General features: G+C 48.0%; 1 protein-coding gene and 1 long non-coding RNA gene across 9 annotated transcripts; both read right to left on the bottom strand.

The window, feature by feature from the left end:
• Nucleotides 1-7,327: 7,327 nt before the first annotated feature.
• Nucleotides 7,328-9,266, bottom strand: LOC120677517. Its single transcript, XR_005676350.1, has 2 exons — nucleotides 7,795-9,266; nucleotides 7,328-7,701 (listed from the first exon to the last, which is right to left on the bottom strand). It is a non-coding gene; the product is annotated as an uncharacterized LOC120677517 (long non-coding RNA).
• Nucleotides 9,267-37,759: 28,493 nt separating this feature from the next.
• Nucleotides 37,760-66,340, bottom strand: LOC120678881 (probable adenylate kinase 5, chloroplastic). 8 transcript variants are annotated; one of them, XM_039960318.1, is made up of 19 exons: nucleotides 66,090-66,340; nucleotides 65,843-65,974; nucleotides 64,747-64,791; nucleotides 64,450-64,584; nucleotides 63,634-63,780; nucleotides 63,007-63,081; nucleotides 62,819-62,921; nucleotides 58,433-58,470; nucleotides 58,200-58,325; nucleotides 57,937-57,972; nucleotides 57,761-57,841; nucleotides 57,480-57,618; nucleotides 43,137-43,166; nucleotides 41,328-43,037; nucleotides 40,362-40,855; nucleotides 39,873-40,258; nucleotides 39,224-39,687; nucleotides 38,845-39,115; nucleotides 37,760-38,705 (listed from the first exon to the last, which is right to left on the bottom strand). In XM_039960318.1, coding segments are annotated over exons 15-19 (1,590 nt in total). In that variant the 5' UTR covers nucleotides 40,364-40,855; nucleotides 41,328-43,037; nucleotides 43,137-43,166; nucleotides 57,480-57,618; nucleotides 57,761-57,841; nucleotides 57,937-57,972; nucleotides 58,200-58,325; nucleotides 58,433-58,470; nucleotides 62,819-62,921; nucleotides 63,007-63,081; nucleotides 63,634-63,780; nucleotides 64,450-64,584; nucleotides 64,747-64,791; nucleotides 65,843-65,974; nucleotides 66,090-66,340; the 3' UTR covers nucleotides 37,760-38,238. The 8 variants fall into 8 exon arrangements, with proteins under 8 accessions (XP_039816252.1, XP_039816246.1, XP_039816245.1 ...); XM_039960312.1 differs by lacking the exons at nucleotides 37,760-38,705; nucleotides 38,845-39,115; nucleotides 39,224-39,687; nucleotides 39,873-40,258; nucleotides 40,362-40,855 and adding exons at nucleotides 50,247-50,384; nucleotides 50,485-50,594; nucleotides 50,684-50,713; nucleotides 51,497-51,562; nucleotides 51,649-51,728 and having other exon boundaries at nucleotides 42,692-43,037; nucleotides 66,090-66,333; XM_039960311.1 differs by lacking the exons at nucleotides 37,760-38,705; nucleotides 38,845-39,115; nucleotides 39,224-39,687; nucleotides 39,873-40,258; nucleotides 40,362-40,855 and adding exons at nucleotides 50,247-50,384; nucleotides 50,485-50,594; nucleotides 50,684-50,713; nucleotides 51,497-51,562; nucleotides 51,649-51,728 and having other exon boundaries at nucleotides 42,692-43,037; nucleotides 64,663-64,791; nucleotides 66,090-66,332.
• Nucleotides 66,341-71,375: the final 5,035 nt, after the last annotated feature.

The raw sequence follows: 71,375 nt of genomic DNA, 5'->3' as shown, positions 1-71,375 counted from the left end.
GACGGGCGGGTGAGCGGCAGGGCCATTTGTCCCTTATGCCGAGAGATGGCCTCGAGCGAGGCGGAGATGAGTTACTCCCTCGAGGGTAGGTTTGCTACCCTCGAGCGAGGCAGAGATGTTTTGCCCGCTCGAGGGTTGGTGCGCTACCCTCGAGCGAGTCGGAGATGTGGGGCGCAGTCGAGGGGTCTCGACGGGGACCCTAGAGCGAGGCGGAGATCATCCCGCGAGTTCGAGGGGGATGAGAATGGGCCGCACACTGGGCTTCTTTGAGTCCTTTGCTTTCTTCCAGGTTGGAAGGGGGCCGTGGGCCTTCGTGGGCCCAGTTGCCTTAACAGGTGTTTGCGTTTTTAAAGCGGTCTTAGTACCCCGATTAGGGTGTCCCTAATCGTGGTACCCGACACTTCCCTTCTTCTTCTTCTTTTGTTCCAAGTACTTCTTGCAGTTCCTAGACCAATGTCTGTTTTCATGACAGTGGAAGCATTCATCCTCAGAAGTAGGGCCAGATTTGGCCTTAGGTGCTGGCTTTAGCTTAGAGCCCGAGGACTCACCACCGGAACTCTTTTCCTTGCCTTTACCTTTGGGATTAGGAGGAGTCCAACGCTTCCTCTTTTTGTTCCCCTTCTGAATCAGCATCACATGATTGGGATTCTTCTTAATGCTCTCCTCTGCTGTCTTTAGCATCCCATGCAACTCACTCAATGTTTTATCCAAGCCATTCATCTGAAAGTTCATGATAAAAGGCTCATAGCTCGCCGGGAGCGACTGGAGAATAACATCAGTAGCCAAATCTTGGTGATGTTCAGAACCAAGTCTGTCCAAAGTCTCAATGTAACCAATCATTTTGATCACAGGAGGACTGACTGGGCTACCTTCTGGCAGCTTGCACGCAAACAAGGACTTTGAGATATTGAACCTCTCAGTCCTGGCTTGGTTATGAAACATCCCACACAGCCCCTCGATCATGGTGTGAGCATCCGCATGCTCATACTGCTTCTGCAGATCAGGGGACATGGTGGCGAGCATCAGACAGCTGACATCAAGTGAGTCATTGCAGTACTTCTCATAAGCTCTGCGATCAGCAGCAGTTGCATTGTCAGGGAGATCATCAGGATATGGCTGCTCAAGAACATACTCCTTTTTCTCTTGTCTGAGAACAATTCTCAGGTTGCGGTACCAATCAATAAAGTTTGTTCCATTCAACTTTTCTGTAACACCCTAGTTTAAATTCCAGCATTTATAATAAATTTAATTGGGTTTATTTAATTTTCTAGGATTTATTTTGCTTAGTCTGGCATTTAATCTAATTTTTGGTTTCACAAGTAATTAAAAATTTGTCTAAGTTTAAATTTTGGTGTTGCATTCATGCTGGTGCATACTTTTAATTGATTGAGTGTGGTTTGAATTCAAATTAGTATTTGAATTCAATTTTTGTTTGAATTAGAATTGAAAAGAGAGAGTAAGTAGAAATAGAAAAGGAAAAAAACCCAAACTTCCATGGAAAACCCAACCCAGTCCACCTCCTTCACTGGCCCAGCAAACAAGAAACCCAGCTCACAGCCCAGCCTAACCCGAAGCGGGCCATGGCCCACTCTCCTTTCTCCCTCTCCCCCGGGCCTGCTCACCCCGCGCGTAGCCCAGCTAGCGCACACGCCACCGCTCCCGCATGGCGCTCGGCCCAAACCAACCCGCACAGGCCCCCTCCCTCAGCCCGCGCGCGACGCCCCGCACCCCGGGCCCACCTGTCGGCGCTACTTGCCCGCTCCGCCAGCGCCCGCGTCTTCCCGCTGCCAGCCCGGCCCCACGCGCCAGGGCCGTCACCTTCCTCCCGAGTCGCTCGCCTGCGCAACGGGAACCGCCCGCGATCCCCGGCGAAGTCCCCGCCGTGATTCCCCGCCCGGGCGCGCACGCTAAGGGCGCTCCGCCACCCTATAAATACCGCCCGCGGACCTCCCCTAGTCCCCCAACCCTAGCCGCCGCCGCTCACCTTGTTCTGCAGTGCAGAGCACCGCGCAGCCGCGGCCACGCCGCTTCACCACCTCCCCGCCCTCGCCGAGCACCGTTGGAGCTCCGCCCCGCGCCCAAGACCAAGCCCGAGCTCGCTTGCCCCGGTTCGAGCCGCACCTGCGCCGAATTTCGGCCCGGCACCGCCACCAGTAAGTCATTCCACCGGTGCAATTTCACGCTGCCATTGAAGCTCCGGCCTCCCTGACCCACGATATACCTCCGCAGCACCTCCACGCTCCGAACCTCGGGATCCGGAAGCCCGGAGGACCACCCCAACTTCTGGACCGCGAGATCCACGGCACCGCCGCCGCCGGACCTCGACGTCGACCCCGCTTCGCTGCAAGTCCGACCGCCTCGACCCCTCGGTGAGCTGCGCCCCGACCCCCTCTTGCTTCTGCGCTAATTCCCGTAGCCAAGACGCACCCTAGGCGCTAGAACGTGCGCACGCCGGCAAGCCTGTCCGCTTAGAGCCGCCGCCGTCCACGCGTGCGCAACTCCGAGCACCACCGTGCCCCGCTAATGCCCTAGGTGGATTACGCATACCATGAAGTCCACCCCAGACCCAAGTCCGGGCCTATTTGACCCCCGGAGCGCCGGATTGGGCGTCTCCGGTGAGCCCGCCGCCGCGGAGCTCTGCTCCGGCGTGTCCCGCCGCCGTCCGCTCGCCCTTTCAACCTGGGCCGTCAGATCCGAAATCGAGGCGCGGGATTAGATCGCGGCCATGTCTGTTCTGAGCCGCCGGATCTCGATCCAACGGATCAGATCCGCGTGTACCCTTTCGCCTGGCCATTTTGCTAAAGAGCCCCTGCACTTTAGTAGATTCAACCCGCAGTCCACCGCTTTTGAAAAATATTTGCAGTCGAGCCCAAAACTTTGCACAGACCCCCCTGAGCTTTCCAGAAATCAAACCCGCCATCCAGGGCCGTTGGTTTTGCACGTTAGCCCTTAGATTTAATGGTTATTTATGTTTTAGTCCTCAGTTTTAGCAGAAAACCCCCTGGAACTTCAGTTTTCTTACAAATAAGCCCCTGAACCTTGTTTTTAGCCTAGAAAATGCGTTTTAGCTCCGTTTTAAGCGTTCTTTATATCCACACGATCGTTGTAACGCGTAGAATAGTTTTAGACCAGTTTAATGTGCTGTTTTTATGTATTGATGTACTGTTTCTTAGCTTTTTGTTAGTGTTTGCTTGTATGCTTATTGTTGTGCTTGTTTTGGCCATGTGTTCGTGAGTAGACGTTGATCCATCTGAGGAGCCCCAGTACTAGTACCCGGAGCAGTCGCCTTCCGAGCACTTTGAGTAGCAGCAGTAGCAGTACGAGGAAGGCAAGTGTAACATGAACAACCTATCATCTTTAAATACAATTTCATACTGCATTTTAATACTGTATGCCTATAAGGACTTTTCTAGCCACTTTATATCCTTTATATATATCCTTTGGGTTGCATTATGGTTAATTGTGCTAGGTTGCTGCGCTATAACACATCCTGGTTCTTTTTAATTAATTTGATTAATGGTTTACTTGAACTTAATTCTGAGAGCGGCCCTCTGTGCTTCGTGCTTGGGTGGCTCACGTCTCGTTAAAATATGGTTTTTGTAGAAACATGGTTTAGGGGGCCAGCACGGTGCTTAGTGCTTGGTTGGCCACTCTCCATAAGGACCGGTTCATAGAGCGACAACCTGGGACAACAGCGCTACCACAAGGCTAGAATGGGATAGACTTGGCTTACTAATTAGGTCTTTTTGGTTTGGAGTAACTTACCTGCGGGGCAAGAGTAGTAAGCTTCAATGGTCCCTGCTCCTCCGGCTTGGTCTGTGCTTGGATTGCGCTCCTGTGCTTGTACCCCCGGAGGTGGGCCCCATCATCGCTGACCTATCTCTCGCGGTTACGCCTTACCAACGAGATTCTTTGTAACGGCCTCGTAGTGAGTCGCTAGTCATCTCACCTAAGGAAGTGTGATGAACAACTGGCATAGCTCACGACTTGTGGGTAAAGATGTGCAACCTCTGCAGAGTGTAAAACTGGTATACTAGCCGTGCTCACGGTTATGAGCGGCCCAGATCCTCCTTTTGATTAGTGAAGTTATCTCCTTCCGACGAGGGAGGTGCTTCTTGGGGTTACCTTGGTGGCTTGGTTTTGGTTCTCAGTAGTAACATGATTAATTCTGATTAATTATTATGTAACTGGGTTAAAGGTAATTCCTCAACTCGTAGTAAATAGCTTTAATAAAATTCTACCAACACTTAAAAGCTAATGCAGTTGAGTCAGCCAACCTTAGAGCCTCATAGTTTGTGTTATACTTGTTGAGTACAAGTTATGTACTCACTCTTGCCTCTTCTCTACTTTTTCCTCTTGGCTACGCTACTGCTGCTCAGTTCCTGCCGACACGAGGGAGTTCGTCCAGCGCTACCAGGACTACGAGGACTTCTAGGTGTTCGTCTCCCAGTCGACGTCCCTGTGGCGCCCTGCTTCAGCTTCGGAGAGCTTTATTCGTATTTTGTACTTCGCTTCCGCTGTATCAGACATTTTGTCATTAATGTAATGAATAACACTCGTATTTCGATTTATTATATCTTATTCGTGATATGTGCTGTGATATACTGTTCATTCTGTTGTATATACGTGTGACTTGATCCTGGCACGTATATGATTGCTCGGTTTATGTTCTTTTATAAACCGGGTGTTACATTTTCTTTCTCAAGAACAGAACGCAAATTGAAAGCGGAATTGTTACTGGCAGACATGATCTACAACATTAAAGTAAAGCAAGATTTCAGCACTAAGTTTATGTAAAGACTTTCATTAACTGATTTAACAAAAGACAACCTACTATATCAAAGTCATCTTCCCTCTAATGACATATAGTGGTTCAAGGTCCATAATCACTAAAATTCTAGTGAGCTTTAGCATCACGGCTAGAAAAGTAGTGATACAGGTAAGTAACAAATTACTAATCACATCTCTATGCGACTCTTGTTTGTTGGGTGGCATCCAATGCCCCGGCCCCAACCCTATGCCTTAAAGCCAAAAACTGTTTTGATAGCTTTGCTGAGTAAACCAATACTATGCTTGTGAATGTCCGACATCCACCCTATACAAAAGTGATAGCTGAGGGTACTCTACTTTGGTAAACCTACCACACAACGATCAAAATTTATAGGTGCAGCTATTGGTAAAAGGCATAAAAAATTCAACCTTTTCTGAGGGAAGCTATTCTATCATGATTAAAGCATCCACCATATGTAAAAGCATGAAAGAATAGTATGACAGGAAAATAAACATCACAGGTATATAATCATATTATATTGTGAATAGTATGGCCTCTTGCATCACAATGGGCTCCATCGCCATGGCTCCAAGGTGACCTCCATTGCCATCCGTCCTGTCTTGTGGTGATCATCATCGCCATCATGATTGAAGCCTCCATGAAAAGATACTAAGCTACTACATCTAATAGCTAGTGAAATAATTACATGAGGATACAAACATCACAAGTCGACACGCAGGTCATTATACAATAATGGTGCAACCTCAACCCGGTTGTGTTAACTAGCGACACGCAGGCCGCACAAATCATCACATACATCATCACATGACATTGAGGCCATACCATTCACATCACACCCTACAAAAACAAGTTAGGCGTACGATGTGTTCTACCAAAGTAGCGCTTAGGAAGCCGCTACAGCGAGAAAGCAACAGCTGTCCCGCGAATACTATTGCCTCTTGATCTTGCTGACTGCCTCCTCAAGTTTTGCTTCCAATTCGGTCTCCCCAATCGACATGGATGCCAGAATTAGCTGCTGCAGAACCTCTTCCAGCCTCCATATGGCCCTGATCAACTCAGGAAAATTAATACTAGCTAATAGACTTATGACATGCCAAAAATGCTTGATAATGCTCATGTACTAAATTTCGGACACAAGAACAAAGCTAAAGTGGTTGCTTGTGTACCCAGTAGGAAAAGATTCGGCCAGGAGACGTTAAGTGATAACACCCAATGCGTGTTCAATGGTGCTAGCTACAGAAAGGAAAAAAAACAAAGCTTCAAGCACCAAAACAACTCTTCTGATTTCTCTAATATAGCATATTACTAGTTGATGTCTTTTTTGCATCACTAATTTAATTTATTTTTAGATTCCATAAACCATGTTAATCTAGCATCACCATTCCATCGGTGCAATCATGCTAGCACTGTATAGATGGATTCAATATTAACAGTAATGTCATCCAAATTAAACAAAGCAACATAGATTATTGGATGCCATCTCACCTGCAAGGTATCATAAGAAAACCATTTAAAGTGTAACAATCAGGAACGTTAATTATGTAGTATGAGTTACTATGCATATATATATATCAAAGATGCAGGCAGGAACAATTTGAACAGGGCACCAAGGTGGTACAACAGAAACCAAAAGTTTCCAAATTATTGTAGAAAAAAATTAAACCTAATGTCTAAGAAATTATTGCAATTGGACTAGCTAGGATGTATATGTAGGTAAACGGGTAGGCTATGCTAGTATCACTACCGCATATACCCAAGATGCTTGCGAGTAGAAGATCATAGATCGTTACCACTAGACGCGCAGCGCAGCGGAAGAAGTCGCGCGTCGATGTAGAGGAAGTAGTCGATCACGTCCCACAAACCGAGCTCCTCCTACTTGATCCCAGCAGCCGATTAGCGCAGCAGTCGCAGCAGCGCCTCCACGGAGTCCACACGTATGGGGATGAAACACCGGGCGTCGGTGTGCTAGCACCGCACGCACGGCATGGGCGGCGGCCGAGAGAGAGAAGGAGGGGCGGCGGCTAGGAGGTGGCGCAGCTCACCGGGGTATCGCCCCCCTAGCCCCTCCCTCGTATATATAGGGCGTACTAATGGGCTTCTATCTCATAGGCCCATTAGTAACCCTAATCCCTCTTGGATCAATATCCTTTTGGGCCTTTAAACCGTATTGTGATGATGGGCTCTTGGGCATATCACCAACAATCTCCCACTTGCACTAGAGACAATCATACAGGCAAGCTTTCCAACATTCCAAACCCCTTAAGTGTGTGACCCATTAGTTTCATGTGTAGGTGGTCGTGATCGGAAATCATTTCCGAATCACAAGTCAATAGCGGCACCTAGCAGGGCATAGTGACTCACAAATACACATAAAGATCAGATCGGCCGAACCTTAGATATACTCATACACCGATCCCTTTGCCACACGATACTAGTCAAGCTCAAAGCGAGATGTGTGCCACCTTTGTGATAGCTCGACCATTCTCTCGATCTAATAGTGGATTCTATTCATAACTAACCTTTAGTATACAGGTCTAAGAAAACATAAATGCATATCTAGGTTGATTGACTTGCAGAATCACTGAAAATCTAGCTCTAATCAGTTAATTGAGACCCAGAAACAGAGCTTACTCATTCCAGCTCTAATGACACAGGTCATAAACATGAATCCCATCATCTAGATCATAATAAAAGCTTTGGCACCAACACATGGTGCAAATTCTCAAGATACCAACACATAACACAGAAGCTTGTCGAGGAAATCTATGGCCTACAAATAAACATTGAAATCAAGCTAGAGCCGAGAACTATCCTAGTGTAGTAAATTTCAAATGCAAGAGCCATTAGACCACATCTCAGGAGATACTAGATGTTGGTTATCTGCATTAACAAACTTCGACCATGGTTTCCTGCTATGCATGCATCCAAAAAAGGATGTAAATGTACTTCACATAAACAATTATCTTGCATCAAAGGCCTGGTGAGCCATTGGTATATTGTACCTTCCAACAAGGGCTCCAAGCTGATGGTCAAGCTCAATTATGTACTTGTTCAAATAAGCATTCAGCCCATTCTGTTCCAAGTACCTGACAATAAAGGAATGTGACAATAATTAATGCTGATGCTTCAAAAAGTTCTGCAGATATAGCAGCAGTAATGGTCTCATGACAGAATATATCAGCGGATATGAACAAACGTATCAACAAGTAAATGTGCCGGCATGGACTAAAAGTAAACAACTAATTAATTTCCAGAGTATAAGTTCACTCAAAAACGAATAGTCCAAACTGTTGTTTCTGAATGCAATGGGACTAACAGTGACAGATAAAACGATGTTACTGGATAGATCACATGGGAAACATAAGCAACATATATAGTAGAAAGATTAATAAGAACCTAACTCAAATTTAGAATGAAGGGATATATTTTTTAGAAAGAGTTTAAGATCGCAAATGGAAATTAGGAGCTGAACGAGTGGATATGATTACCCCATATGCAGGGACATGTTTCTGCCAATGTGAAATTAAATTCCACGATAGCATAATAAATTGCAAGAACAGAATGAACACCGCAATACCATAGCCCTAATCGACCACACAAATCCTTCACCTGCATCCCAAAACTTTCTTCACCTATAGTAAGTAATTTGCAGCCTTGCAGCAGGGAAGGAATAGTATCATAGCACGGAAGTCGGAAGGAACAAAAAGAAATGAATTCACTCATATCTAAGCATGAGCAGAGATATCTACTGGAAAACGCAACATGAAAATTAATCAATCCAAACCAAGAACCCCTACTGCTCAACCACGATATACCTTATGGATGCGGATCCTTAAGTCTAAAGCACATACACTAGCCAGTATGTCTCTCCTCTCCCTTACCACTGTCGCTGCTCCGATGCGCCTCTACAGAGTCGCACAGTTGGATGAGGCGCCAAGGTGGCATCGCCGGCACGGCAGTGGAGAAAAACAAGGAACTAGGTGTCCAAGAGTGGTCCGCTGACATGGGCGAGATCAAACACGGGTACGATAATGACGGACACCGGCAAATCCAACACTAGATGCTCAGATTGGGAGATTATGCTCACAATTAATCAACAGATCAGCTCCTTCTATTTTCGGAGAGGGTCTCTGACCGCAAGCCACAAAGAAACATTAGGATTGGAAATCCATTTGTCACTCGTAGGATCAAAGAATTCCTCTCTGCAATTACCTTTGATCGATGCTTCCTTCAATTCCAAAGTCTGGAACAATGGGTTCTGATGCAATTAACCTAGATCTAGCTGGCCTGACGGCGGTGCCGGCAGGAGAAAACGGAGGCAGTGCTAATGACGCCACAATCCCCTCGCCGCCGCAGTCTAGGGCTCGAGGCGGAGTTGGGTGACTAGCTATAAAAAATATGTGCAAACAACTGAACCATCAGGGGCAGGATCTACCTGACGAGTGCCAGACTGCCCATGGCTGGGGCAGCAGGTGGAGTCTGTGTAGATGAGATCCGTGCGTTGCTTCTGTGGGTCCAGTGCAAGCAACCGGAGATGCAGCGCGTGGTGAGGAAGCTTGATGCACGCAGCGCCGATTCTGGTAGAGCGGTGTCACGAAACAGATCGCGAACTGGGAGGAGGGAGCTCCGTCAGAGGAGGGGAGCGCCATCGGGAGGGAGGGGCAACGGCGGGAGGAGGGAGCGTGCCGTCGGGAGGAGCGGCCGCGTCGGGAATGGGAGGAGGGAGCGCCGTCGGGATCTGCTCGCAACCTGAGGTGTAACATCCCGCCTCCCCGAGGCCGGGCCCGCTTACATCTGGCTGCTTTCTAGGACATAGACTGTCCTCACAGACCAACACCAGTCTTTTCTGCACACCTTGTTCTCACTCGTGCGCACCTGGGAAGAACTTCCCGGTTGGTCACCCATCCCCAAATTTCTCCGGGCCAAGCACGCTTAACCTCGGAGTTCTTTGGAGACCGGCTTCCGGAAAAGAAGTTGCAACTTGTTGGTATGAGTATCCTATTAATCCTATTAAGCTCTGGGCCGGGGTGTCACATTCTCACCCCCTTAAGAGACCGACGTCCTCGTCGGTCAATCCCAAGCCAGGAACGTCCTCTCTTGGCCACGTCCTGTACGTCTAGTGCCAGCAGCCCATGTGCCACGTCCGTGCGTCCAGTGCCAATGGTCCATGTGCCATGTCCGTGCGTCCAGTGCCAACGGCGCATCCCTGATGCCCGCGCACTGACCCGCCACGCGCCCATGCACATGCCGGTGGCATCTGCGCCCCCACGCGCCCATGCTCATGCCTCTGCACTTACGCCCGTACGTGCCCGTGAAACCGCGAGAGTCGGCTCTGATACCATTCTGTAACGTCCCGCCTCCCCGAGGCCGGGCCCGCTTACATCTGGCTGCTTTCTAGGACATAGACTGTCCTCACAGACCAACACCAGTCTTTTCTACACACTTTGTTCTCACTCATGCGCACCCGGGAAGAACTTCCCGGTCGGTCACCCATCCACAAATTTCTCCGGGCCAAGCACGCTTAACCTCGGAGTTCTTTGGAGACCGGCTTCCGGAAAAAAAAATTGTAACTTGTTGGTATGAGTATCCTATTAGTCCTATTAAGCCCTGGGCTGGGGTGTCACATGAGGGCACCTTGCTGAATTGGGCGAACGTACGAGTAGAGGCGGCAACGGTGGATGGCCGGCTAGGGCCGGCGGGAGCAGGCGCGGGCGGCACGGACGCCGGCGGCGCAGCGAATTGCGTTGGCCGGCGACGCAGGGCGGGGCGGGCGCAGGGAAACGCCCGGCGGCGCTGTGAATCGCGGCTCCCGGGGACGGACGGGCAGAACATCGCATCTGCGAGCTGGGGAGGGGGGAACCGCTCGGTCGTGGGGGGAGAAACTGGTCGTGGGGGAACCGCACGGTCGTGGGTCGAGGACGGCGCGAGCGTTCGAGTCGGGTGCGGGGGTCGAGCACGGTGGGCGGGCTCGGGTAGTTTATTCAGTACCAGAGTACCAAATAGACCTACGCGCATTCAGGTAGTTTATTCAGGTATATATATATTATACCTAGGTGCATTCTATACAGAGAATGCACTCAGACCAACCGGCGCGCTTGATCCGAGCCGGACCAACTGTCCCCCCCCCCCCCCCGCGCGCCTCACCCTGGTCTGATTCAGCACACTCCGTCGCCCCCCTTCCCCCAATTAACCGCACGCCATTGCCCCTAATTAACCGCACCCCCCACGTTCCTTTTTTTCGAAACACAGTTGCCCATTGCTTTTTGTTTCGTCCGCACCGCCGCATCCTCCCTCGCTGATTCCGCCGCGCCGCCGCATCGCCGTGCCGCCTTGTCCGTTGGCGTCGAAGCACTGCCGAGGGTGGCCACCGCCGAGTGCTTCCCTCGCGCGCTGCTGATTGCTGGTGTGGAACAAGCAGGAGCGGAGCAAGCAGGGGGTGGAGGAAGAGCTGCCGCGAGGGGGGGATTCTGCGCGCTGCCCCTTGCCGCATTTGCTTCGTTCATCGGTCCGCGCTCGCCGAGGCTTCGCTGGTGTGGTAAGTCGTGCGCTCCCACCCCCCTCACACCCGACCCTCCACCAGACATGCGCTCAAAATTAATCCGCCTTCCACTGCTCCCATCCCCGCTCACCTCGACTCTCAACCACATTCGCGCTCACAATCACGCGTACTGCATCCCGCTTCCACTGCTCCCATCCGCCCTCACCCTGACCCTCCTACCACACCCGTGCTCACAATCATGTGCATTGTACCCCCCCTTTTCACTGCATTTTGTTAGTGGAGGTGTCCCACTACGGTGATTTTTAGTTGGGGTTGGTGAAACGCGCCCCAGTGATGTAATGTCTCTGTTCTAGGTAGATTTTTTTTAGGGTGGGGGGTTCACAACAGTGATGCAATTGGCTACATGTGTGGTTACAAATGGTTTACACGCGTGGTTGCAAATGGCTTATGTTCTGCCCTTTTTTTTTTGGAAAACATGAGCCCAGTGATGCAATTGGCTTATGTGTGTGGTTGTAAACGGATTATGTGCGTAGTTGCAAACAAATTATGCGCGTGGTTGAAAATGGCATATGGTTAGTTTTTTTGGGGGGGGGGGAAATGGGACCCGGTGATGCAATTTTGGCTTATTTGTGTGGTTTTTGCAAATGGCTTACTTGTGTGGTTTGCAAATAGCTTATGTGTGTGGTTGCAATTGGCTTATGTTTTTTTGCTTTTTGCTGTATATTTTTTTGCATAATTTTGCCTATGAAATAACACTTTTAATTATCATGCTATGTTGGACTGATCATAATTTTGGAGGTGTTTTATGTGTTGATGGGTTCATTGTGTTAGATGTTTCTATATGAGTCATGTCACTACCATAATCATCATTGGAATTGTATATATGTGTGCGATGGTTTTACTATGGATATAGTTTTTATGTGTTTAATTGTGCTTTTCATTGTATGAAGTATCAGGAAACAAATCCAATGTTAGGATTAAATTCTTCTTTCTAGATATTTTGCCCTTGCAAACATATATTTTTGCAATTTTGATCCCATACTATGTTTTGTAATTACATTGGTCCATAATTTACAATTTGCTTCATGTTTTGTTTGCAATTGGTTTTGATGAGTTGTGTTTTTCTCTCAATTGCAGTGTTTCTACAAAATGGATAGTGCGGCGAATGCTTCAAGTGCTCAGGGATGTGGCAATGATGATCCGGCCCGGGGAACTGTCTGTAGTTCTTCCCATCTTCGTGCTGCTAATATAGAGAAGAACAAGGAGAAGATGAAGTTTAAGAACAGGAGGAAAGTATTAAGGATCAGCACTCCTACTGCACCCAACATAGACAGCCAGGATAATGATGAAGATGATTCGGATTATGCCCCACCTCCCCTGATCAGGGTGATAATGCAGCAGAGGGTAGGAATAGGAAGAGGCGCCGCAATCAAGCTCGTGGTCATGCACCAAACCCTGTTGCAGCTCCATCTGGCGGTGCTGTTGGATCTGGTGAGGAAGAAGAGGCGAAGAAGAGGCCTATCTCCATCCGCTGCTCGCCTGTAAAATTCAAAGAACTTGTTGTAGCTCTCAATAAGAGTCTGAAAGCTCAAGTCTGTGCGAAGAATTTTGGGGGACTCCTCCATTTCCAGCCAAGTTCAATTGATAGGCAATTGCTCAGCTGGCTTATGCGGAAGCTCAACCCAAAAACAATAAAATTAGAGATTGGTGGTGGCAAAGAAATAGCAATTACTGAGCATAGTGTATGGTGTGTGTTCCAGATTCCAAAAGCCGGAGGTGACCCACCTTTCATGAGTGATGATGAAGCTCGTTTCAAGCGGAGGCAGCTGGGAGAGCAAATTTGTGGTAGTGCATATAGGCCCAAGCGTGGGATCAGTGTTTTAGATGTTTTGGATGGTTTAGTGAGAAAGACACTTACCGAAAATTTGGCGCTTAGAGCGTTCTTTATGTGCACTTTCCAGTCGTTGTTATTCTCAAACACCGACTCATATATCAGGCTTGGGGATGTAAAGAATACTGAAGACTTGGAGAACATTGGCAATATTAACTGGTGCAAAGCAGTAGTTGACAACCTCAGAAAAGCTGCTCGTCTGTATAAAAAGGATTTTGTGCAGAAAGGCATCATGGCACCGATTACTGGCTGTGGAATATTTCTACTAGTTAGTATTAATATTGCAACTCTGTTAGTTATCACATTACAACTGGTTTAGTTTTGTTTTTGCAATTTTGCCTATACAATAATTGTTTTTTGGAACACATTCCCTGTACATGATATTAGCATATTTTTTCTGCTGCAACTGTGTTGGCCTATTATTTGCAACTAGCTCAATTCTGTTTTGTAATTGTTCTATGTCTGGACTATATTTATAATATTTCTCTATTATAGTATTAATATTGCAACTGGGTTAGTTCTCACATTGCAATTTGTATAACTGACGTAGTGTAATTTTTTTTAATACATACAGATGCTATATGTTGATAATCTAAAGCATGGTTTAAATACCAACCCAATCTCGCTACCCGGTTGTGCTTTCTTGGACTCAAATATGATTGATTTGATAACAAGTATGGATCGTAGGTGAGATATCCATAGTGAGACTGCTGAGTTTGGAAATCTCATGGTAAGCCAACTGTACTTGAAACTATTTGTTGTTATCATGTAGATATATTGTTTGCAATTTGTGTTATATTTTCCCTAATGTTTATTTTTTTTTAAAAATTGCAGCTGAAGAGTCTTACAGACACCTGCTACATTGTTCCCGCTGCTTTGCCCAGCACCAGCTGCTTCTCATGTTTCTGCTGCTGCTGGTAGTTCTGCTATCAATCTACAGCCTCCGCCTATTTATCGCTACCCTAGTTTCAGCAGTTCTTTTGGGCAGTGAATTATTGATGTAGTTGGAAGAAGTAGAAAGTCAGAGGCGCTCAAGATCTTGAATGCATTTGATGACAGCACTAAGCAGGCCCAGCTGTTCATGGAAAAAGCTGTTGAGTATACATCTAGGGCAAATGAGCTCATGGCAAAAGCCCACCATGAGTGTTTCAGCTCCATGTAGAAGCTGCTTGTCGATGCCCGGGATGACAAGATTACTGCCAATGAAACTAGGAGGAGGGCTGGATCGAGAAATGAACAACCATCAGCATCAGCAGTAGAAGAAGATGGAGATGATGAATGTGCAGCTGCAGGTGATGATAGTGCAGCAGCTGGTGAAGGAGAAATACCTGAAGGAGACATGTCTGCAAACCATAGTTCACCGGAACATGGATATGAATATGATGTAAATCCACTGGATCGCGAAGATGCATCTGATGAAAACACTAGTCCACTGTCCAGCCACGGCAATGTTGATGCTCAAGAAACAAGCATATCAAGTAATTCTCTCATTTTTTTAAACATTCATTATATGATACCCATCTTTTTTGTTCTTTTTTCCATGCTTTTTTTTGTTTTTTCTGATCTGTGTGTTTTTTGTAGCACCTCATGTATTGCGCGGCCCTAGTCAGGGTGTCGATGATATATTTTCTATGCTATAGATCTCACCACCCCCTGAATGTCGCAATGACCAGGTGCAATTAATGGAGTAGCCATTTTGTTTTCACACAACTCAATTTTTTAATCTTTTTCTCAACACACACACACGCGCACGCAGAATATCAGACACAGGTTATACTTCTTCGATGATGGCCCAGACTCTAATGTAATATTGCCATACTTTCTTTTCCATTTTTTCCTCATTTGCAGTTCGTGCACTATTTATGTTGCAATCTTCTTCATAACATGTTGCAATTTTCAGAATTCATTCAGGATTCCGTTGACGATGGGGAGAATTTGGACAAGGGTGCATCTGGAGCATCAAGTAGAGATGCACCAAAGATTGATGCAGTTGCTGACATGGCTCTAACTGGTGTAAGCTACCCCCTGCCCTTTTCAGCCCCCTTGCTTTTTATTTGATAATGTAGTAATTTACATAGGTCTGCATTTGCAATTCATCCACTTATGTTGTTGCAATCTGTGTGCCTATCAGAAGCAAACATCTGAGATGGAAGGAGAGACTCAGTCGGTGACATGTGAGCCAAACAAGGAGGCAACTAGATCTCCCCTTAGGGATATACCAAATATTGATATCCCCGACCCTATAGTTGTGGTTTCATCTGGTGTAAGCTACCCCCTGCCCCTCCCCCCATTGTCTTTTTTGATAATGTAGTAATCCACATAGGCCTGAATTTGCAATTCATTGACTTATGTTGTTGCAATCTTTTCTGTATAATATGTTACAATTTTCCAAATCAATCAGGATTTGGGCAAGGATGTATCTGGAGCTGCAAGCAAAGATGCCCCCAATATTGATGTTGTTGCTAACATGTGCTTAGTTCATGTAAGTTTTGTTTTTTTATCCACACATGTGTCATATATTTTGAAAATGTGCATTTTTATTGACTTTTTTAGTTTTTTTACAATTATTTGTGTATTTTTACAGAAGCTGGCAGGTGAGATGGAAGTAGCCACTGAATCATTGACATGTGAGCCAAACAAGGAGCTATCTAGATCTCCCCCTAGGGATGTACCAAATATTGATATCCCTGACCCTGCAGATGTGGTTCTAGCTGGTGTAAGCTACCCCTTGCCCCTACTCACCCCCCTTTGTCTTTTTATTTGATAATGTAGTAATTCACATCGGTCTGAATTTGCAATTCATCAACTTATGTTATTGCAATCTGTGTGCCTTTTCAGAAGCAAACATCTGAGATTGAAGGAGAGACTCAGAACAAGGAGGGACCTACCTTGCAAACATCTGAGATGGAAGGAGATACTCAGAACAAGGAGGGACCTACCTTGCAGACACATGCAAGCGTGGGGAGATCTGATGTAAGCTATCCCACTCTCCCCCAATTCTTCTAACATACACATATATTTTTTCCTATATTTTATATTTTCTTTTTTCCTGTTGGATACATTATTATTATATTTTTTGGAGTTATACTATATCTGCATTTTTTCCACAATTCATCATATGTTGTTTTTTCTTGCTGCAGCCATCACAAACCATGAAGGAACATGTATACACAATAAGGAGCACGCGCTCCTCTAGCGTTGTTGACGGGAAAAATAATGCTAAGGCTGAGGCTACCAAGAAGATGGAGGAAACCAAGAAGCAGAAACAAACAAAAAATAAAGTCAGCATTAAAGAAGAAGAGGTCCCAGATTCAGCTTAATAAAGAAATCCAAGCGATTCGCGATGAACATGAGAAGCAGTTGGTTGTGCTGCGTGACCTTGCCGATGAAGAAATTTCAAATTTGAAGAGTAGTGTCCCTACTGAGGCAGGCCCCAGTTCAGCACAAGCAAGTGATGCAAATTTCCCAGAAGATTCAGCTGAAGAAATTAACTCCCAGACCCCGCCTATTCGTTTGTCTCAAGAGAAGATGGAACAAGGTGTAACACCCTAAATTAAATTTCAGTATTTAATAATAAATTTAATTGGCTTTATTTATTTAATTTTCTAAGATATATTGTGTTTAGAATGGCATTTAATCTAAATTTTGTTCCTTAAGAAATTAAAATTTTATCATAGGTTTAATTTTGTTGTGCATCATGCTGGAGCATTGATTTTGTTTGAGTGTTAGAGTGGAATTCAAATCCAAGTTTGAATTCAACTAGTTTTGGTTGAGTTTGATTAGGAACTAGAATTAGAAAAGAGAAGGAAGATAGAAAAATCCAAACCCAGCAGCCCAGCCCGGCTCCCACACTTTTTCCCCACACCGGCCCAAACCCAACCCAGGTGACTCAGCCCGCTTCCTCCGGCCCTCCTCCTCTTTTTCCTTTCTCCCTTCCCGGCCCAGCTCACGCGAGCACAAAGTCCAGCACCCCGCGGCCCAGCGCCCCCGCGCGTCAGCCAGTCCGTTTCCTCCCGAGCGGCCCACTCGCTCACACCGTGCAGCGGCCCACGCCCTCTTGCGCTGCCAGCCCAGCACGCCGCTCCACAGTCTCCCCGCCCGCCTGCCAGCTGGACCCCGCACGTCGGTCGCTCCCTCCCGCGCCCGCGAGCGCGTCGTCCGCATCCCCCACATCCCGCTGACCCGTCGACCCCACCCATCAGGCCGTCGTCTCCCCCACATAGCACAACCACCGGCCGGTAATCTCGCCGTGATTCCTCGCCCGAGCGCGCACGCCTATGTCCGCCGCCCTATAAATAGAAACCCAGCCGTGCCTCCCCTGCACCCTCCGTCCCGCAGCCGCCGTATCCCACAAACCCTAGCCTAGCGCCGCCCCAACGTCGGATCTCTGCCATGGTGAGCCCCTCGTCGAGTTTCCATGTCGCCAATATTCCTCCGGCCCCGCTGACCATCTCCTTGGCTTCACAGCTCGACGCAGACCCCGCTTGTGAAGATCAGAAGCCGGGAGAACCCCTGCGTCGACCTTCTCCACGGGCGCCGCCATGTCCTCGCCAAGCTCGGAGCTCCGCTGCGCCCGCTCCGGCCCTCCGTCGCCTCCCTCCCACAGCCAAGCGGTCCCAGGGCTTCACGCCGCGGTAACGAACCTCCCCGTGCTTTCTTTTCCCTCGGGCTGTCCGTGTCCCGTGCGAGATTTCTCGCCGGTGTGCCGCCGAACCGCCTCGCCGTCGAGCACCTCTCTCCGAGCCTTCCCGTGCTCAGTTGTTGCCTCAGGTGAATCACGCATGGAGTGATGAACCTCCTGGGCCAGACCGCAACCCAAATGGCTCCCTAGAGCGCCGGAACGGCCATCTTCGGTCGAGCGCCGCCGCGGGAACTCTGTTTCCGGCGGTCAGCGCCGCCACCCGCTCGCCCCTTCGCCCGTAGCCGTCGGATCGCAATCCTACGGCCCACAACGAACCCGCCCGAGTCAAACCAAAACATACCGGTCAGCGCGCGTAGGTTTTGCATAAGAGCCCCTCAGTTTCTCGGTAATCAACCCGCGATCCAATCCTATTCAAAAGAAATTACAGTTTGGCCCAAAATCTTGCACAGACCCCCCTGACCTTTTTAGATATATAACCCGCCATCCAGTTAGGGTCTTTTTGCGAGTTGGCCCCTGAATCTAAGGTTTATTTATGTTTTAGTCCCCAGTTTTGCCCAAAAACCCCCTGGAACTTCAGTTTTCTTACAAATAAGTCCCTGGAATTTGTTTTGGGCCTAGATTTTGTGTTTTAGCTCCGTTTTAGGCGTTCTTTATGTGCACGCGATCGCTGTAACACGTAGAATAGTTTTAGACTAGTTTAGTGTGCTGTTTTTATGTATTGGTGTACTGTTTCTTAGTTTTTGCTATTGTTTGCATGTATGTTTATGTTGTGCCTTGTTTTTGGCCATGTGTTCGTGAGTAGACGTTGAGCTACCGGAGGAGCCCTAGTACCAGTACCCGGAGCAGCCGTCTTCTGACCAGTTTGAGCAGCAGCAGGAGTAGTACGAGGAAGCCAAGTATAACATGAACACCACCCATCACTTTAAATACATTTTCATACTGCATTTTAATACTGTATGCCTATAAGGAGTTCCTAGCCACTTTATATCCTTTATATATTTTTTTTGGGTTGCATTTTGGTTAGTTGTGCTAGGTGCCGCGCTATAACACACTTGGTCCTTTTTAATTAATTTGATTAATGGTATATGCAACTTAATTCTGAGAGTGACCCTCTGTGTGGCTTGAGTGGTTCACATCTCGTTAAAATTGGTTTTGTTAGAAACATGGTTTAGGGGGCCAGCTCGGTGCTTACTGCCTGGTTGGCCACTCTCCATAAGGACCGGTTCATAGAGCGACAACCTGGGACAACAGCGCTACCTCAAGACTGGAATGGGACGGTCTTGGCTTACTAATTAGGCCATTTTGGTTCGGGAGTAACTTACCGATGGGGCAAGAGGGGAGTCAAGCTTCAATGGTGCCCAGGCTACGAGGCTTGGTCTGCGTACCCCTCGAGGTGGGTACCATCGTTGCATTGCTTGAATCCTTAGCGGTTACACCTTACCAACGTGTCCTTTGTAACGGCCTCGTAGTGAGTTTGCTAGTCATCTCACCTAAGGAAGTGTGATGAACAACTGGCGTAGCTCATGACTTGTGGGTAAAGATGTGCAACATCTGCAGAGTGTAAAACTGGTATACTAGCCGTGCTCACGGTCATGAGCGGCCTAGATCCTCCTTTTGATTAGTGGGGTTGTCTCCTTCCGATGTGGGAGGTGCCTCTCGGGGTTACCTTGGTGGTTTCGGTTTGGTTCTTAGTAGTAACATGATTAATTTTGATTAATTACTATGTAACTGGGTTTATGGTAAATCATTAACTTGTAGTAATTAGCTTTAATAAAATTTTGCCAAGACTTAAAAGCTAATGCAGTCAGTCAGCCAACCTTAGAGCCTCATAGTTTGTGTTATACATGTTGAGTACAAGTTGTGTACTCACTCTTGCCTACACTACTCTTTTTCCTCTTGGGGATACTCTACTGCTGCTCAGTTCCTGCCGACGCGAGGGAGTTCGCTCAGTGCTACCAGGACTTCGAGGACTTCTAGGCATTCGTCTTCCAGTCGACGTCCCTGTGGCGCCCTGCTCTACTTCGGAGAGTTTTTATCGTATTTGTATTACGCTTCCGCATACTCTGTATCAGACATTTTTGTCATTAATGTAATAAATAACATTCGTATTCACTTTATTATATCTTTTTACGTGATATGTGCTATGATATATTGTTCATTCTGTTGTATATACGTGTGACTTGATCCTGACACATATATGATTGCTCGGTTTATGTCATTTTATAAACCGGGTGTTACAGAGTGGTATCAGAGCCATATCGACTGTAGGACGAAAGCCTAGATAGAACTGGTCGATTTTTAAGCCTTCTTCTCTCTCAGCCTTGTCTGCTGAAACTATTTTGCTATTATACTCCTTGAACTCCAAGATTTTTACTCGCCTTGCCTTGATTTCTCTCTATAGAATAGTTTTCGTAGACTTTGGTCTGAATCAGTCATCTGACCACCATGAGTATGGGATAGGTGACCCTTTATAATAATACGATAGCACGTTTTGCGACGCGTTGTGTTAGTCGAGTCGTGTGCTAAACTCGGCTAAGTCATGAAAATTGTCTGCTTGTCTTTATGCAACATGTTTGATTTGGATTTTTGGTTGATTGCATAATTTAGTTGTTAAATTTGTTTAATGAAAATCATTCCTAAGTTAAAGTTAATTAATTAATAAAACTGAGTTAGATCATTGGGGGTAAAACCGTCCACTCTATCCTCTCTACCTTATCATGCCTTGGGTTTCGGTCTTGTTGAGAAGAAGGATAGCGCGAAGAGAAGGTGATATCCAGCGATTCACCGACGAGGACGTCGGTTTCTGTAAGGGGGTAGGGATGTGACACCCCGGCCTACAGATAGTACAAGAGAAGTTGAGAATCTCTCAGACGAAACAGAAGAGTTATGCTCTAGTCCCTTGTTCCCGGATTTATGTAACACCTATCTGGAGTTTTTCTCTCTTTCTTGACCTTACCAATCCGTGTTTCCTCTTTGCCCCAGCTCAGATGTTGGCAGAACAAAAAGACCTTGGAGACAGTGCAATGGGTGATGGTGAGAAACCTTGCCCGTGTTGCCAATTCTATGGCGTTCCTTGTCGTCAAGTTCGTGCGACTGAAGATGAAGCCACAACTAGGAGGAACCAGAGATTGTTCTCCAGTACAAAGAGAAAGAGGTCTCATCAAGAACAGCTAGTAGAAGATTCTATTTTCCTTGACTGTCCATCGGTCGATGAGCTACAAACCATCCAGAAGAGAAAGGATCCTGAGTGCTCTAGAGATACACAGGTCGAGAATCAAGCTCTCTATGATTATATTAATGGGTTGACTATCACTATGAATGTGATTCAGCCACGCGGTCGCAAGGAGTCCAAAAAGCAAGCAGAAGAAACAATGCAAGATGTGATGCTAAGTTCACATGAAGGTCAACCAAGTAGCGCCATTCACCACCACCGCATGTGCTACCAATGCGAGCAAAAAGGTCATTATGCCAAAAGTTGTCCACAGAAACGCCTTTCACCGACTCCACGGCATGCAGGACAGCAGGGGCGCCCAGCCCAACCTAGAGCACCACGACAGGGGAAGGTGAACCATGTGACGGCCGAGTCAGCGGCCGAGTCTCCAAACGTGGTTATTGGTACGTCCATGGTCAACTCATATCCAGCTACGGTGCTGTTCGATACTGGTGCTACGCATTCCTTTATTACACAGTCTTTTGTCGAGCATCATGGTATTCATACTAACACATTAAAGAAATGCATGTTAGTATCTTCACCTGGAGGACAATTGAGGTCTCATATCTCCTGTCCCAGAGTCAGTGTTTCCATAGGAAGAGTAAAGTTCAGTACAAATCCGATGGTGATAGACACCAAGGGTATTGATGTGATTCTGGGAATGGATACTCTTGCCAAGTGGGGAGTCAGAATTGATTGTGCTCAGCGGTCAGTTCACTTGTTAGCATCTAATGGCCAAGAGGTGACAGTCAGTGCTACAGAGCCTTCTGGTTTTCCTCATCAGATGGAGTCTATACCCACGGATGGTATTCGCATGGTGTCTGAATTTCTGGATGTCTTTTCGGAGGACTTGCCAGAAGAAGGAAGAGGAGTTGATGAAGACCTATCCTGATCTATTTGCTAGCCAGCCCAGAATCTCGGGACGAGATTCCTGTAAGGGGGTAGGATTTGTAACACCCTAAATTAAATTTTAGTATTTAATAATAAATTTAATTGGCTTTATTTATTTAATTTTCTAAGATTTATTGTGTTTAGAGTGGCATTTAATCTAAATTTTGTTCCTTAAGAAATTAAAATTTTATCATTGGTTTAATTTTGTTGTGCATCATGATTTTGTTTGAGTGTTAGAGTGGAATTCAAATCCAAGTTTGAATTCAACTAGTTTTGGTTGAGTTTGATTAGGAACTAGAATTAGAAAAGAGAAGGAAGATAGAAAAATCCAAACCCAGCAGCCCAGCCCGGCTCCCACCCTTTTTCCCCACACCGGCCCAAACCCAACCCAGGTGACTCAGCCCTCTTCCTCCGGCCCTCCTCCTCTTTTTCCTTTCTCCCTTCCCGGCCCAGCTCACGCGAGCGCAAAGTCCAGCACCCCGCGGCCCAACGCCCCCGCGCGTCAGCCAGTCCGTTTCCTCCCGAGCGGCCCACTCGCTCACACCGCGCAGCAGCCCACGCCCTTTTGCGCTGCCAGCCCAGCACGCCGCTCCACAGTCTCCCCGCCCGCATGCCAGCTGGACCCCGTGCGTCGGTCACCCCCTCCCGCGCCCGCGAGCGCATCGTCCGCGTCCCCCACATCCCGCTGACCCATCGACCCCACCCATCAGGCCGTCCTCTCCCCCACGCAGCACAACCACCGGCCGGGAATCTCGCCGTGATTCATCGCCCGGGCGCGCACGCCTAGGTCCGCCGCCCTATAAATAGAAACCCAGCCGTGCCTCCCTTGCACCCTCCGTCCCGCAGCCGCCGTATCCCACAAACCCTAGCCTAGCGCCGCCCCAACGTCGGATCTCCGCCACGGTGAGCCCCTCGTCGAGTTTCCACGCCGCCAGTATTCCTCCGGCCCCGCTGACCATATCCTTGGCTTCACAGCTCAACGCAGACCCCGCTCGTGAAGATCAGAAGCCGGGAGAACCCCTGCGTCGACCTTCTCCACGAGCGCCGCCATGTCCTCGCCAAGCTCGGAGCTCCGCCGTGCCCGCTCCGGCCCTCCGTCGCCTCCCTCCCACAGCCAAGCGGTCCCAGGGCTTCACGCCGCGATAACGAACCTCCCCGTGCTTTCTTTTCCCTCGGGCTGTCCCTGTCCCGTGCGAGATTTCTCGCCGGTGTGCCGCCGAACCGCCTCGCCGTCGAGCACCTCTCTTCGAGCCTTCCCGTGCTCAGTTGTTGCCTCAGGTGAATCACACATGGAGTGATGAACCTCCTGGGCCAGACCGCAACCCAAATGGCTCCCTAGAGCGCCGGAACGGCCATCTCCGGTTGAGCGCCGCCGCAGGAACTCTGTTTCCGGCGGTCAGCGCCGCCGCCCACTCGCCCCTTCGCTCGTAGCCGTCGAATCGCAATCCTACGGCCCACAACGAACCCGCGATTCAATCCTATTCAAAAGAAATCACAGTTTGGCCCAAAATCTTGCACAGACCCCCCTGACCTTTTTAGATATATAACCCGCCATCCAGTTAGGGATTTTTTGCGAGTTGGCCCCTGAATCTAAGGTTTATTTATGTTTTAGTCCCCGGTTTTGCCCAGAAACCCCCTAGAACTTCAGTTTTCTTACAAATAAGTCCCTGGAATTTGTTTTGGGACTAGATTTTGTGTTTTAGCTCCGTTTTAGGCGTTCTTTATGTCCACGCGATCATTGTAATGCGTAGAATAGTTTTAGACTAGTTTAGTGTGCTATTTTTATGTATTGGTGTACTATTTCTTAGTTTTTGCTATTGTTTGCATGTATGTTTATGTTGTGCCTTGTTTTTGACCATGTGTTCGTGAGTAGATGTTGAGCTACCGGAGGAGCCCCAGTACCAGTACCCGGAGCAGCTGTCTTCTGACCAGTTTGAGCAGCAGCAGGAGCAGTACGAGGAAGGCAAGTATAACATGAACACCACCCATCACTTTAAATACATTTTCATACTGCATTTTAATACTGTATGCCTATAAGGAGTTCCTAGCCACTTTATATCCTTTATATATATCCTTTGGGTTGCATTTTGGTTAGATGTGCTAGGTGCCGCGCTATAACACACTTGGTCCTTTTTAATTAATTTGATTAATGGTATATGCAACTTAATTCTGAGAGTGACCCTCTATGTGGCTTGAGTGGTTCACGTCTCGTTAAAATTGGTTTTGTTAGAAACATGGTTTAGGGGGCCAGCACGGTGCTTACTCCCTGGTTGGCCACTCTCCATAAGGACCGGTTCATAGAGCGACAACCTGGGACAACAGCGCTACCACAAGACTGGAATGGGACGGTCTTGGTTTACTAATTAGGCCATTTTGGTTCGGGAGTAACTTACCGACGGGGCAAGAGGGGAGTCGAGCTTCAATGGTGCCCAGGCTACGAGGCTTGGTCTGCGTACCCCTCGAGGTGGGTACCATCGTTGCATTGCCTGAATCCTTAGCGGTTACACCTTACCAACATGTCCTTTGTAACGGCCTCGTAGTGAGTTTGCTAGTCATCTCACCTAAGGAAGTGTGATGAACAACTGGCGTAGCTCACGACTTGTGGGTAAAGATGTGCAACCTCTGCAGAGTGTAAAACTGGTATACTAGCCGTGCTCACGGTCATGAGCGGCCCAGATCCTCCTTTTGATTAGTGGGGTTGTCTCCTTCCGACGAGGGAGGTGCCTCTCGGGGTTACCTTGGTGGTTTTGGTTTGGTTCTCAGTAGTAACATGATTAATTTTGATTAATTACTATGTAACTGGGTTTATGGTAAATCATCAACTTGTAGTAATTAGCTTTAATAAAATTTTGCCAAGACTTAAAAGCTAATGCAGTTAGTCAGCCAACCTTAGAGCCTCATAGTTTGTGTTATACTTGTTGAGTACAAGTTGTGTACTCACTCTTGCCTACACTACTCTTTTTCCTCTTGGGGATACTCTACTGCTGCTCAGTTCCTGCCGACGCGAGGGAGTTCGCTCAGCGCTACCAGGACTTCGAGGACTTCTAGGCATTCGTCTCCCAGTCGACGTCCCTGTGGCGCCCTGCTCTGCTTCGGAGAGTTTTTATCGTATTTGTATTACGCTTTCGCATACTCTGTATCAGACATTTTTGTCATTAATGTAATAAATAACATTCGTATTCGCTTTATTATATCTTTTTACATGATATGTGCTATGATATACTGTTCATTCTGTTGTATATACGTGTGACTTGATCCTGGCACGTATATGATTGCTTGGTTTATGTCCTTTTATAAACCGGGTGTTACACAAGGTTCACAGGATTTCAATTATTTCCAAAAAATAATTTACAAACATATCGGTCAGAGATTGAAGAAGAGGCCAAGGAAGTACATATCACCAGTCAAACTCCCAGGATGCCGCCCGCAAGTTCCATTGGCAAAGGCACTTGCCCTGAGGAACAAGATTGCCTCTGATGAGAAGCTGAAAGAGTAAGTCTAAACACATACCAGTTAGTTTTTTTTTGTCACACATTTGTATATGCAGCTAGTAACATATTTTCCTCCCCCCCCCCCACACAGGACGGTCTTGATTGATTTCAGTATATTCTGCTCATTTGATGGCGGTGATCTGATCACTTCTTTTGCTGATGACAAAGATGGAGATTCTTCTGTCCTTGATTTCACTGTGCATTGTCTTCATTATGATGATGCTGTCCATAACGAAGATTCATTGGGATATAGGGTCTTTCTCACGACCAGATTCTTTGTGAGTTTTTATTTGGCTCCCTCTACACTCCCACCACCCTTGCAACTTTACATGCTAGTTTTCTCTTTTTTAATTTTATGCTAAGTTGTTTTGTTACAAATGATCTGTGCAGACCCAGACAATGTCTGTTCGTAGTGTGTACATGGAGGATGGTGAAACTGAGACTGAAGAGTTCACTATACTCAAAAAATACTTGGAATGTGAAATTGAGCACTACCATGATATAACAAAGGCAAAGTTGGTTAGTATTTTTTTTTCATGCTATTTTGCAAACTATAAACCTTTTTCTATAATACTGCAACTGTTCTGCTAGTTGTTTGCAATTGGTGTTCATACCCCAATTTTTCATGCAGATATTCATGCCTGCATTCTCTGGGAAGCATTATTTTGTCTAGTGCATCAACCTCATCCACAATCGCATTGATATCTTAGACTCGATTGACTACATTTGGGGGAACAGCGATCCTGAAGTTCATCACTGGCCCATCGCTGAGAAGATGCCCATCCTAAGCGTTGCATTCCAGAAAGTTACAAATAACAAGTTTCCTCGTTTTGGCAACTTGGACAGGGCGTTCATTGATTTGCCAAAGCAAGCTGGACCCAATGATTGCATGTTTTTCCTGTGGAAATACATGGAATTTTGGGATGGTGATCGCCTAAACATTGACATCAATCCGGTGAGTTATTATTTCACCATTTTTATTTTTAGTATATGTGCATGTGATTTTGCCAATCCATACTTACCTTTTTCTCCCCCCCCCCTCCCATGTGCTTTCCTGTTTGTACCTTTTTTCTTTGTAGTTCAAGGGGATGAGATACAGGATCGAGCTCATGCACTACTGCATCTTCCATGCTCTGAACCAAGCCGAGCTACCCGATGAATTGGATGTCTACAGGCTTGGTGGGAGGAAGATCGTTTGGAATGAATGATAATGATCGTTTGTAATGTGATGTTGGAACAGTCTGTAGTAGCTATCATTTGTCACTGATGCAGTGTGTGGTGTTGAATAACTTTTATAGTTCATTTCCTGTCATTATATTTTTGTGGTAGCAACCTATGTACTTTGACATTTGCAACTGATCACCATACTAGATTGCAATCGTGTGATGATAATTCATCCTTATTGTAAGTTGCATTTTTCAGTGTGTCGTTGTACTTGCAACTACCCACACATTGTGTTTGCAATTTGGTATATAACATATTATTTGGATCATTTTTAATCATTCTGAGAGATCAAAATTTACTTTAAGCTGTTAACAAAACTGGGATAAATAGTTATCCTGTGTTAGTTGCAACTACCTGTGTGTTATGTTGCAATTAGTTCCAATACACAATCCTGATACTTTTCACCATCGTTCTGCTACTACGTCATTTTAGTTGTATCCACGTTTTCTTGCTGTAACCACGTTTTTTTTTATTTTTTTGGCATGTCATTGTACCTGCACTTTGTTACTACGTCAACACTTTCTAGGTTGTAATCCGTATTCTACTTTAGTTGCAACTGCCAACACAATGTGTTTGCAATTGGTATATAAAACATATTTTTAAGCTGTTAACAAACCTATTTTTTTGCAATTACTATCCCGTGTTAGTTGCAACTACCAGTGTGTCAAGTTGTAATTAGTTTCTAAGCACAACTCTTGATCCCATTTTTTAAGAGATGTTTTAGCACAGTAGAAATAGTATTCGATATTTTCAGCACAGATTTGTATACAGCAAGTTCAAGACACAGATTTGCATATAGCAGGTTCAAGGCACAAGTATATAACAAAGACACAGATTAGTCCGCAACTAATTACTTATACAACCCAAGTTTATACAACCCAAGTTCAAGACACATATTTGTTTTATAGTAGGTTTGTTGACACATTTAGCTCTCCAACCTACGTGTTGACGCTTCTTAAAGCGCCAATTTACGTACCGCAAGCGCACGAATCGTGTAGCTTTTCCCTTAGAGTATTCCCCCAAGGTTTATCAATCCACGGAACAAGTGTATTACTATGCTTAACTAAGCACTAATGATGTTGGTAAAAGATCTATATTGAGTGTTTGAGTATGAAATAGATCTAATCTAACCAATCTAATCTAATCTAGACTAGTGAGCAAAGATAGATGTGTGCACAAGATATGAAGAGCATTTGTCCATAGGGTCTAGGATCACTAGAGATGTAATCGCCAAGCAACGAAGAACAGATCTAATCTACCAAAGGTGTGTTCCAAGATCAAAACCTTTCCCTCCCGCATACTGTCACTACACGAGGATAATCGGTAACGAATCAACAAGAACACGATAGTTGATGTAATCTAAGTAAGCCATGCAAGAGCAAAGCAAACCCAAAGCTAAGTCGCGAACTATTAGGCATCAAAACATCATCAACAAGAATTATGATAGATCAATCTCATAAAGGATTCGGCAATTACAACTCAAGATCTCCTTACAACCCCATGAACAAACGAGGACTTTACCCCATGAAGCTAAGCGAAGCGTAGTCGATCATGGTGGAGAAATCTCCGGCAAGGGATGGATCCCTTGCTGTCCTCCAACTTGCAGCGGCGCCGAGGGACGATGAGGCCTCAGGTGTCGCCTTTCTCTTGTGTCTAACTCGAATGTATCTCTGGATGCTCTTCTCTGCGATCTCTGCGATCTCCCTGGATGCTCTCTGGATGCCCATCTTTGACGGCGGCTTCGGGGTATTTATAGGTAGATATAGTCGGCGGTTTTGGTAAAAACACAGATTAGGGTTGACGCATACTTCGCGCTGAAGAAAACCGAGATTGATTGGACTCCGAAAAGGGCTAGGCTGGCCGGCCCAAGGACTCCAGGCCGGCCGGCCTGGGCCTTTTCTGGCCCCTTTCGGTCCCATCTTTCGCGTGTTGAATCTTCCTCTTATTCCTCATCTTAGCCCAGTTGTAACCATGCGTCGAAACATCTCCGAAAATGTCCAATTTCCTGTCAAAATGCAACATGCTCCAAAATCCAGGACAAAATCGAAAACGGTCAAGTTCGGGTGCCAAGTGGCGGGTTAGTACATGAATCATCCTGAAGAATTTACCAAAATGACTCCTAATCATATAGTAAAATGGTTACTTAAGGAGCGCCAACATTCCCCCCATGCTTAGCTTTTGCTCGTCCTCGAGCAAATCAAATCATCAAATCCTTCCATGGGTTGCTCAAGAGTTCTCGAACTGCAAAATTTACTTATGCAAACAAGTCTAACAATATTTCTTCAAACAAAGGTCAGAGGAGCAGCGAGGATAATCATATCATGGGCGTTTAAAAACTCATCCAATATTACTCCACAACTCTTACCTTTAGCCGGCAACTCGAATATCGACAACACTTGCTTTTCTTGCGATCCTTGGAGGTTTTTTCTCTCTTTTTTTTATTTAAGAAACAAAATTCCCTGCAACAAAGGTTAGACCAAAAATTCTTGCACAAGTCCTTTCATGTCTCTCAATATAAGTGGCTATCCTATTCTTATTTGCAAGCTCTCATCTCCCGAAGTCTCTCAAGTATAAAGTGGGGCTATAGGTGAGGCTTAGCAAAGTATATACATATATTGTCAAATTAAGAAAACCTTCTAATGATTGCTTACCATCCGAGCCAATGATCATGAGAGTTTCTCCATAATGTAAAGGGTTCAAGGGTAAGAAGATTTAGAATGGTGGACATGTGCAAAGGCATACAAAAAGATTGACTTCAAGGCACAAGCATCGTCCTTGTTGTCGGATTGCACATGGTTGGAATCGAGGATATTGTTCTCAAACAACAAGGTGATATCTCTTTGCACTTCTCTAACCATAGAATCCCTTCATTTATTTTTTTTCTTCTCTTCTCATACATTTTTTTTCTTTTCTCTTTCTTTTTTTTTCTCTCCCGAATTTTCTCTCTCTTTTCCGAACCTTTTCATAAGACACTTTCTATAAAACAAAGATAGGAAAATCTCCAAAGTGTCTCCCTAAATTTTTAGAGCCCGAACCGAAACCAGAGAGGCCTAGGCCGGCCGGCTCAGGAGGTGTAGGCCGGCCGGCCTGGGGCTTTCCCAGGTCGGATTCGGTCCATCTTTTGAATACTCCTTTCTTTCTTCATCCCAAAGTTATGTTTTATACAAATCATGCACAGAAACAGAACGTATCCTCACAATTGGGTTGTGGTCAAGGAAGACGATAATAAATAAGATAATCTTGGGTTCGGGTTTTGGAATCCGGTAGATCTCATGAGTTGTTCCAATGAGGAATTATCATTACCGAATATTGACGTGGCTAGCAATTCAGAGATGAAAAATATGGACATGATCATTGCTCGGAATTAAAACTCCCAAGAGAAAGAAATCCTAACTCAACTCAACGTAAATCTAATACTTATGGTAGAACGAGTATAGCTTTTGGATGATAGGATTTTTACTCTCAACTTGCCAAGAATTTGATCAACCTTATGTTTGTAGGGGTTTATTATTTTTATGAAATTAAAGTCCTCCAAATCATGCCTTACTCGCAAGCGTAATCAAAACCAAGCGCTAGATCAAAGCTCAAGTGTGGGTATTAACATGGACGAATAATTTACTAAGCTCCACAAATACGAAATAATTTTCATGACAACGCTCGTGAACATTTGCTTTAAAGAAAATAAAGTAAAACTGAATGCATAAATAAAATTGCACGATCCAACAAAAACAAAGACTCCTTTTATTTTGTTTTCATGACTCAACACTAATTTAAGACTCACTCTCACACATGCGAAAAATAAAGCACACTCACACGACGAACTTTCGAGTAAACAAAGACCAAAATTCAATCTATGAGTCGTCACACCTTCCCCCCATGCTTAGATTATGCGGCGTCCTCGTCGCAATGATATAAAAGACGGGTGTGACGCTCGTTGGTGTTCTCAACGGCACCTCGGGCAATTGCATCTTGGGCGCCCTCCTCCTTGCTTTCGTAGATCTCCGACCATCCCGAATAACTTCCTTATGTTGCGGACAAGGAAGTTGTAGTCTCTCTCAACCAAGCTCTCGATGTCGTCCATCCTTCGATCCATTGCCACGATTCGATCATGACACCTATCGATGGTGGCGCGGAGATCCGTGATTTCATTATGGCACTTGAAACAGCACCCGAAGTGATGCCCGCCGCGGTTGGCGCTGTCATCTTCGGGTTCGTCGTCGTCCTTCTTCTTCTTGCCGCTATCACCTCCGGAGGGGTCGTCTTCTTCCCTTCTCTCCTCTTCGGGCCACCCCAGCCAATCATCATCGTAGTCACGACCGGTGGCACCCCATGAACTGGGGCTCATGATGCTCTCCCAATCGCTGTCTCCAGCATAGTCCTTCGGCTCCGGGGTGTGCTTGACGTAGTTTTTCCTTTTAACTCCGAGAAGGCGCAAGGAATGCCTAGGTGCGGGTGGCTTTTTGTCTTGTCACTTCTCACCTTCGTCTTCATCGCTGCTGATGATGACGACCACCCTTTGGGCTTGAGCTAACTTCTCGTTGTACCATTGAAGGCTCTTCCCTCCGACGCTCATCCTTGCCTGAGTATTGAATTTCTTCGGAGGGGCTTTCGCTTCACATCGCTTTGCTTCGACAAGGAGGGGCTGCGCACCGGTTGCCGAGATGGGGCTAGGCGTCTTTGGCATGGGGGTGTCGGGCATCCAACCCCTCTCCTCGATCTCCATTGCTGCAATCATGGCTCTTGCGCTCGCTGGACTGGCCATTATCGAAGTCTCTCACGAGGTGGTGGTGTAGATTGAAAAGTATGAGAGAATAGATCTACCCCGCGCATCTATTTAAGTCCTGAAAAGACTTGGATGAGAAATCCAATATCTCTTCGGTTTTGGTATGCGAAATCTATAAGGCACAGGTTTGAAATTTCCTTATCTTGTACCTACCAAAAATTGAGACCGATTCTCACACGAGGAGGTTTAGGCCGGCCGGCCTAGGGGTGTTGGGCCGGCCGGCCCAGGGGGTTTTTCAGCCCCTTGGACTCCAACTTTTTCCGAGGTGCACACCAATAAATTAGAAGCCTATGTTTTACTCAAAGTTCATCCAGAATAGAAATAAAACTATGAAAATAAAATCTAAAAGAGAATATTTACAAACTTACCTTGCTTAACGTCGTTAGGCTTGACATTCTGGTTCCTCATCCATGGTGTATATGTCGATATAATGAAGGGGCACGACGTCGGGCTCCAAGAATACCTTTAGTCGCTGTCCGTTCACCACATATTGGTCGCCTTTCGCATCCATGATTGTCACCGCTCCCGTGGGTGAAACTGAGTGTACGACGTATGGTCCATCCCATTTGCTTTGTAATTTTCCTTTGCCAAAGAGTTTGAATCTTGAATTGTAGAGTAGGACCTTGTCTCCTTCTTTGAATTCCTTGTTTTGTAATCGTTTGTCGTACCATCTCTTCATCCTTTCTTTGTAAATTGATGCACTATTGTACGCTTTCAATCTTAACTCCTCCAATTTGCTTATTTGGATTCTCCTTTTAATTCCAGCGGCTTCCGCATCAAAGTTCATTTCCTTCATTACCCAATACGCCTTATGTTCTAGCTCAACCGGCAAGTGGCATGTTTTTCCATAAACAAATTGATAAGGAGTCATACCAATCGGGGTTTTATGTGCCGTACGATATGCCCATAGTGCATCATCTAGTCTCTTCGACCAATCTTTTCCTCCTTTTACCACGGTCTTCTTTAAGATATCCTTTAATTGATTGTTCGAAGTTTCTGCTTGTCCGTTTGTTTGGGGGTGATAAGCCATGGACACTCTATGTTCAATTCCCAATTTCTTCAAGCATTTACCAAAGTCTTTGCCCGTGAAGTGTGTTCCTCCATCACTTATCAAGATTCTCGGGACGCCATATCGAGGGAAGATTACCGATTTAATCATGTTTATGGACTCCTCCGTTGATGCCTTCCGACATGGCATAGCTTCAACCCACTTTGAAACATAGTCCACCATCACCAATATATGCTCAAATCCATGTGAGTTCACGAATGGTCCCATGAAATTGATTCCCCAGACATCAAATAGATTTATTTGCAAATTGTAGTTCAATGGCATGGCATTCCTTTGCGAGATATTCCCCGTTCTTTGGCATTCCGGACAAGTTGAAACAAATATTTTCGCATCTTCATGCATCTCGGGCCAATAGAATCCACTAGCCCATACCTTAGCTTGAGTTCTAAAGTGCCCATAATGTCCTCCATATCCCGACGACTGACACTTTCTTAGAACTTCTTCACATTCCTCCCTCGGTATGCATCTTCTTAGGACTCCATCTTCCCCATATCTATATAAGTATGGTGGATCCCAATAGTATTTTCTTCTTTCCGCGATCACTCTTTTCTTTGCATTCTTGTCCAAGTGATCCAAGGGCATCCCTTTTATTGCCCTTATTATTTCATTCATCCAACTATCTTTGTCGAGAATTCTATATAGGTGATCATCTCTCATTTGATCCTCGATAGGTTCTTTTCCATCATCTCCATGGTTCATCCTTGATAGGTGGTCGGCCACAACATTTTCTACCCCTTTCTTGTCCCTTATCTCCACATCGAATTCTTGTAGCAATAGGATCCATCGAATCAAGCGTGGTTTAGCATCTTTCTTGGACAAGAGATACTTGATTGCCGCATGGTCGGTATAAACTATCACCTTTGAATTTACTATGTATGATCTGAATTTTTCGAAGGCGAATACCACGGCAAGCAATTCTTTCTCCGTTGTTGCATAATTAACTTGGGCTTCATTGAGAGTCTTGCTTGCGTAGTAGATAGCATTTACCTTCCCCTCTTTCCTTTGTCCAAGAACGGCTCCTACGGCGTAGTCGCTTGCATCACACATGATTTCAAAAGGTAGATTCCAATCCGGAGGTTGCATGATAGGAGCACTTATGAGGGATTGCTTGAGTGTTCGAAATGCGTGAAGACAATCACTATCGAAGATGTATTCCACATCTTTTTGGAGAAGTTGTGTCAATGGCTTGGTGATTTTTGAAAAATCCTTTATGAACCTCCTATAGAATCCGGCATGACCAAGGAAGCTCCTCAAAGATTTGATGTCCGTAGGTGGTGGCAATTTCTCCACGGTTTCTATCTTTGCTCTGTCCATCTCTATCCCTCTCTCGGAGATAACATGACCGAGAACAATTCCTTCTTTCACCATGAAATGACACTTCTCCCAATTAAGCACAAGATCAACCTCTCCACATCTTTTAAGAACTTTCTCCAAATTTCCCAAGCAATTATCAAAGCTAGTACCATGCACCGAGAAATCATCCATCAATACCTCCATAATCTCTTCTATGAAATCTGAAAATATAGCCATCATGCACCTTTGAAAAGAAGCTGGCGCATTGCACAATCCAAAAGGCATCCTCCGATATGCAAAAGTTCCATACGGGCAAGTAAACGTGGTCTTATGTTGATCATCCGGATGAATAGGTATTTGGAAGAATCCCAAGTATCCATCAAGGTAACAAAAGTGTGAATGCTTTGCCAATCTTTCTAGCATCTCGTCAATGAATGGTAGTGGAAAATGATCCTTCCTCGTTGCCTTATTCCATTTTCTATAATCGATGCACATCCTCCATCCCGTGATGGTTCTTTGTGGTATCAATTGCTCCTTCTCATTTTTCACAACCGTGAGTCCTCCTTTCTTCGGAACGCAATGCACGGGGCTTACCCATTCACTATGTGGCACGGGGTATATTATTCCGACATTCAACAATTTGATAACCTCCTTCTTCACCACATCATGCATAGCATGGCTCAACCTTCTTTGATGCTCTACGACCATCTTGTATTGCTCCTCGAGTTGTATACGATGTGTGCAAAAAGCGGGGCTAATACCTTTCAAGTCGTTAATCGAGTAGCCGATCACCTTTTTGTGCTTCTTCAATAAATTCAGCAACTTCTCCGTCTCTTCCGGGCTCAATTCGTCGCTAATAATCACCGGAAAAGTCTTGCCATCTCCCAAAAATTCATATTTCAATCCCTTGGGGAGTGGCTTCATCTCAACATCGGGTGCACCATCCTCTTCTTGATCTAACTCTCCAATGTCTTCAAATTTTTCTTCCTCCAAATTCCCGTGTTGCGGCTTCAACTCTTCCATTGTTTCCACTAGTTCTCCGTCTTGATCATCTTGAGCGTCTTCATTCTCCAAAGCGCGTTGGAGAGGATCCCTGAAAGAATCAATGGAACGAATGCTCTCTACCTCTTCGTTATCAAGAGGTAGAGGTGAAGCAAAAGACGGTTTTGAATGAAATTCAAATGTGCACTTCTCTCCATCTAGATCAAAAGTGACAATCCCTTTTCCAACATCTAGAATGGCATTTACAAATTTGAGAAAGGGTTTTCCAAGGATTATGCCTTCATGCTCATCATCACTAGCATTAATCACAAAAAAGTCAGTAGAAATTTTTTACCCGGTATGGCAACATTTAGATTTCTAAGCACTCCTAGCGGTTTGATTAATCTACCATCTCCCATGATCAATTTAATGATTGTGGCATCTAGGTTTGATGTTTCGTTAAAAAACTCAACATAAACCTTGGAACTCAGCACACTAACATGGGCGTCAACGTCACATAAAACATTGCAACATTTTATTCCTTCTATTATGCAATCAACACGAGGTGTGGGTGATGGATTACCTTCATCTTGATCGCTTCCAATCGCATATACTTGGGCTATGTGCGCGTAGGGTGACGATTCCGAATACACTCCTAGGGTCCTTCTGATCTCCAGCACTTCGTCCAAGTCAATCTCTTCCTCTTTTTCTTCAAAAAGTTTCCGAATAATATCACCGGCCGAATCCTTGCCAAATGTATATCCCATGTGATTATCCGGTGGGAAGTCTTCCGCTATCACCTTTGCCATTCCTCGCTGATTTGGATGCGGTCTTGCTTTGTCGAACAATCTTCCGAAGTCAATTGGTATCCAATCCATTTGCTCGAATTCCCTTAGCGATTTGGTGGTGCCCATGATTCTTCCTTTCTTTTCCGGGTCGTCTTTCGTTACACTCCGGATCAATGCTTCTTCATCGTGGTTTGTCTCTATGACTTTCCCATGCTTCGGTTGTTCTTCCTTCACTTCCGATGCCTCTTTTCTGAAAATTCCAGCAAGCACCCGCACTTAAGATTCTTCCTCGGAGCTTGCCGAACATCGTTTTTCCCAATCTCTTCGCATGGCTGCACCCTTGCTGATTTTTTGTAGGAGTTGGGCGGCTTCTGTGAGTATTTTCTCCATGAGATCTCCTCCTGCACACATTTGAACAAATTGCATGCACTCGGGGGTTAGGGAAAAATAAAAAGTATGCAAGAGTACTTCACCGGAAAATCCGAGCTTCGGTCCTTGTTCAATCAATCCATTGAATCTATCCCATGCTTGATCTATCCCTTCTTCTTCTCCTTGCGCGAAGTTGATCACTTGCTTCCGAATATGTTGAACCTTGCTTAACGGAAAGAACCGCTCGCAAAATTTCTTCATCAAGTCATCCCAATTTCCTTTTACCTCGAATGATGCAAGTGCAAACCATCTTCTCGCTTCTTCCGCAAGTGAGTATGGGAAAAGATTCCATCTAAACCAAGCTAACGGAACTCCGTCTTGTTGTACCGTATTGCATAGCATTGTGAACCACTTGATATGTCTATATGGGTTGTCCGTCTCATCTCCTCTAAAGGGGTTTGCCGCCGCCATCTTGATGATTTGAGACTTGATCTCGTACTCGGTGGCTCGCAACACCGAATCTGATTTTTGCATGTCGAAGTCCTCCGATCACGGGCTTGCATAGTCCCTTAATGATTTTTCTCCTTCCTCCATGTGTTGAATGAGATGGTCCATCTAGACAATCAAAACAAAAACAAGAAAGCAAAAATTTTCTAAGGAAAAGGTTAGGTGTTAGTAACCAACAAAATTAATACAAAGTTAAACGTAGCAAAATCGCTTGTTCCCCGGCAACGGCGCCAGAAAAGCTTGTTGATGCTTCTTAAAGCGCCAGTTTACGTACCGCAAGAGCACGGATCGTGTAGCTTTTCCCGTAGAGTATTCCCCCAAGGTTTATCAATCCACGAAACAAGTGTATTACTATGCTTAACTAAGCACTAATGATGTTGGTAAAAGATCTATATTGAGTGTTTGAGTATGAAATAGATATAATCTAACCAATATAATCTAATCTAGACTAGTGAGCAAAGATAGATGTGTGCACAAGATATGAAGAGCATTTGTCCATAGGGTCTAGGATCACTAGAGATGTAATCGCCAAGCAACGAAAAACAGATCTAATCTACCAAAGGTGTGTTCCAAGATCAAAACCTTTCCCTCCCGCATACTGTCACTACACGAGGATAATCGGTAATGAATCAAAAAGAACACGATAGTTGATGTAATCTAAGTAAACCATGCAAGAGCAAAGCAAACCCAAAGCCAAGTCGCGAACTATTAGGCATCAAAACATCATCAACAAGAATTATGATAGATCAATCTCATAAAGGATTCGGCAATTACAACTCAAGATCTCCTTACAACCCCATGAACAAACGAGGACTTTACCGCATGAAGCTAAGCGAAGCGTAGTCGATCATGGTGGCGAAATCTCCGGCAAGGGATGGATCCCTTGCTGTCCTCCAACTTACAGCAGCTCTGAGGGACGATGAGGCCTCCGGTGTCGCCTTTCTCTTGTGTCTAACTCGAATGTATCTCTGGATGCTCTTCTCTGCGATCTCCCTGGATGCTCTCTGGATGCCCCTCTTTGACGGCGGCTTCGGGGTATTTATAGGCAGATATAGTCGGCGGTTTTGGTAAAACACAGATTAGGGTTGACGCATACTTCGCACTGAAGAAAACCGAGATCGATTGGACTCCGAAAAGGGCTAGGCCGGCCGGCCCAAGGACTCCAGGCCGGCCGGCCTGGGCCTTTTCTGGCCCCTTTCGGTCCCATCTTTCGCGTGTTGAATGTTCCTCTTATTCCTCATCTTAGCCCAGTTGTAACCATGCGTCGAAACATCTCTGAAAATGTCCAATTTCCTGTCAAAATGCAACATGCTCCAAAATCCAGGACAAAATCGAAAACGGTCAAGTTCGGGTGCCAAGTGGCGGGTTAGTACATGAATCATCCCGAAGAATTTACCAAAACGACTCCTAATCATATAGTAAAATGGGTACTTAAGGAGCGCCAACACTACGTCATTCCTGGTAGTTTACACGTTTAGCTCTTTGGCGACGTCCACTGTTTTCTGCACCCACTCCATTGGTTGTAGCACTGCCATGTTGTGTCACAGGCCATTCATCTTTATCCAGATCTTCTCCCTCACGCAGATCCTTCACGATCCTTGGCCGTCCACTCTTCCTCGGGGGGCCATCATTCATTTTGGTACTTTTCTTGGTTGCACACATTTCTGCTGATTTGCTTCGATCAGGGTTTATTGGGCATGTTGTGCTGTAATGCGTACCTCGAACCCCACATCTGCTGCATTCCCTATCACCATAGTTCGCTCTTGTGTATGTGCTTAGTGGGGTGCCATTAAGTGGAGCCTCAACATCATTTTTCTTTTGTTTTCCAGGCCCTGCCTTTTGTGCGAGACACTGGTGGCTCAATTAGCAACACCCCAGCATGTAACAGGGCTGATGACGGTGGTGAATTAGTGTCAGCACCTCCAGATGTTACAGCTGACCCATTTGATGATGGGGCAGGGTCCGATGATTCATCATCTGCACTTATCGGGAATAATTCAATACCCGGAGTAATCTTGTCCAGCTGCCTGTTGGTTTCTTCATAAGCACGGTCTGACTTACTCCCCACTTTTCCAAGCCTCATCAGTTTAGGTAGCAGCTTCGACGTCCTGCACTGCTCTTTGCTTGCTTGTGCACCGATCCGCACACCATCGTGCCTATCCCACATAACTTCTTCTCTTGCATCACGAGTGTACCTCTTCAGTATGTATTTCTCTGGTATCTTCCTGACCTGAAGTTGTGTGAAGGCTCTAATGATGTGCATGCAGAACAGCCCTACATTTTTTTTTGCAAAAAAACAGATGAGCTGTTAGAAAGGTGCATTTTCTTTTGTGTTCAATAAAATTTGCAACTTCACAGACACCAAGTTTGCAATTGACAAGGGTGTGGGGGCACAACATCAGAAGCATCATACCTATATGTTCCCACTGTTTGCATTCACAGCTGTATTCACCAGCTTCCTTATCTGCAACCACCTTGAACTCATGTTGGGCCCAACAAAAACTCCCTTCCCCATTTTCATGCTTCACTAGCCATCCATTCTTCACTCTTGGATCTGGATTAGGCTCAGTCACAAATGTTGTACTATTATTGTACTGCTTCTTGTACTCTTGGTATACAGCCCTTGTGTATAGCCTGCTTAGCTGCTCATCAAATTTTGCTTTGCACGCTCGCACCAGCTCAGCCTGAATCACCAATTACCCATTTTTTGCACTCAGCATATGGACAGCGTAGCAACTATGAAGCAGTATTTGTTGCAATTATCATACTTCTCATATATTTCCCCAACTTACCTGGGCGTAGTGTGTCTCGCCGGCATCCATGTGGTCTGCATGTCGAAGTGTGTCCAGCATCCTTTTAGCAAACATGTGCATGCTTGTACTCTCATTAACATAGCCATCTTTAAGGACCTTGTTTTGGCTTTCTGATCTTTGTGTCGATGTCATTCTCCCACAGTACATCCCCTTGAAGTAAGCTACTATCCACCTCTCCCTCTTATCCCACAGGACTTTTATTGTGGGGTTTTCAGCAATGCCACATTCATGAACTAGCCTTATCCTTTCGATCTCGAATTGCATTGGCCCAAGTGGATAATTTATCAAAGATTCCAATCTTTCTTTCAAATTCTTATTCTTGTGTTGGACGTACAGGTGGTCCAGCTCATACTCCCACAGCCTCAGGATGTGCCAGCGACAGTTTCTATGTTGTGTTCTGTCAAGTACCATCCCTATTGCTTGCCTCATAGCTGGATCCTCATCTGGCAGTAGACAGTAAACCAGGGGTGGATAGTGTCGGTCACACAGTTTTGCAATCCAGTATAAACTAATATTTGCAACCAGAGACTATGAAGTTTTGCAATCAGCATATTACATATTTTTGTAACCAAATACTATGAAATTTGCAATCAGCATATTACATAAGAATTAGGGGGGGGGGGCACACCTGTTAGGATCACATAAGGCTGCCGACCACCCATGCAGTTCTTGAAGGTCTCAAACAACCACTTGAATGATCCAGTTGTTTCATCACCAATCATTGCTTTCCCGAATGATACATTCTTCAATTTATTGTTTGCCCCAACAAACATGGCTAGCGGCATGTGCTTGCTGTTTGTTTTGTGTGTCATGTCAAATGTAATGACATCTCCAAAGTCTCTGTACTCAGCCCTCTGGCTTGCATGGCTCCAGAATATGTTTTTCAGCAACCTAGTTTTTGGATCTGCATCCACATCCCAGTAGAAGTGCTCATTGTTCTCCTTACACTCCCTGAAGAATTGCAGAAGCTTGTTAAGATCATCGTCTCTTTCCTCCCTAACTTTCTCCGCCTTCCTGTAAGCATTTTTTTAAAAAAAATAAGCTCAGGAACGTAAAACAAATGCAGTGGGGGATGTTGCAATTGAGTTACGGTTTAAAAAAAACCATCAGCACCTACATATTTTTTATGTCCTACGTAAAACCCCACATATGCCGACCATCATACAGATCTGCCATCACATTCAATGCTGCTTGATGTGGAACCCTATTTCTTGTCATTATATTGAATATGTCACACATGCCTTCCTCCATGTTCTTGTGTGCAGGCATGTATCTTGTCATTCTAGGAGATGGTTCTAGTTTGTGATTGTGGGCTTCATGCACATGATCAAAGTACCACTACCCCTGCTTCTTGTCATGCTTTACTTTGACATATGCAGGGCAACCGCATCTTTTTGATCCCTTTTCCGTCTTGTTGGGCTCTTCCCCCTTTTTACCTTCATGCCACCCCTCCCTAGAGCACACCCAATGATTGGTTTCTTTGCTAGTTCTGGCTGTCCTTATACTAAGCCCAGCTAGCTTCGCATAGTCCCTATAAAACATTTATGCATCGTTCTTTGTAGGGAACACCTGCTTCACTCTTGGCACAAACACAGGGGCTATATTAGGATCCTGCAGGAAAAAAAACCATCGATACCTTTACAATCAGACAACATTAAGTTTTGCAATCCAAAGTCTTGGTAATTTGCAAACCAATTTTATTATGCCAGGTTGCAAGTGTAGGCAGACCATAGAGTTTTGCAGCCTTTTTTTGTACATCCTAAGTTGCAACTACTAGTAGCTTTAATTTGCAATTCGGCGAACATAAAACAATTGCTCAATTGATTAGTAGGATTTTATTTGTACATCCTAAGTTGCAACTAGTAATAGCTTCAATTTGCAATTCGGCCAACCAAATCCTCCGCTGTGTGCTTCTTTTTGCCATATAGTAGCTTTATCATGCAATTCAGCACAATGCATCCCAGATTTGCAATTACTAATAGCTTTAATTTGCAAGCCGATAGACCCTTCCAGAATTCGAGCAATCCCTGCTATCCTCAGCACAATTCCCGCCCTCCAACCCAAGTTTTTGTAGAGTGCTTACCAGGTAGATAATTTGCGTAGCTTCTGAAGTCTGCAGGGCTCCTGGAGGCAGTGCCGCGGGTGGCGTTAGCGTCGACATGTGATGGAGGGGATTAGGAGAATTGGCTCCGGGGTATTGCGTAGGAGCTACTACAACAGCAGGGTTGTCGTTGGGGCGGCGACGGGGGGCAACGACACCCTAGACAACGGCGTACTTGCTCCTTCCGCTGTGGAGCACCGAGCTCTGTATGCTGCCGTATAATCCGCAATTGCAACTGCGCGAACTAGCGCCTGCGAATCGTGATTGGGTGCTGGGGCGGGGGATGCAGGTGGGATCAGCGGCGGCGGCGCCATGTCTCACAGGTGGATCTCCAACTAGATTGGGGTGCTTTTTGGCAGCGGCGGCGGCGAATTGGGGTGATTCGGATGTTCCTCGATCCATTCAAAACACAGCACCCCATTTATTTTGTCCGGACGGCCCCTCCTCGAGGACATCGCACATGGTTGCAATTGAACAACATTAATGTTTGCAATTGGTATATAACCGGTGTTGCATTTTGGCGCTCTGCCGCGGTAGGCCACGCCAGGCGGACCTTGTAGGCTGTCACGGGCCCATGTGCGGGGGGATGACGCATCCCATGGGCCGCTAGCAGGCCGGGAGGCGCGCGCGGGGCGCGGGGCGCGCACGGTGCGCGGGGCACGGACGCAACCAGGAGGTCTGTGCAACCGGGGTAACAAATGCACCTTGTTGCATTTTAGCCTCGCCATATACTATATATATATATACACACACACATACCTGCACAAGCTTAGTCACGGTTCACGTATAAAACGGCCACGTATTATTCTATACAGTAACAAATAGAATTGAAAGAATATTATTTAAATGCAGTGTGACAAGCAGATGTGTGACAATTGTATTTGTTGCGGATGGATGGATCTAGGACCAGATGTTGTGCGTGTGTAATGGAATAATATTTAATCCTCATGTAGTAATTTTTAAGTGGAATGAATTGCTCGGCATTAATAAAGAAGCTAACTTTTTAGTAGTCGTTTTGATGTAATCAAATTATTTTTCACATAACTTTTTCAAAATATGTGCCTATGGCTCATGCATCTTCACTAGTTCAAGAAAGAAACCCTGCATTCGGAGCAACAAAGATGGTAGTTTTGTGATACCATCAAGTCATAAGTATGCAGGTTCCATTCATCTTTCAGAATGGAGGACTAGAAACAAAAAACTTCAGTTTCATTATTCCAACTATTTAACTTGGTATTAAGGATTCTAATGCAAAGCAGTTCGGAACAGAATCTTCAAACATGAAAATAGTCTGATGAAATTTTGAATCCCGCATATTGTAAAATTGCATACCAGCCATCAACCTATGAGAGTAAGGTACTGATATTAGATAATAAGCTGATAAAAAATCTCTAGTAGCCATTTTATCCTTCGATATGCTTGTGAAACTTTACATCAACATGGATATGGCTGGAGAATCTAAGGAACGGGGAAAATAGGCGGTGCACTCAAAAAGGCTGAATGGGTAAAACATACTAAACCTACGGATCAACAATTCCATTCATAGCTGATGTATCAGATTGGAAAATGTAAAGTTTTCAAATTTGCTTCTTCCATTCAATTCTAAGCTTTGATACAAATAATACCAAGAAAGATGGATGGCGTCATTTTATAGTAGACCACTTGCCTCACAATATACCACTTAAGAAACCCCTACACAAGGATCGAACAGTTCATTATCCCCATATTTCACATGACAATAATATAACAAGCAAGCATTGAAATAGAGAGAAAATTAGGGGAATAAGTTACCAGAATCCTGAAGATGCCTTTTCCGCATCCCTGCATCAAATATGAGAAAAATCATTCCAACATATTTTACAGTGTTGAAAAGGTATCCGGAACCATATCAGTACAGAAATAGAATAGATGTGGATGCCATTTGAACATGATACACTCTTTTTTCTTCAATGCAACACTAAATTTTCTGCGAAAGAATTTTTTTTATTAGGTCCATTGGCGTGCAAGTGCTGTAAAACTATGTGCTTCATGTGAGATCACATTCAAGTACATCAGCACTCTGATCCCTAAGTTGTACGATAGCAGTAGATGAAAGATTATTGTGAGTGTAGCAGCATTCCTGTTATAGAACATAGACAGAAAACACATTGGCTTCAGTAAGTGTTGGTGTATATGTGAGCCCATGTATTTGGCCCATCTAGAGGCCCATGTATAGCTACTATATAGCCCACCCTTCTAGGGTTTGGAGGAATACAAGAAAATTAATCCCCAAAACATGGTATCTAGCTTTCTCTTCCCTCTCCCTCCCTCCCTCCCTCTAGCCGCGGCCGCCGCGGCCGCCATGGCCGGCTGGCCGCAAGTGCCCCCTCCCCTCTCCTCCTTCCCTCCCCTCTCCTCCTCTCCGGCTGCTGCGACCTTTGCCGGCGCGCGCCATCCCTGGGGCCTGCCGCCGCCCTCATGGCCGCCGCCGCCGCCTGCGACCGCCGATCCCGCGCCGCCGCCTCCACCCGCCCCTGCCGGCGCGGGCCAGCCGCCCCTGCCGCCTCAGCCACCCCCGTCGCCCCTCCTCTCGATCTGGGCGCGGGGGGCGCGGCTGCCGCAGCCGCCGCCGCAGCTGCTGCTGGCGTGGGGGGCGCGGGGGCCGTGGGCTTTGCCCCTCCTCCCTGGCGTGAGTTAGGCATGCACCCCGCGGATGCGCCGTTCGCTGCCGCCGACTTCCGCGGGATGCCGCCCCCCGTCACCAGAGCTGCACCGGCCGACGCTACCCTCGCCACGGCCCTCCTCGCCGCCAAGTACGAGGCTACGGCGGCTCAGGAGCGGGTCCGTGCGGCTGTCCTCGCTTGGGAGCGTGAGCGCTCCGCCACCGACGCTCTTTCTCGCCGGGTCGCTGAGGCGGAGCACTACCTCCTCCTCTCCTCTGGTCAGCAGCCCGTCGTCCCATTCGCCGAGCACTCCACCTCTTCTTCCCACCAGGCTCCGCCCTCGGGTTCTGGACCACGGCTCGACCCGACCGATCCCATGGTCGCCCAGCTCCACCTTCAGGCCGCCGGCGTCCAAAACATCAAGGCCCTGGTCTCCGTCCTCCTCGACCCTACGCCCTCCTCCTACGGGCGATGACGGGACCAAGTTCTCCTCGCCCTCCGCTGCCACGCCCTCGACGACCATGCCCTCCTCGACACGCCGGTCGAGGCACGAGACGTGGTGTGGCTGCGTCTCGATAGCGTCGCCCTGTCCTGGATCTTTGGGACCATCTCTCAAGATCTGCAGGACATCGTCAGGACTCACGGCGGCACCGCGCGACAGGCCTGGCTGGCGCTCGAGGGGTAGTTCCTCGGCAATGCCGAGTTCCGCGCTCTCCACCTCGACACCACCTTCCGCACCTTCGAGCAGGGGGACCTCTCCGTCGGTGAGTTCTGCAGGAGGATGAAGAGCATGGCCGATGCTCTTCACGACCTCGGGTGCCCGGTGCCTGACCGGGTCATGGTGCTCAATGTCCTGCGGGGTCTCAGCTCTACCTACGACCACCTGCGGACATGGATCACCCGCTAGAGGCCCTTCCCCTCCTTCCTTTAGGTCCGGGACGACCTTGTTCTCGAGGAGATCACCAGGGGTCCCGTGACCGGCTCATCCTCGTCCTCCTCCACCGCGCTCGTGGCTGCTCCACCGGCTTCCTCTGCCTCACCAGCCTCCTGCCTCCTTGGTGCTCCTCCCACCGGGCAGACCGAGGGTCGGGGGGGCGTGCTAGACGTCGTCGGCAGGGGTGGGGGGTAGGGGACGTGTTGGTGGTGGTACCGGTGGCCCTGCTTCTAGTGCTGCTGGTACCTGTGGTGGCTCGGGTAGGGGCCCAGCTCCCGCTTCTGCCCCTACTGCTGGAGGTACGCCCTGGACATCCTTCATCAACACATGGTCAGGGCGCATCACGATGTGGCCGTTCCAGGGTCAGGGCGGGCGCTCTCGTCCACAGCAGCCGGCAGCCATGTTCACCGGTGCTGCTCCATTGTTCGCGCCGTCCTGGACTCCACCCGCTCAGCCCAGCCAGCCACCTACCTGGTCTGGGGGGTGGGACTAGGCCGCACTAGCGTAGTCCTTCAGCACCATCGGGCTGACTCCGCCGGTCAGCACTGAGTGGATCGCCGACTCGGGTGCCTCCTTCCACACCACCCCAGATGCTGGTATCCTCTCTTCTGTCCGACCCCCACATCCCTCTTGTCCTTCTTCCATCATGGTGGTTGATGGGTCGTGTCTTCCCGTCACCGCCGTGGGTTTTGCTCCTAGTTTTTTCAGACTTCCTAGTGTTCTTGTTGCTCCTCAGATGATTCATAATCTTCTTTCCATTCGCCAGTTTACTTCTGACAATTCTTGTTCCATCGAATTTGACTCCTCTGGTCTTACTGTGAAGGATTCGGCTTCCCGGCGTCCGCTCCTCCGATGTGACAGCTCGGGGCCCCTTTACAGCCTTCGCCTTCCTGCTTCCGCTACTTCGCCTTCGACTTCCTCGTCTGCTTTTGCCACGACGCCGTCTTCCACCACCTGGCACCGCCGGCTCGGTCACCCCGGCCACGACATTTTGGCTCGGCTTAGTCGTAGTACTGATGTTTCTTGTACTAGGGCTCCTGCTGGGCACCTTTGTATGTGACCGGCTACGGCACCACCACGAACCAAGGGGTTCATACCCCTCCTCATACTTCTCCATTTGAGATCAATCCTCTAACAGCAATCAGCAAGGGGCCGACGGACGGTCCGAGCTGAGCGAGCTCGAACTCTTTGAGAACTAAGATAATCAAATGCCATGGCTAAGTGGGGTATAGGGTGACTTGTTGTGGAACTGAGAAGCCCGGTACCCCTATTTATAACCACGCGAGCAGACCACGCAGCAAGGCTGGGGCGAGCTCGATACGCCACTCGAGCGCCAATGCTCTCACCTTCCCTCTACCACCAGACCTGTCTTACAGGGCGGCGTGGGGTAGTGTGAGACGTGACGCGGCGAACGAGCGGCAAACGGGCCAGGGCCACGCAGCGTACGGCGCACCATCACTGAGACGGACGCGACGCCTGCCAGCCAAAATTCGCACTGCGTCGGCCCTCGTCAGTAAAATCCTAATCGAGAGACCCTAGCCTCGTCAAGACTGGACGGGGTAAAAGGCTCCTGACGAAGGGTTGGGCGCAAGGCGGACCTGTGAAAACATGCCTCTGACCGGTTCAGAGGCGCAGCGACGGCAGAGTAAGCACCATAGACAACGCATGACGGGACTGGATGGGGTACGCCCGAATCAAAGCATCGAGCTTTGTGATCTCCATGAGATTTACCCTTTGAGCAAGTCTGACCCACCCAGAGGCTCGGGGGCTACACCCAGTGGGTGCGTTTGCGCGCAATACCGGGGTCCGCCAAAGGCAAAACCGTGTCCCAACAGTTCCCGACCGATGATGGGAAGCTGACTCGAGACGAGATAACCCTCTACGCGAATCCTTGATTCGCCTAGAGGCTCGAGGGCTATACCCACTGGGTGCGCGCGAGCGCACCCAACACCCAGGTTATGAATTACTTCAGCCAAAAGGCAATGTATCCAGCAGATGCCTCAGAGTTAAGACCCCACCAAGGGCTCGGGGCTACTAAATATTACAGACACCCAAAGACAAGGGATTAGCAGATAAGCTACCCGATTAGGGGCAAAAGACAATCGCGCCCAGCCGGGCGCTCCGACCTTCGTGGGAGGAGTCCGCCTCTCCCGACCAGCGGGAAAAGGCTCTGCCTCGCCCGACCTACGGGAAGAGGTCCCACCTCGCCTGACCGATGAACGTGCGAGGAAAACACGCCAAACCTATGGGAGGGCCCACCACAACTCGCGCTGCATGGACACTAACAGTGGCGTGGGTGGATAGGCAACGAGATGTGCCCTAACGCCGTGAATAGTGGAACGCCCTTCCCTGCAATGGCCTACGACAGTATAGGCCGTAGGGTAGGGGCGTGGCGTACCTCAACAGAGGTGCCTCCATGTTCTCCGCTCCGCGGACCTCGCGACATGATGGACTCGGCCATGGAGGACGAGGGCGGCGATGACGAGCCCAGGCGGGTCCACGATGACCCAAGTGCCAGGGGACGCAGGAACTCTCTTTCTCTCTCTCTCTCTCTCTCTCTCTCTCTCTCTCTCTCTCGTACCCCATTCCCTCCCTTGTCGTATAAAGGGGAGAGAATGGACCCCTACACGGGGGATCGAACCCAGCGACTCCATCAGGCTCTGGTCGAACCCATCGCACTCTTAGACACACAAACACATACTCCCTCTCTGGAAAGAGGCACCGCTGGAGCTCCGTTCAGCTCAACGCCGGCGGCGGCCCCGACCAGACGACGACTTAGTTCTTCCACACTCGCTCACGCCAGAGACTTGGGACACCCGTCCTTCTCTCAATCGTTTGTAAAACCCTACTGCAAACCAGTGCAAGAAACACGAGCAGCCACGAACCGGACGTAACGTATTACGCTCCTGAGCGGCCCGAACAAGTATAAATCCTTGTGTCTTCCTGCACAACCATCCGCTCCTAAACATGCAATCCGCGATAATCACTAGCCATTGGTAAAAAACACTGACACCAAGCCTATTGGCTATATATATAAATGGTCACCCCCCTCATTGGGTGAGTGGTGCTTCCCCCATTCCTAGTCTAATACATATACTCTGATGCTGACTAGGCTTGCTGTCCTGGTACTCGGTTCAACATCTGGTTATGCAGAGTTTCTTGGGGATAATCTTGTCTCTTGCTCCTCCAAACAAACAGAACACTATGTCCCGCTCTAGTGCAGAGGTTGAATATCGAGGGGTCACCAATGCTATTTTAGAAGCCACATGGTTGCATCAACTCTTGTCCGAGTTTCACACTTCATGGAGATAAGCCACTTTGGTCTACTGCGACAACATTAGCACAATCTAAATGTCTTTGAACCCCTTCACGTACCGACGACTTCTCAGTTCGCCAATGTCTTCACCAATGGGCTGCCTTCTACAGTCTTCACAGAGTTCACATCTAGTCTGAATGTCTGTTCTACATACGATTAGACTCGATGGGGGGGAGGGGGGGGGGGGGATTAAGACATATTGTGCCATGCGTGTGTGGGACCGAGCCTAGGCTTTGTTATAGACATGAGCTCTCCTGTCCTGATTGGTTACAACAAGGATCCTGATCAGGTTCTGTTTCCATAAGCTCATCTAGGATCCTTGCCTATATATACATGTAGCTTGTATCCCTAGTAATTAATCTAAGTCCACTGCAATATACTTTGCCTATATAATGCTTTTTTTCACGAACGTTCCTTAGCACGTATTTCATTAAGAAGAAAACAGTTTACAAACATAACTTGATGCTGGCCAAACAGAGGTTGACCTGCACAAGCACACAAAGGACTAAAAAAATAGAAAAAACTGAAGAGAGGCCAACAAAACAAACGGCCAAAAGCTAGCAGAACGATGACCAAAGAACAGAAGGAGAAACCCTACCCAACCTGCAAAGACCTAAAAACAGGTGAACCTACACAAAGAACAAAATCACCGAGGTCGCTAACTGAGACCACGAAACAACCAGAGGGTGCCCAAGCATCCACCAGAAGTAGCAGCACCATGGCGGCAAAGCATCCACCGGAGACGACCAACAAGCAGCGCAATCACGATGGCAAAGCATCCATCAGAGTAGGAGTAGCAAGGGCAGCAAAGTATTCGCCAGACCAAGCGAAACAGGGCAGCAAAGCATCCGCCAGAACAATGACGGCAAAGTATCCGGCAAAGTAGTCGTAGCACTAGCAGACCACAGTGATGATGTGTCGAGGGAGCTCAAGTAGGCAACACCCAAGGAGACGACCACCCATGGCATGCCACAAGAAAACCAGGCCGCCAGCAAAGTAGGAGTGGAGATGTCCCAGAACGACACCCTCAAGAGGGACATGACGCACCAAGCGCCATTGTCGCCAATCCTAGCACCGGACATGGTTTTCACCAGGGAACAAACCTCCAAACCACGGATCGAACGCACGGATCGCTATGACCGTAGCTGACGCAAAAGTGCCGACAGCCCGAGGCAGACCCAAAGGCGGTGACGGAGACGCGGATGCCGACAACGGGCCGGGCCAGAGACGGGATGCAGCAGAGGAGGCATGGAAGTGTCCCATAACGACGCCCCCAACAGGGACATGACTCGCCAGGCGCCATCGTCGCCAGTCCGCAGCATGGACATGGTTTTCACCAGGAAGACAAACATCCATGCCAAGGTCAGCGGAGGCAGACGCCGACACCCCAAGCCGGAGGCCGGCGGCCGACATCCAGCCCCCCACAAGGGCGGTGCGAGCCAAGGGCCCACCCCCGGCGAGCGGCGGCGCGACCACGGCCCACCGGGCAGCCGAGGGCGGCGGTGCAGCCACAGGCCCTGGCCACCCAAGCCACCGGGGCATAGCACCCGGGGTGGGCGGCGACGGCGGCGCGGCCAGGGGTCCCCCGGTGGTGGTGGCGGAGCCGCGCCCCCATCTGAGCCACCAGGGGCACAACGCCCCGGGACAAGCGACGGCGGCGGCGGAGCACCTCCACACGAGCCCGGCGGCAGATCCGGCCTCGCGAGGCCTGGATCCGGCGAGGAGAAGGCCAGATCCGGCCTCGGTTGCCGGCGGCGGCGAAGGACGCTGGGGTTGCAGGCAGAGAGGGGGGAGCAGGGGGGGTCTCGTGGGAGGAGTCCCCGCCACCGCCGTCCTTGAGCGCTGGCGGACTTCCGCTCGGGTGCTCTCCGGCGGCGGCGAGGTGGAGGGAGGAGAGCCCGAGGGGCGGCGGCGCGGCGCCTGGGGGCGACGGGGCGGGGGGGGGGGGGGTGGGCTCCAGTTACACAAATGATATCCTTTTGCCTATATAATGTGTTTCTCAATCTTACTTTTTTCGTCCCATGAAAGCACTTGTAATGTCATCAGGAGTTGGCTTGTCTGTGAATTCAGCTATAAGAACATATTTCTCCTTCCCATTGGGCTCATCAACCCTTCGATAAATCTCATATTTATTTGGATAAGCCATCCTGTAGCAACAAGTCAATTTAAATTATAATGGTTGAAACAAAACAGAAACATTTGTAAGACAGTGTGCTATTTGGAACAACAAAAACTGGTTATATAAACCTTAAAGCTCCCATGATAGGATAGAATGAGCCAGCATAGTAGAGAAGACGAAATGAATAGCAGGTCTCAAATGATGCAGCATACTTTAGCCTCATGTCTCTTCCCATTGTCTGATCATCATTGGTTAAGAAGCCAACTGAATAGTCAATATGCTGGTGGCAGTAATAAGATAAGCTCTAATCTAAAAAAAACCACTTACTTGCATTATACCACTTGATCCAGGCATATCCTATAAAATATAAATTTAGCAACTTAGTTAGCACCCAATACTGATACACCATAATTTTGTTCATACATTACGAAGACAGGCCTTTAAATATATATTCCGAAATATGGAAGTATAAATCATGAAGATTGGAAAGTGGGAAAAGTTAAATATTAGAGGAGAAAGGGTCCTCATGATTTTTATTTCATCTATGTTAAGAAATTCAATGTCCTGGAAGAGAATCAGAAATTTAGCTCAGTTTCGTGAAAGTATCTTACATACTACTCTTTCCATCCGAAAATAAGTGTTCATTTAGAAAATTTCAGACACATTACCAGTAGTAGAAAATGACCATGTTACCCCTAATGAAATATAGCAGCTGTGATTGAAAACTGCACTATTTATTTGGTTCCCTAGACACTCAATAAATGCAAATGCATTGGAACCAGAAAAGTAAGATATACTTCAGCATTTGATTGGATCCATGCACTTCACTATACAATTTTTTCTTGGTATTTGATATTGCTTTAATTAGGTGGACTTTACTACAATATAAAAGAACACTATTTGTGGGACAAAATTTGAAGGCTAAACGAACACTTATTTTGGGACAGAGAGAGTAAGGAATAGAGTTTCTTGTCACGCAGTCGAACCTGTTTCAACAATGAGGATCTTTTGGTATTTAATTTTATATTTTTGAACTACTACATCCAATATCTCTAAAAATAGGCACAATGTATAGATAAGATCTCTTCAGATTAGACATGATAACAATGACGAAAAGTGAGAAATATTTTTGGACAAAACCTTTAGGCGAGGGTTTACAAGAATCACAGGTCTGTCACCAGCAGCATCAGTCATAGCTCTCATATCCTGCAAATTTTCCAAAATCACAATGAACATCGCAAGGTGGATATTATACAACTATCTAAATAGAACAAAAGGTATGGGATCTTTACATCAATTATGCAGTTTCCAACAGCATTTTGGGGAGCAATGAGGATAAACATATCATCTTGTTTGTCAACCTCGCTAGCACCTGTAGTCTCAGTCAAAACTGTGAGAGAGAGGATAGGAGAGAATAATAGCTTATCTTCCTCCAAACCCTAGAAGGGTGGGATATATAGATCCTATACATGGGCCTCTAGATGGGCCTCTATACATGGGCTCAATATACTCCAACACCCCCCCCCCCCCCGCAGTCTGAACTACCGGCGCAGCAGTGTTCAAGACTGGACAACAAGAAAGCTAACACCCCCCGCAGTCTGAACTACCGACGCAGCGGTGTTCAAGACTGGACAAGAAGAGAGTACAACAGGGTACAAAGGGCAAATACCCCCCGCAGCCACAACTAGCGACCGGCTACGTTGAGGCTGGATCGAAACTCCGAGAAGGTCGAGGAAGGCAGCCCCTTGGTGAAGATGTCAGCAAACTGGGAGGTAGTCGGGACATGGAGTACCCGAACATCGCCGATCGCGACTTTGTCGCGCGCACGAAGTGTAGGTCGATCTCCACGTGCTTCGTCCGCTGATGCTGGACGGGGTTGGTGGAGAGATACACGGCGCTGACGTTGTCGCATTGGACGAGAGTGCTCTTGGCGAGCGGGCAGTGGAGCTCCGCCAAGAGCTGTCGTAGCTAGGACGCCTCCGCCACGCCGTTAGCGACAGCCCGGTACTCCGCCTCGGCACTGGAGCGGGAGACAACCGGCTGCCGCTTGGACGACCAGGAGACCAGGTTGCCGCCTAGGAAGACGGCGTAGCCGGAAGTGGAGCGACGAGTGTCCGGGCAGCCAGCCCAGTCAGCGTCGGTGTAGACCACCTAACTCAGCAGAGGACGAGCGGTGAAGCACCAGGCCGAGGTCCATAGTGCCACGGACGTACCGGAGGAGACGCTTCAGCGCAGCAAGGTGTGACTCCCAGGGATCATGCATATGGAGACAGATCTACTGGACAGCGTAGGTGAGGTCCGGCCTGGTGAAGGTGAGGTACTGCAACGCACCGGCCAGACTCCTGTAGGCCGTAGGATCAGCCACCGGATCACCCAGATCAGCAGACAGCTTCGCCTAAGTGTCGACAGGAGTGGGGCAGGGCTTGCAATCAGTCATCCCAGCCCGCTCCAGGATATCAAGAGCGTACTGCCGCTGGTGAAGGAGAAGACCAGACGGGCGAGGCTCAACAGTGACACCCAAAAAGTGGTGGAGCTGACCAAGATCCTTCATAGCGAACTCCTGCTGCAGAGAGGAGATGACACTCTGAAGCAACTGCGGACTGGAGGTTGTGAGCACAATGTCAACGACATAGAGCAGTAGATATGCAGCCTCATCCCCACGGCGGTAGACGAAGAGAGACGTGTCAGACTTGGTCTCGGTGAATCCCAATGTCAGCAAGAACGTGACGAACCGAGAGTACCAAGCCCGAGGAGCCTGCTTCAGTCCATAGAGAGACTTGTTGAGCCGGCAGACCATATCTGGGCGACTCGAGTCCACAAATCCCGCTGGCTGAGCAGTAGACAGTCTCTGACAGAGTGCCGTGAAGAAACGCATTTTCACGTCCAGCTGGTGCACAGGCCAAGAGCGCGAGAGCGCAAGCGAAAAGACCGTGCGCACCGTAGCGGGCTTCACGACTGGGCTGAAGGTCTCATCATAATCAACATCAGGCCGCTGAGTGAACCCCCAGAGAACCCAGCGAGCCTTGTAGCGCTCCAGTGTGCCATCAGCCCGACGCTTGTGCGTCCAGATCCACTTGCCAGTCACCACATTGCAACCAGACGGACGCGGCACGAGGTCCCACTGTCTGGTTGGCAAGAAGAGCCGCGTACTCCTCTTCCATCGTGCGACGCCAGTGAGGATCCGCCAATGGCGTCGCGGAGAGAGGAGGGTACCAGAGAGACCCGCGGCTCTCCCTCGGTGGCGGAGAGAGTCGCGGCCTGAGACGCCATCCACCGAGTCACCATGGGATGGATATGCCGAGGATCCCGATGGATGACTGGCGGGTGGTACACCTCTGGCTCGGCTCGAGAGGGAGCCGGAGGAGGCGGCGTCGGCGACGGCTCCGGTGTAGTCGTCGCAGGAGCCTCTGGAGTAGGAGGCGGCACTGGTGTCGGCGCTGAACGACGCCGGTACACCTGCACCGGCTCAGCGTACCGCTACGGCGCCGGTGTCGCCGCCGAACGACGCCGGTACACCTGCACCGGCTGAGCGTACCGCGCAGGTGCAGGGGAAGGCATCGGGGCCGTTCGTGGCGCAGCAGGAGACACCGGGGCCGCGCGTGGCACAGCAGTAGACACCGGTTCCGCGTGTGGCACGATCGGAGCTCCAGGGGCCGCGCGTGGCGTGATTGCGGGCACGGGGGCCGCGCTCGGCACAGCAGGGATCACCGAAAACGGCGCCGGTGTACTGGGAAAACCTGCAGGGAAAGTACAGACAGGAAAAGGTGGCTGAACCACCGGGTCATTCGGAAACAGAGACTCCAGCTCGGGGTCAGGAGAAGGTGTGGAGGTGGAGTAGGGGAAATCCGACTCGTCAAAGACGACATGTCGGGAGATCAGGACGCGGCGAGAGGTGAGGTCAAAGCGTCGGTACCCCTTGTGGTCAGGGGAGTAACCAAGGAATACACAACGAGTCGAGCGGGGCGCCAGCTTATGAGGAGCAGTGGCGGAGGTGTTAGGGTAACACGCACACCCGAAGACCCGAAGGTGGTCGTAGCGAGGAGGGGTACCGAAAAGAGCGTGGTGTGGAGTAGGAGGAGGAGAAGCAGTGGACGAAAGACGGTTGAGCAAGTAGGTGGCGGTGTGGAGGCTCTCAGCCCAGAAGCGCGGAGGCAGAGGCCTGGATCTGAAAGGGTGCGCACGACGTCGTTCATCGTGCGAATCATCCGCTCAGCCTTGCCGTTCTGAGGAGAGGTATACAGACAAGACATACGCAGCTGAACACCCTGAGAGAGGAAGAAAAAACGGGAGGTGGAGTTGTCGAACTCCCGCCCGTTGTCACACTGGACGGCCTTAACGGTGAGGCCGAACTGAGTGGACACCCAGGCAAATAAGTGGAGGAGGGTGGGGAAGGTGTCAGACTTGGCGCGCAAAGGAAACGTCCAAGAGTAGTGCGAGAAGTCATCGACCACCACCAGATAGTACTTATAACCAGAAAGACTAAGTACATGAGAGGTCCACAGGTCACAGTGAACAAGGTCAAATGCATGCGCCGCATGCGAAGAAGAAGAAAAAGGGAGCCGAACATGACGACCGAGCTGGCACGCATGGCAGAGGGGCTCAGCAGGAGCCTTTGTACTAGGAACATCGGCACTATGGCTGAGCTGAGACAGAACGTCGCGGCCAGGGTGACCAAGACGGCGGTGCCAGGTGGTGGAAGACGGCGTCGCGGCAAAAGCGGCAGACCAAGACGGCCAGGGCGAAGAAGGCGAGAGTGGTGCAGCGGAAGAAGGAAGGCGAAGGGTGTAAAGGGGCCCCGTGCTGTCACACCGGAGTAGCGGACGCCGGGAGGCCGAATCTTTTACAGTGAGGCCAGAAGAATCAAACTCGATGGAACAAGAATTGTCAGCTGTAAACTGACGAATGGAAAGAAGGTTATGAACCATCTGAGGAGCCACAAGGACATTGGGAAGACAGAAAGAGCCAGGAGCAGAACACACGGCGGTGACAGGAAAGCAAGACCCATCACCAACCATGATGGAAGGACAAGAGGGGTGTGGGGGTCAGACAGAAGAGAGGATACCAGCATGTGAGGTGGTCTGGAAGGAGGCACCCGAGTCGGCGATCCACTCGGTGCTGACCGGCTGCGTCCGCCCCGTGGCGCTCAAGGATGGCGCCAGTGCGGCCTGGTCCCACCCCCAGGCCAGGTCGGCTGCTGGCTGGGTGGAGCGGGCGGGAGCCAGAACGGCGCGAACAGAGGGGCAGCAGCGGCGAGCATGGCCGCCGGCTGGGGCTGAGGATGAGGGCGCACCCCCTGCGCGGCGGGCGCGACGGCCTGCGCAGCGGCGAGGGAGGCAGCAGCCCGCGTGGGGTCCCTGTGCGCGACGGCCTGCGCGGCGTGCGCGGCGGGCGCATCGGCCTGCGCGGCGTGCGCAGCAGGGAGGGAGGCGGCGGCCCGCGCGGCCTGCGCAGCGTGCGCGGCGGGCGCGACAGCGGCCACAAAGGCGGCGTGCCTGGCGCGGCCCTCGCCCTGGAGCAGAGGAGGCGCCTGGGCGGCGGCCTAGAATAGAGGAGGGGCGGCCCCCACTCCCGGGAACAGAGGAGCGGCGGCAGAGGCCGTGGATCCAGCGCCAGGGGGCAACGCGTGGCCAGCGGAGGCACACGCGCCATGGGGCCACGCCACGCCGTGAGCAGAGGCGGCGGCGGCGGCCCAGGGTGCGGCGGCGGCAGGCCAGGGGGCGGAGGCCCTGGCGGCGGTGGCGCGTCCCCTGCGCCACCAGCGCGGGCGGCACCAGCCGCGACCACGGCCCCCATGCAAGCACCCGCGTTGGCGGCACATAGGGCATCAGGGGCTTCGGAGGCAGCGCCCACGCCCTGCCCGCCCTGGACAGCTGCTGCGCCAGCCCCTGCACCGCCATGGACAGCGGCAAGGGCCCTCCCGGCGGCGGATCCCGCGCCCAAGGTGGTGCCCGCGGCCCCTGCTGCGGCAGCCAGCATCCGGCCATCGGCGGCGTCTTGGCCGTTGCTGTCTCCTGCGGCGTGCAGCGCACGCGCACGGCACGCGGAGCAGACCTGCGGCCCAAGGTGCGCACCGACCTGCAGGGGCAACGGCCCAAGAGCAGAGCGGGGCGTGCAGCCCACGCACGGAGGCGCCGTGCCTCTCGCGAACAGAGGAGTGCCGGGTGCGCCCGTACCTCCGGCCAGAGGAGCACCAGGGCCGGCGGGTCCGGCGGGTGGGGCGACGCCGGCGGCAGGGGCACCCGCGCCTCCCGCGGTGGCGGCAGCCAGAGCAGCGCCGTGGGCGCCCGGGCCTCCCGCACCCACGGCCAGAGGAGGGCTAGGGGCGGCGGATCCGGCGTCGGATCCAGCAGCAGGGTCTACCCCGCCCGCTCCGGCGCCCGCGCTCGCGGCCCCGCCGGCCGCAGCCACTACGGCGGCGTAGGGTGGCCGGGCGGTGGCGCCCTGGGTAGGGAGGGAGGTGGCAGCGCCCAGGTCAGGGAGAGAGATGGCGGCGCCCAGAGCAGCAGAGGAGGGGAGGGGAGGGAAGGAGGAGAGAAACCCTGGCGGCGGCGGCCTCCGGCCGACCATGGTGCCGGCGGCAGCGGCGGCGGGGGGGCTGCGGCTAAAGGAGGCTAGCTGATACCATGTGAGAGAGAGGATAGGAGAGAATAATAGCTTATCTTCCTCCAAACCCTAGAAGGGTGGGATATATAGATCCTATACATGGACCTCTAGATGGGCCTCTATACATGGGCTCAATATACTCCAACAAAAACATTATGGTACTAAAAAGATTAGGAATCCCAGGCAGACAAATGATGAGAAGAGAACAAGAAATGTGCATATGCTGTGATGTCCTTTTGAGCAATAATTAGTATTTTCAAGACTCAACTGCGCAAAAAGTTATTGGAACATTAAAATCTACCATAATGGTATAATGATTATAAATACATGAACGTCAAGATTTTTCTACTAAGAATTTTTTTCAATGTAGCATTTGGCTCATATTTCTTGTCAGTTCATTTTTATATCAATTGCAGTTCTCTTCAAGATGCAGCGAGTGATGATTTAATCTAACAGTAATGATGCTCTGTTTCATTTGATGCTATTGGTATCTGAAGTATTGTGCAAGTGGGCAACACACCTACTGCTCCAATATTAATGAAGGTACCCTTCGCCCCATAGTCACCCCAGTCCATGAATTCTAAAATTTTTCTGGTTCCTGCCAGTTGAAGTGGGATGCCAGCAAATGCACCTTGCCCCATGGAGCCTTGAACACACACCTGGTATCAAGTGACTAGTCTCATATTTTTGTTACTGGGGAGAAGGGAAGAGGATGGCAAATAATATATATGTATTTGTTCTCCTGCATATCCGAGAGAAAAAAAAAGAAGAAAAAATATATGCATTTGTTGCAATAATCACCTTGACACGTTTTCCATCATCAGCAAAGGATAGAGAAAGTTCTCTTACAAGTTCCATAAGGGTTCCTATGCGATAAACATCCTGCCAATAAAAAAGATTTGGTTGAAGTTAAAATTGGCAATGTTTTTTTATGGTCGTCACAAAATATATATATGTATAAGCATGTGCACTCTTACCATTTCAGGGTTAAGTTCAGGAATGTTGATGTCTATCTGCATGTGTGGAGAAATGAGGGCAGAGGTCAGCACATCTAAGTTTGTTCATAAATAGTAGGTAACTGAACTGGAAAATATTATTCATTTGTACAGTTAGATAAATCAATCACATGAAAGCTCACATATTTTAATAGTAATAATACAAGGTGCCTTAATATGTCCTCCTGTGCTTCCAATATTTTAGAGAAATTAACATAAATTGAATTTGAAAGATAAGCTGCAACCTGCAACCGAGTCTTTTTGTCTTCAATAGCATGTTTTGTAGCATGTAACACATCATCATAGAAGTATTTCCTAATTTCCCTGGAATGTGGAATGTTATTCAATCTTGTCGGAATTCCACGCCACTCCTGGGTCACAACCGTTAAAAGTACATGAATGACACAGATAGAAGCATTTGTACATCACTTTAAAAATTCTTGCATAAGACAAAACTAAACTATTATCTACTGCATACATTTTTCAAACCTGTATCCACGAAATCAGATGGTCTTCCTGTCAAATAAAAAGGTTTGATCATTTTTATGAATGATTGGAGTGTGTTTCAATGTAACTGTAAAAAAAATAAAAAACAACAAGAACTGAAAAACACTTAATATATATAAGTATCAAAACTTCCTGTGATTTATGGGTTCGAAAAATGAATCGAAATTTTAAAGTACATTGGCTAAGTGGCTAGAGATGTTGCCAAATCTGCTGCCTTTTCATTTCTTCTCCTTTTTCATATTATTTGCTGATTCACTTGAAGTGAAGAATTCCAACTGCCTATTTTGTCTTGTTAGGATGCTCTACCTAGACGGATCTCAATAGAAATACCTTAAGACCGAAGAGATGAATTGATTATATACATGTGTTTGCTATAACATTATAACTACATCGATGTGGCATTATTTATTCACCCCGAAGCTGATGACCTCCAACTGACTAAAGAGCTGCTGCTGATTTTTGGTGAAGCATCCGGACTGCAGACCAATCTCCAAAAGAGCTGTGTCATCCCCATTCAGCGCGACAATGATATTGTGGATGTGGTCAATCAGTCATTACATTGCAGTCTCAGCCTTTCCCACCACTTATCTAGGTCTGCCCATCTCTAACAAGAAGTTAAGAAGGTGTGATTTTCTAGCTTGGATCGAGAAAATAGCAAACAAGCTCCCTGGGTGGAAGGCTTCCCTCATGAATCTTGCTGGTCGAGCAGTATTGGTTCGCTTTGTTCTTACTGCCATCCCACTTTACTTGCTGGTTGCTCTCAAGGTCGCCAAGTGGTTCATCCGTGCAACAGATAAAATAAGGAGTTTTCTTTGGAAAGGACAAATGGAGGCAGCTGTTTGGTTGCTTGGGAGAAAGTTATGAGACCAATTAATCTCGGGGGACTAGGCATTCACAATCTTGAGGTCATGGGGTGGGCGCTCCAAATGCGCTGGCTTTGGTTTGAAAAACCAATCCAAATCTCCCATGGCTGGTCTAGAAATACCTGTCCACCTGAATACTACTGCAATGTTTTCTTGGACTGATCGCTGGCTGCATGGGACCAGCTTAGAGGAACTTGCACCTTCGGTTTTTAAATCTGTTCCATTGCGAGTACGTAAAACAAGAACCGTGGCTGAAGCATTGGTTGATCACTCTTGGGTATCAGATATAATAGGTGCTCTTAGTTGGCATGGTCTTATGGAATACTTGGAGCTGTGGGATGCTATTTCAGATTTTCAGCTCAACAATACGGAAGACCAACACCACTGGAAGTTTGAAAGCTCAGGATTTTTTTCCCACTAGATCAGCCTATAGAGTATTCTTTGTTGGGGCCATTCACTTTGAACCATGGAAATTGTTAGAGTATATTAGGCAACTCCGGATATGGTTAGTTTAGAATTGATTGTAATCCCGGGATAACCTTCCTTATCTCTAGGAGAGGTTACTTGCCCTCCAAGCCATGTACTCCTATATATACTGCCCAAAGGGCTCAATGCAATACATCGACCACATTATACGCATCCTACCTTCCTACATGGTATCACGAGTTAGGGTTTCGACCTAGGCTCCCGCTTCCGCTGCCATCACGCCGCCCCTGGGGAGATCGATCTCCGCCGGGGGCAGCGCCCTCATAGGATGCCCGGCGGATCCCTCTGATCCGCCGTGCCTGTCGTCGTCAAGCGGCAGAGGGACTCACCTCCAATGGTCGGCCGGATCTCGTCGGGCTGGCTCCACCATCCCCGTCGCCCCCCTCCCGCGCGCATCTGGCCCAGCGCCGTCCCTCTCCTCCTGCGCCGCCACCACAGCTGCCTCGGGCGCGGTCGCGCAGCAGCGGAGGAAGCATGTGGCAGCGCTGTGCTGCCGCGCCACCGGGGGGCATGAGGTCGAGCCACGTCGTCGCGCCGTCTTCATACGTCCGCCACTCACGACGAGATCCACCACTGGACGGGTCTCTGCAGGGATTCCTCGCCACACCCGTCCACCACGCCCTCGCGCCGCTCCACCGTCATCGCCGGCGGGTTGCAGCGCCGTGGGGGTCTCCGCCCTCCCGTCACCGGCCCTGTGCTCGGCGCCGTCGCCGAACAGAGGCGCTGCCCAGATTGCACCTGCAGGCTCCTTCTCTCTCTGCCCATCGGATTGGGTCTCTGCAGGCTCCTCTCTCCGCCCTTTTTTTTCCGTGCACGTGGCTCACAACGGAAGAGATAAGGGTGGGGAGGGAAACATTATGTGCACCCGAGATTGTACCCGCGGTCCTCTGCTGCTGTTCTTTTTTTCCTGATCAGAGATCGGGTTTGCGTCGCTCTGCCGTTCGTTGCCGCTTCATCGTCGACACCCTCTAAGGTCGAAGGTGTTGCTGCGCCCTTCCAGGCTGCAGCGACGACGTCCGTGATCAAGCTACCCTACCGGTGTCGTTGCCTTTTCAGGTGGTGGCGCCACTCGCTGCCGGTCTTCGTCAAGCAGGCGCTCAATCCGCCTCCGCGCCTCAAGCCGTTCTCGCGCGGACATCGCCGCCGATGTTCCTGAAGGAAGACGTCGTCGCCACCCCTGATCTGAGCGCGACAGTTGCTGCAACCTGCGCCGTCGCCACCCCTGTCCAGAGCGTGACATAAGTCGCAAACCGCGTCGTCTACCATCATCATCCGCCGCACCGTCCTGTTGCTGTCTTCGGCAAGAAGCTGCTGAGTTTGTGTACTCGAGCACCTCGACGACGCTTCAGCCCGCGCCCCTTCCACGGCTTCGACCACGTCCACTTCGGCTACTACGGCACTAAAGGGCTATCATCTGCATGAGTCTCCAGTCAAAACTTTTGCACCGGCGTTCCGACTGCAGGGGGGATACGTCTCCATTGTTCTCTAGTCTAATCGTTCGTGTTGCTACCGCTACGACTGCGCAGGGATGTTAGAGTATATTAGGCAACTCCGGATATGGTTAGTTTAGGATTGATTGTAATCCCGGGATAACCTTCCTTATCTCTAGGAGAGGCTACTTGCCCTCCAAGCCATGTACTCCTATATATATCGCCCAAAGGGCTCAATGCAATATACATCGACCACATTATACGCATCCTACCTTCCTACAGAAATGATTATGGAAAACTTGGGTTCCTAAGAAATGCAAAATCTTTGTTTGGCTTGCTATTCGTAACCGTTGTTGGACAGCTGATTGCCTACAAAAAAGAGGACTACCATACCCAGCACACTGCCCTGTCTGCGATCAAGAGGATGAGACAGCCCAACACATCCTCACTTCTTGTGTGTTCACGCAGCAATTTTGGTTCAGCATCCTACAGCCCTTGAACTTGTCTGCTTTGGTGCCCACTCGACGTACAATCTCCTTTGCTGAGTGGTGAAAAAAGTCTTGTAAGAAGGTGCCGAAGCTGCACCGAAAGGGTTTTAACTCTCTGGTCATACTTGGAGCGTGGATCCTCTGGAAGCATAGAAACTCCTGTGTGATCGACGGTTTGGCACCAAGTATTCAAGTTGCTCTACAGACCTTCAAAGATGAATCTCATTCCTGGATATTTGGGGGTGCTAAGGGCCTTGCTGCCCTGGGCATTGGGAGAGTAGATTAATCATGTTAGTGGTAGAAATTGTTAGGTTTCATGCACCAACCAGATGAACCCAAAAGCTTAAGTTTTTGGAAAGAGGTGGGCAATCCACTAATACTTCACAACACTCCCACTCACATGCAACCAGAACAAGGCGCAAATGTGGAAATAAAGAAGGGAGCGGAGGACTTAAAAAATGCCTCTACCAAGACTCGAACTCGAGACCTCTGGCTTTGATACCATGTTAGAGTGGATGCACCAACCAGAGCTTTTGGGTTCATCCACTCTAACATGGTATCAAAGACAGAGGTCTCGAGTTCGAATCTTGGAAGAGGCTTTATTTGTCTCTCCATCCCTTTATTTCGACTCTGCACCTTCATCTTTGGCTGCACGTGAGTGGGGGTGTTGAAGTGTATAAGTGGATTGCCTACCTTCTCCCATCAGCTTAAGCTTTTGGGTTCTTCTGGTTAGTACATCCACTCTAACAGAAATATCCCTGGTCAGGTCCTATAGTCCTTTTTATTTGTAACAGTTTTAGCTAGAAAAACTCCCCACTCCTCACTCTGATCCAAAGTGGGGTGTGGGTTTTGTATTTGGATCACCTCTCTCCTTAATACAATGATATGCAGCTCTCCTGCGTATTCGAGAAAAAAAAACATCTCTTAGTTAACCCAAAATTACCACACCATAGTTATTATTAATGGTAATAGTTTTTTCACAAAGAAAAAAAATCATAGTAAAGAACTTATTTTTTATGTTGGATATAACTTATCACTTATCAGTGGCAGCATAAGAGGCTAGCAAAGAACTTATTTCTTATGCTCTCACCATTTGTTTGGGTAAACTTGTTTTCTGAAGTGTTCTCACAGATCTTCTGTAATAGGGAATCTATCTCCTGAAAAATGACTTCAACTGGGCGATTTCCATCAATCTGTATTCTTGCACGACAGAGCAACAAAATATTACTCTCAATTTGTAGTTTGGATTGCTCTCATAATCACACGAACACACAGCACCTGATTAAGCAAATCTGAGTATGTAGGAAGAATATCTTCAGAATTTTGCTTGTATGTATCAAGACGCGATTTAACCTTAAAAATAAAGAAGAAACTTAGAGTTTAGAAAATACATCCCAGTGTTAAGCAAATATAACTGCATAAAAAAAAGAGGTAAAGAAACAATATAAGTTGTCAAGTACAGTAAGTAAAATGGGATGGCTTCAAGTCCTATCACAAACAAGTCCGAGCTACAAGGATTACTGTCTTTATAGTTAAACATTGTCCTTCACAAATCACAAATGCCAACAGCATCTTACAAAATAGAAAGGAATGCCTGCAAATCACGTCCCGACATTCTCATGTTTTCAGACTAGAACCTTATTTGAATAACATAAATAGATATTCAGATCTTTTTTTTTTGAACTCAGATATTCAGATCTTATTGCTGAACTGAGGAGTGTTTGTGCCATTTTTGTGAGCCTAATAAAATTGCTTTAGTTTATATTTATGTTGGTTTCTTTAGGAACGTGATACGAAGTCACTTCTGTTTCTGTTAGCACCATACAAAAACTGTTTGTTTGGATCTTTGGTCTTAAGATGACAGAAAACAAAATAAAAAAGTTACTAAGTGGACAACATAAGAACCTTCTCAAATGTATCGTCAGAACGTGTAATAAGTCGGGCAGAAATCTCCTCATTCTCCGGGGGGATGTTTTTTACATGGTAAATTTTCCCAGTAATAGGATCCAGCCGTCTTCCAACACATCTGTTGATTAGAATGTCATCAGGAACCTGAATTCAATGAAAGCAAAATATTGAAATGCAAGAGGTCAAAGGTATCTGTGTTACACTACCCAAAAAACCGTACTATGTTACACAGTCACACAATGTCACGCAAGAGTGGAAAAACCAAAAAGGCATGGTATTATATTGCAACCAGATTAAACTTTAGTGTTACTAAATAAACCAAGTAATTAACCAAGTGTACTGCTGCTGCTATGCTGGATGTCACAAGGCATGCACATTGGTACAACAGAAGGTACCAAAGTTAGAAAACAATTAAAGAAAAAGATGTAGCCTGCAAAAGAACTGAATATAATATTTAATTATCAAATCCATTTTAAATCATGGACGTATTTTCACAGGTATTCTAAACTTGAAATTTACTGCACAGAACTAAGACATAATCAGCTCATATTAGAAAGTTATTTGAAGGGAAAATGTTCAAACATCCTCTTATTTTGAACACTCATGTCAGTTATCATTGCACAAACAAAATGTAACATTCATAAAGGATTGTGGTCATGCCTATAAACAAAAGCATGGATGATGTTCTGGAAGTGGAATCAGCACACCAACATAATATTATCAAAATTAAATATTAGAAGCACATGCCATATATATAGTTATTTAGTCAAAATTAAATATTAGAAGCAACATATATTGTTAATTCTGACTTACTTCCAGCACAATGAATGTATCTGGTCTTATCTTCAAACTTTCAAGACTTTGTGCTTGACTGAAGCTCCTTGGGTAACCATCAAGAAGCCACCCTCTTTCTTGTACATCCTGTTGTGATAGTCGTGATACCACCATCTACTTGAAATAACAGGCAATCAGATAGTTCACAGAAGTCTACCAAAAGATCATATCTGTGCCAAATAAGTCACATACATCTGTGACAACTTGATCCGGTACAAGCTTTCCACTATCCATATATTCTTTTGCTTTTTTGCCAATTTCTGTGCCAGAAGATACCTCAGCTCGCAGAAGATCCCCAGTTGATATGTGAACTAAACCATACTAAAAGAAAGCAAACCGAAAACAAAAACATTAGAAGATGCTCAACAACATAGTTTTTCCTACTACACAAAACTAGAGTTGAAAATGGGGAAACAAAAGTATAAAGCCTAAATATATAAAGAACATGGTACATGGGTAAACTGCAAATGACAAACCAACAACAATTTTCTGATGCATGCATGGCATTACATAAAAGCCTTACATTCTTCTTATGCCAAATAGAAAAGTCAAGGAAACATTTTTAAATTATCAAATCAATATTTTCAGAGGGTTTATTTTGATAATCCCCACGATACACAGACTCTGTTTGCCTAAACGGCCATTTAGTCCATTTAAACAACGTTTAGATGCTAAACAGAGGTCACCCGTTTCGTTTAGGCCCTAAACGGTGAATTAAACGGTTGGACCGTTTAAACTTGTTTAAACTGTTAAAGCCGTCTAAATTATCTAAACAGAGTCGGAATAATCATGATTAAATGAGCTAAATGATCATTTAATTCATAATTTAGTCAATAGGAGGATTACAACTACCACAATCAATACCGAACCAAGTAACACCGTAAGTATATGAAATGTTGTGGGATTTAGATTTCTTCCAAAAAGATTATTTGGCAGAATAATTACTTTTGCATGTGTAAATATATAGACTTTCTAGCATATTTGACATTTACGTACATAAATATGCATATTTTAATGTTACTATGCCAAACCGTTTAGGTCGTTCAACTCGGTCTAAACACCGTTTAAATGACCTAAACACTAAACAAAGGGTGACCGATTGTTTACCGTTTAACGTTTAGGAAAACATTGTACACAGATTTCTGGAACATTCAGATCTCCACAGATTGGCACGACACAAAATTTTCAATAGACATTTTCGCATTAACACGTTCACATTGAGTATAGTCGAGCAAAAAATCTAGATTATGAACGGATTAGATCCAACACTAATAGAGCGGGCATTCAGACCGATTGATACAGGAGAAAACGTTGGCACAGGTGCACAGCCACACAACGCAAAAGGAAAAGAATAAGCGGTTCCACATTTCACCTTCTCGACGATCATGCGGCATTGCGTCCCTTTGCCCGACGCGGGCGCTCCCGAGATCATCACCTTGAGCGGAGCCTTCCCCCGCGCCGGCGGCGGCGCCACCTCCGCGGCACGGCACCTAAGTCTCAGACCCTAACGAATCGCACAAATATAGACAAAAGCGGCGCCAGAAATCGATCATACAGAAGCAAATCAAACGCGACGCACGACCGGGCCATCGAGGATCAAACCGACATCATATACGTACCCTGTGCTTGGGTTTGAGGGAGCCAGCAGAGGCGGCGACGGAGGAGACGGACAGTGAGGAGGACAATGCGAGATGCGGGTAGCAGTACGGCGACGGCGAGAGGCGGCGTATCCCGGCACCGTGCCCACGGTGGGTCTCCGGCGCGACGAGAGGAGGGGCGGTCGTGGCCGGGAAGGAGGTTGCCATTTGCGCGGTGAGGGAGGGGCGCCGTCCGCGCGTGCTGTGTGCCTGTGTGGATGGAAACAGAGGACTGAGGATTGGGGACATGGGGTCCTGTTGCCTGCTTACGTGGCGACCAATCGCCACTGGACCACTCACAAAGTCACAATGGGTCCAGGACTCCGTGATGGTAAATGATTCTATCTTTTCCTGTTAACAATTGGCTGCAAGACTCGCCAGTTCTAGGTTTTCATAATAGCAACAGCTAATTCCAATCTCGATTTCGATGTGAAAATTTAAATACTTATTATCAGTGTAATAAATAAGCTTGAAACAAACTAGATAAACTTTTATTCTTTTTCGGTCATTCCAAGAAAATAATTGTTTCATCCCTCTTAAGTAGTTTAAGTGAGTATTTAACGCCTGTCACACTCGGGGTAGCAGGACTGCTCATAGGCATAGAATATTTTAGAATAAGAAATAGTGCATGGCTTGTATCTTATCCTGATGTAACTACTCGTGCAGAAATATGACTAGTCAAATGGAAGGAAATTACCCGATAGACATTGGGAAGAACTCCTAGAGTAGTATAAGGTTAGGATTTCCATATAACCCTGTCCCCCCAGACTATATAATGGTGGGCAGGGACCCCCTCGAAACAATCAGCTCATCTAAGACAATACAAACAACACACAGGACGTAGGGTATTACGCATCTCACAGCCCGAACCTGTCTAAAATTTTATGTTCCTTGCACCATTGGTTCTAGACTCGTTGATTCCCTACCTACAACCCAACTGCTTGGGGTATCACTGAGCAGGCTTAGCGGCTAAACACCGAGCTGGCGCTCTAGATAGGGGACTTCGGCGAGTCAATCGGCAAATTCGATGGCTAGCTTCAGCTGCAAATGCACGGTGCCCGATTGTGGCACCACTTTCATCTAATGTCCATCGCGTCCAACCCACTTTCGGGTTACGCAACGCATCTTCTGCCATCTGCCTACAAGAGGATATTAAGATCCATCTACTCCACATAGGAAGCAGACTTGGACGACCAACACCACGTCAAGAACAATGGCACCACCGCTGGCCAAGAGACTCCCATTTTCGACGTCTACTCAGATTCACATGATGCCGAATTATCTTCGGATAACAATCTGGATCTGATCTTTGCTGCCATGTCACAACTCCGAGCTAAGTTCTGTAGAGGCTCCCAGCCCACAGAACTACCCGATTGCATGAGAGTAGTGGCCAGCATCAAAGATCTGTCATACCAACATCGTAGACCTCTCTCTCCTATCCAGGAGGGAGGATCAGGAGAAACCGTCCTAGTCGAATCCGACTCAGGACTCGACAGATACTCTCCAGAGCGCCATATTTTCATGGCCACCATCAATGCCCATGCGGGCGATGAGGATGCAGAAAGCCGGCACGACCCCAATGAGATGCTCGATCAGATCCCTAACGATGATCTGATGGTAGATGCGCCTCAAGACAAAGATGATGCCAAAAGAGCTGCTAGAAGGATGAAGAACGAGAGGAGGGCCCAGCGCAGACTGCGTGCTGCAGAACGCGCATGCCAACCTCCCATCGAGCCTCGGAACCTAGAAGATGAGTTCGCCATCGCAGGGGATCCTATCTTCGACACCCCCATAGCAATGATGACCAAAGCCACCCTCTGTCTCATGCAACTTCCACGCAACCCTGTTGGCAGTCGATTTCGATGATTTTTACCGCCAACATTCCTTCGGATTTCATACTTTTGGAACTATATTACTATGATTTTTACTAACATTAACAAGTTCCACAAGTTTTGATGATTACTTGAAGTTAGGATCAACACCTGCAAATTTGGGCCAAAATGGGGCAAACCCCGGGCCGGCCGGCCTAGGCCAGGCCGGCCGGCCTACCCTTGCCACGTTTTGCCATGAAACTTCGTGGAGAACCACTAGAGTCCAGGGACAGGTCATACCAAGATGGATTCTGCAGAATTCACAAGCTAAGACCGAAAGGCCTGAACCAAGTGGAGTTGAGCCCAAATCCAGTGATAACCCAAGGAATCAGGGCCTAATCCAACTTGTGAAGCAATGTGGGCCTAGAGAACAACAAGTCGGTGCAATACGAGCCTGAGCCAAGCCAGAGCTAGGCCGGCCGGCCTAGGAGAAGCCGGCCGGCCTCTAACTGTCGCCGTTGGAGCTACGCAAACGTTACTGGCCTCCAGAGAAGATCCAGAGCGTCCCTGCAAAGGTGGTGGCCACGCGGCCACGCGGCCACATCCCCAGGCCGACCGACCTAGGGGAGGCCGGCCGTCCCCACTTGGCGGCCTTTGAAGCTCTACCTTTGGCGTGGAAGACAAGCGTAACCGTCTTACCTGCGTGCAACTGACGCTCAGCTCAGTACCGACCTCAGAGTAGTATAAATAGAGCACCATACCTCTCTTGTAACACACACCATTCCATAGAGAAGAGAGTCTCTTGTTCACTTGTGTTGAGTAGGAATAGAGTGAGGTGAGTGCTCTGGTGAAAGCCGAGCTGAAAGGAGCGGACTCGAGTTCTCTCGGTCTTACTCCACTTTGTATCCGCCTCGGAGGAATTTATTTGAGTAAGTTCCTTGTCTCAACTTCAGTTTCTCGCTAGCTTTACTTTCTGTCTTAGTTACTTGTTAAGTACTTACTTTGATCTGCGGGATTCTGAGTCTGTGTAAGTAGCAAGTTCTGCTTATTTAAGATTGCTTTCTATCTAAGTATATGGTAGGAGCAAGTAGCTCGAGAGCTGTGGGCGTGGTGCCTAGGCTTGGTAGCTACCTTAGGTTGTGTTCCACCCCACAGAACCGTTGTGGTAGTCGGTAGGTGGTGACAACCCTATCCGTCCTTTGTAGTCCACCACGTTCGGGTGTTTTCATAGCAGTAGTGCAGGTTGACGTTGGACTCCCCTCTCATCCCTTTCTGAAGTCCTTCCTCTTCCAGCCACCGAAGCAGATCAAGTTAGTAGTTAGCTCGTTAGCTAGTTAGTGTAGTAGGTTATCTGGAGTTAGGCCCTCTTCCCGTATCTTCTTCTCGCTGGTTGTGTCTGGTTGACGATCTTTAAGTTTGGTCGAAGCTTTACCGTTCCTTGGATTCGATATCCCAGGTATACTCCCTGATGAAAGCTACAATCGGTCTCTGTGCGCTTGCGGAGTAATTCGTTAGGCTAAGGAGTGCCAACAAGCTTTCTGGCGCCGTTGCCAGGGGACGGTAGCAACACTAGGCTTAGAGCTAATTAGCCGTACGACTTTCCATCCATCCACATGGAGTATTCTCCTAGTTATCCGGCAGTTCCATCTCGCGGGTATTTGGAACCGCCACCATCTTACCACCCCATCCTATCCAATGGTTACGAGATCCGTCCCAGTCTCGTAACCATGGTTCGTGCATAGTCTTTCTCTGGAAAGAAAGACAAGTGTCCCTATGCTCACTTGCAAATCTTTGAAGAGAACTGCTCTCTTCTGATTATACCCGGTATGTCCCAAAACACCTTACGGTGGAAGCTATTCCCGTTCTCTCTGACAGGAGAAGCCAAGTTCTGGTACAATCGGATGGCAAGGAGAGTCGGAGGAGATTGGATACAACTAGAGGATGAATTTTGCTTGTTTTTCTATCCTATCTCCAAAGTGATTCCCCATCGGAAGAAGCTGCTATCATTCGAGTAGGGCGATGAATCACTTGGAGTAACCTGGGCTAGATTCATGCATTTAGTAGACTCCGGGCCACCACATCAGATGCCGGAGGAAATACTTATGCAACACTTCTTCTATGGCCTTAAATCGGAAAGTGCACATTTCATGAATGTGGCTTCTGAGGGATCCATCATGTACAAAACAGTGGCTGAAGTCAGAACTCTCCTAGAGAAGGTTCTGAACAGCACTAAATACACCAGTATCTATGACGATCCACCTGAGCCTTTAGAACAGCCCAGCGAGACACATCAACTTCGAATCCTCTCAGCCATATCCTCTCCACCTCCACCATACATAGAGGAAGTAACCGAACCACCAAAGTCCCCAGATCATGAGCCCTTCATCGAAGATATGCCCATGTTCGTACCCAACCTCTTCACAGAGGAAGAGTATTTGGAACTCGGCAATGCTGCAAGCATGTCGAAGGAACATAAGTGCATTTGCTCAAGATCTGAGGCGTTCATTCTCGAAGTTTCATCACAGATAGAGGGTCTTTCTGCGATTATAAGTAAGGAATGGACAGAGGAAGCCGATGCCAGCAGTAGCATCGTTCAGATCTACTATGATCCTAGAGTGCTCCTCTGCACTATTGGGGACGCTGAACCACAAGAAACTTTTTACGACCCGAAGGTCGGGGGGAACGTGATGTCCAAAACCTTGGTAGATCACATTTCATCTGAGCCCCTGACCTCCTCTCGTAAGCACCTGAAGTGGATCACGGACAGATCGTGGAAAGTTGTAACACCCTAGTTTGAATTTCAGCATTTTTTAATAAATTTAATTGGCTTTAATTAATTTTCTAAGGTTTATTATGATTAGCCTTGCATTTAATCTAATTTTGTTTCACAAGTAATTAAAATTTATCTAAGTTTAAAATTTGTTGTTGCATTCATGCTGGTGCATTGTTTTATTTGTTTGAGTGTGGTTTGAATTCAAATTTATATTTGAATTCAAACTTTGTTTGTTTGTTGTAGAAATAGATTAGAAGGAGAAATAGAAGAGAACCCAAACCCCTAAACCCAACAGCCAACCCAACCCAGCCCAAGTTTCTTTTCCCGTTCGGCCCACGCCCAGCCAGCCCGCCACCTTCTTCTTCTTTCCCGCCCGCGGCCCAGCAAGCCAACAGCGGCCCGCGCACGCTCTTTTTCACCCCCCACAGCCCACCAGGCAGAATCCCAGCAGCGCGCGCACACGCCACGCTGACGCCCAGCGGTCCCACCTGCCAGCTCCTCCGCTCGTCGCGTGCACCCCACCTGTGAGGCGCCGGCCCCACGCGTCAGAGCCCCCTTCCCCCTTCTCTTCCCCCTCCGCGCAACGGACGCCGATATCACCGGCGAGTTCGCCGGGATCCTTATCCTACTGTGCCCCGCCGCAATCCCCGCCTTGCCCTGCCTTTTAACCACCCGCGCCGCAGC

Source organism: Panicum virgatum, chromosome 6N, assembly GCF_016808335.1.
Source record: "Panicum virgatum strain AP13 chromosome 6N, P.virgatum_v5, whole genome shotgun sequence".
In the NCBI taxonomy this organism is placed as follows: Eukaryota; Viridiplantae; Streptophyta; class Magnoliopsida; order Poales; family Poaceae; genus Panicum; species Panicum virgatum.
The sequence above is the reverse complement of the archived record's forward strand: the minus strand, read 5'-3'. Positions and strand labels throughout refer to the sequence as shown.

Excerpts from the sequence above, each read along its gene's own strand:
- LOC120678881 (XM_039960310.1), bottom strand. The coding sequence starts at position 66,275 with ATGGCAACCTCCTTCCCGGCCACGACCGCCCCTCCTCTCGTCGCGCCG. Across the intron at positions 65,975-66,089 it reads CCCTCAAACCCAAGCACAGG|GGTCTGAGACTTAGGTGCCG; the intron begins GTACGTATATGA and ends GCGATTCGTTAG. Across the intron at positions 57,842-57,936 it reads CTGAACTTAACCCTGAAATG|GATGTTTATCGCATAGGAAC; the intron begins GTAAGAGTGCAC and ends TTTTATTGGCAG.